Here is a 69,584-nt window from a genome sequence, read left to right on the forward strand (position 1 = left end):
CAACCGAAAGTGTTCAGGAAACTGACAGGAGCTGAAAATGCAACTTTATTTTTGTCTTATAGAAATCCTGTAATACCTAATTTATGCTTTACACATAAGTAATGGCCCAACATACTGTATATGAGTGTAAAAGCCTGCACACACACACCTAATCATCCAAATAAGTGAAAACATCTGTGTTGATGTACCACAGGTATGTAAACTTTATGACAATGTTTCCATGACATTGTTCAAAATTAAGGCACATGGCGCCATCTTCTGGCTATATTCTGTTACCTCACATTATTGTTATTACATCATCTGCACACCAGCTATGAAACCTCTCAGGGAGTTGTAGAAGGTTATGATAATCCCTTATAAACCTCCCTTTTCCACTGTTATGATTAATAATGCAATACGCAATATAACTCAAAGGCAACACACAACATCTCATTTGTACTGATATTTAATATTTAGACATGGGGCAACAGCCATTTTTACAGCACAATTTGCATAATTTATCAATACCTCCTGTATACAATCACAAAACCATGACAGTAGATTTTTTTTTTTGTGTTTACTTACAAGTGAAAAACCAGACAGGTTTTACAAGCATAATCTTTGTACAGTCAGCATACGTCATTGATAATTTTAAGTTTTCTTCATAATTTCCCTCTCTATAACATTTTGTTCTATATCTTCCTCTACCTCATTTGTTGTTTTTTTTTCTATAATAATATCTGGACACAAAAATAGTATGAACCACCAATGAAACATGCAACATCCATTGTGAGCACATTTAAATTCTCCTGCAACTACTTGAGTTGTAGATAGACTTCTGTGTAGTTAGACTCTGGTAAACCTTTAGTGTTTGGTGTAAAGGGTCGGGTAAATCTGGGTCCGTATAGACAGACATAAGGTCGTTTCTCAGTCTATCCACTGTACATTGATCAAGAGAAAAACAACTTCCTGTTACTTCTATGATCACACCTTTTTTTTTTTAGTCTGCTAAAAGACCTATTGCTCCCAAACCCCAGTATAAAAAAGCTATGTATTTACAAGGTTGGAAATAGAGAGATGGCATCTGTGTGTGTGAGAGAGCGTGTGTTATTCTTTGTGTGTGAAAGTGTTCAAGAGATTTTAAAGTTGACATTTTTAGACTGACAACACTTAAAAGAAGAGATATGCATTAGAGCTAATGACATGCATGGACTTGGTATGAAGATGCTACACACACAAGCACATGGGTATAAAATTAATAAGAAACAAAAAACACACACTGACCTTACTATTGTTTCAGGTATAATGTCTAATGATTACAATGTTGTTGTTTTTTTGGTAATTTCTCATACACATACAGGAAAATGAAACTATTCAAAGGGAGAGTGCATACAAAGATGTGAATCATTTGAGTAGGAATGTTTTTTTTTTCTTATCTTGATTCATTGAAATTAGGATCGGTGTGTGTGTATTTCCATATGTGAGTGTGTGTTCCTGCACAAGGGCAAAAAAGTTGGTTCTCTGAGTTTCAGGCCCTCTAAACATTGTAAACAAGCACTACATTGTGTATAAAAACAAAATTTTATGTACACCTGATATGTACTGTAAACAAATATAATACAACATATGAAATCGTCTCACAGGCAATAAATAAAGATTCATATTGCAATACAAAATAAAAAAAAACCAAACATATTAAAGCAATAACCATATCGTGGAGGACGTAAAAACACAGCAGTGCAAGAAAAAAATTGATATAAAAGTTTGACTGATGCAATGTTTCTCTCTCGCAAAGTGTCACGTTTCAGTACATCATTTCTGGCAAGTCAAGATGCAGTTACCACCTTTATACAGAAGATGTTGCATAGAAATCACTCAGATATTAAGTGTAGTTTCGCTGCTAAGTTTGACATAAGTGAAAATGTTAATAAATAAACCAGCTGCCTCTTGACCCCCCCCCCGTACAAGCACATAGGATGACCTTTCTCAAGACAATATGGGTATGATAGATTTCTTAAGACACAACATTAAAGTTTCCAAGTGTAACTGGTATATCAAGACAACACGGATATGACAAAAACAGCTGGAACAAAACATCAACATGCTGCTTTAATAGCATTGTCGTATCTTAGAATGATAATAGTGCTTTTTCGTGGATAGTATCCAGCCTTTTGTTCGCTACAATATCTCCTGATGTTGCCATCACCTTTCTTTACCTCTCTACTTCCTTTCCTTGGAAACAACAAAAAAATCTCTGGTTATCTCATTTGAAGGAGGATAATGACGTCAGTTTTACATTCTAAGCAGAAAAGTGCAAAATACCACAAAAGCGTGCGTTGTTGACTGCCCTCATGAACAAAAGCAGACCGGTAATGTGCTTGGATCTCACAATGTATAAAGAAAAACAAAAAAATGCGTAAATCTCATATGGTACATGTCTCACATTCTAAGGGGCATCGTGGATAAATAAAACTTCTATGTCACAATCATCAAGACTCGATTGTCCGTGATAAAGATATCTATATATCTATCTATATATTATATAATTAATTTCCAGCTATAACATTTTACTTCACTATATACAAATTGAACCTTAGAGGTTGTTTTTTTTTTGTGCAGAACATGTGGCACTGCATACCAAATAGATAGACTCATGCGCACAATATATAGTGTCCAATTTCATATATATCAATATTGACTCTTTAACAAACAATGATCATCATTTGATAGAATGCAGTTTACACTTAGGGAGAGAAAAGAGGGGGTCCAAAGTGAACACATAGATGTTTTTGTTAATAAATTCAAAAACATGCCTGCAGAGATTTTTTTTTTCTCTCTCTTGAACTGGAATGCTAGGTAGTGTGTTATAAAATATACTATGCTTCCCAGGATAGATTTTTACTTAAATAATTGAGGAGAAGACAAATGATAGAACTCTACGCTAATATCATAATACAAAAATAAATAAGAGGTCTCCGTAGCGGAGTCTTCAATATTTCATTCCCAAAATGCTTTGTAAATCAATAAAACTCTGCGGATCATAATAAAGCGATGAGGAGAGTCCATTTAAAGAATCTTTCATGGATAAAACATCTAAATAAATAAATCTACATGTGTGTCCATTCCCTGTATCTATTAAAATGTTCTCTTCTGTGTGAATGAATGTGTGCAAAATTGTTGTTAATATTCATGTGCGTGTGTCGTGTGTGTGTGTGTTTGTCGATGAAAGTGTGTAATACCTGGTTGATTCCGCACTTGTCCTCTGATCTCAGCCCCGGCTACACTACACTACACTGTACATCCTGTAAACATGTGTTAATTTCCTGTAAACACACAACTACTTCCTCCACACGCCCCGCATGACAGAAATCACATCAGATCATCATTATTCTTCTGCCTCTCTACCAAAACTCAAGCTTTCTGAGCCCTGAAACAAAGATTGAAGAAAGAGATATTTTCGCCACCCCCCTGTACCCAAACCACCTTTTCCCCCCATCCCACAAGAGTGGATCAGAATCTCTCCGGTCCCTCTAAGGTTTAGTCTCCTTCTATGAGTGGATCTGAGCGGTGCTGGCGAGCAGTTTGTGCCAGCTCACCACTCGCTTGCGTAGGTCGACTTTGTCCAGCCACACGTAGGCCTCCCCGATCAGGGTCTTCTTTACAAACTTTCCCCCGTTGGACACCAGGAACAGCTGGTGTGAGAAGAATGAAACAGTGTGTTATATGATTGAGTATTTAAATGAAACCACCTCAATCTCAAAGAGACTGGAGCATGGATGATTACAGATAGTCTGAGTTTTCAAAATATGTCTGTGTACATTTGTTTGTGTTTGTGTGTGTGTGACCTCAAATTGAGCTAGGAGAGAGGGGAGTAACATAAAACAACTTGAAGAATATGAGGAATCACTTTGTTCAGATTCTCAGTGTTTTATTGAGATTAGAGATTCGATTGATAAAAAAATGAATTGTCAACTATTTTGATAATCAAATAATCACTTCAGTCCTTTTTTTAAGCAAAAATGCCAAACATCTGTTAATTTCAGTTTCTCAAAGTTGAGGATTTGAAGCTTTCGTATGTGACACATGATAGTAAACTGAATATCTTTGAATTTTGGACTGTTGATTGGACAAAACAAGACCTTTGAAGACATCACCATGAAATTATGATGGCGTTTTTTACAATTTTTCTTACATTTTATAGACAAGACATTTATTCAATTAATTGGAAAAAAAATCAGCAGATTAATCAATAATGAAGATAATTGTTATAATTGTTAGTTGCAGTCCTAATTGAGATATTTGGTCGACTGTCTCTCCTTCTATATACTCCTAGCTGCTGGCTTAGGTCGTTGGACATTACAGCACCAAAAGAACCAATAGATAAGACAAAGAAATAAGTTAAGGCAGGCCACCGTGGGAGGATGAAACGTCCGTCAAAAAACATCTTAAACATTTCATTTCATCATTTATTTCTTTTATGAAGGGGTAGGGGGGCATTACCTGTAAGGAGTGTCCAGTTGGGTTCATACAGAAGCGGAAGGTTTCATTGAAAGATGGTTCACGGTCATGACGACACACTCTGGTCTTCTTCTTGATGATCCTTTTCTGGGTGGCGATGTTCACCACATAAAGTTTCACATAAAGATCTGTGGGCAAGGACACACATCCCTGAAATTATTTTTATCCTATATCCCTGTTTTTTATGCATAACTGATTGCTTTTGTTGAATACATTTTTTTCCGTTTTGTATGTAGGATCTGTACATTTGTAATTCTACCCTGTAAAATCTGTCATGTTTTCTGTGTACTCTTGTCATTATGTCATGTTTAAAATTTATCATGAAAGAATACAACCACAGAAATACAAACCAAAACCTCTTTATATGATCAAAAAGCAAAATAAAATATAGAACCCTATATACAGATTTTGCAAAAGCCAACTCTGTACCCATATTGCACACATGCAGGCCCTGATGTTCAGTAAAAACACACCAGACAGGGAAACATTTGTGATCTAAACTGAAGCCTTTGAAGTGAAAACAACTGCACTGAAAAAGTTAATCAACATAAACAGTAGAAGATGGGTTTTTGTGATTATTGGAGGTGGGTGGAGTTTCAAATCATTATTTAGCCTACCACTAGAGGGCAATAAGACTGTAAGTAATGAAAGACCACATAGAATACAGAGAAGAAACACCAATCACCCAACACAACTTCAGAAATGCTCACAGATGCACATCGACATAGTAATAATAAAGTGTTGATGCTGATTCACATTCTGTCCTGCAGAGCAACTACATACTGTCAGTGTGAATAAACCTTTGTGTGCAGATCCCATCTGGAGGAAAATGCAATTTCAAACAAGCAGCAGGCAGCTGGGGTATCAGGATGTAAATATCACAAGAGGAGGCGAAGTGGGTGTCTACAATCTGTGTTTTAGAGATCTGATTTCATTGTGTACATCAGAGACATGTCTGTCTAGTGTTCATAACATCAAGTTAATATGTAATCCATCTAAATCACGCTGTATGTAGATAATGTTAAATTGCTATTTATCATGCAAAATCCCTTTTTTAACATTTGTCTAAACTTGACACTCCCAGGGCCAGGACATTTAAATTTTTGGACATTATCCAGAGACTGTAGTGCAATTTGGTACAAATTATAGGAAAAAGCTTTAAAAAGTGTTAAGTTGGTTTAGTTGCTAAGTGTCGATTCATTATATTTGGGTTCATATGTTATTTTTAATTTGCAAAAATTCTTAATAAATTCTTGGTAAGATTCTTGACAATTCTTTACCTGACAAAAAATACTTTTCAGTGTGTAGTTTTGTGTGTCAAATTATATATGAGGTTGTTTCTTAAAACAACAAACTCTCTAATGAGCACATTTCCCATATACTACCAAATTTCAAATCCTTTCAAGGAAATGTCCTGAGAATTAAACTGCACACTGAAAACTAAGTATTTTCTGTCAGTAGAGAATTGTCAAAAGTTGAATTTATTAAGATTTTTTGCAAATTCACAACTACATGTAAAATATAATGAGTGGGTACTCACCAACTAAACCAACTTAACACTTTCTTCAGTTTTTTCTTATAATTTGTACACCACCCTCTCTGTAAAATGTCCCAAAGATTAACCACCTGCAAATTACTCAGAAAATTTCCATTAAATTAAAATTAAGGGACCTGTAAAATAAAATGTTACCTGATTTTCTTTTTGAGTATTGACAAGCATTCATGGAACTGTGCATGTGTGTTGTTACTGTATGTATACAGATAAGTTATTCTCCATTACCAGGCAGGTGGTCTGGACTCTTGAACTTGTAGGTGATGTTGCGACATTGAAGAATCTCGAGGACCAGGTGCTCACCCTCCGTCTTCATCTCCTTCTTCAGAGCGATCTTTATCTCCCCCATTACCTGGGACTTACCTAAATATAGAAACACATTTAGTAAGTCAGATACGGTGAGATATACACTGAATATGGATTTGAGGTTGTTATTTAATCCTTCTATCAATTTCCTCCCATTTTCTCTGTTCTTCTCAGCTCTTCTTGGAAAAGAGGCATCCTCTCTGTCTATATGACTGCCCTCTACTGGACATTAAATATACTTTCAGCATGAGTAATTTCAAACATGGCCTGCGAGCAATCACATTTATTTGTTAAACAAGGATGGGGAGAAGTTATGAAGAGCTCTGCCTGGCCTCTAGTTGCCTTGGCAACTGAATGGAAATGACAGTTTTGAAAGCTGGGTCAACAAGACCCTGGCAAACTGTAAGGATAGCCTCTGTGTGTGTGAGTGTGTGTTTGTTACCAGGGGGACAGAGACACTGAGACAGAGCGAACAGTGAACGGATAATAAAGAGAAAAAGAGTGTGAAAGAGTAAGGATGTGTGTTCATCTGTGTGTGTATTAACCACCTTGTTGTTAATGTGACTGCGAAATGACGAACCTCGGGTATTTTCTCTATTTTCAAGGTCTTCTTTCCACCTTTGCATGAGTCATATTAACGTGACTCACAACTTCACAAGTGGAAAACAGCAAAGATAGACTAATGAAAATAACCTGTAAACTGTTAGTAAATATATATATGATTTTAATGACACATACACAAGTTTTCATACTGAACTTGCAATGAAAACAGGCAAATACATAATATTTTACATCAATGCATTAACAGTTATGAATGTACAAATACACAAAGATGTACAGTTTGTCTAACCTTCAGCGTCACCGTGTCCCATTGATGATTTCATCACGTCTGTGCCATTTGGGATCTTTCCACTAAAGAGAGGGGAATCAAATGATAGATATTAAGACTACAGATATCTGATTTATATCTTCTTCTTTGAATGGAAACAGGTGTGTCAGAGTTGAGAATAGTGAAAGTAGTCGCTAAGCATCAAATACACATTTATAAATTGTGAAACTGACAGGCTCTTTAAGAGGAATATCTTGAATTAGCTGACTCACAATCTTGGCACTTGGAAGATGGCACTGTCCACCTCGTTTGTCTCTCCTTCCTCGTCCAATAGGCTGTAAGCGCTGCCACTCAGGCCGCTGTCCAGTGAGGCTGCTGTGACGGGAGCATCACTTGATCTGTAGCTTGACCGAGCTGCGCAGAGATACGACCACACCCATCACAACAAACAGACAGGAAGAAAAATTGCACCTCTGCCAGGTCCAAGAAGGTTAAGACTAGAGCCAAGACGCATTAGTTAATACCTGCGGCAACTGAAATCTATCATCATCAACTTTGATACTCAAAATATTTTATGTCACAGTCAGAAGGGAAGCTTATTTGAAGAACAGGAGACTGTATTGTAATGAATAGCACACAAAAACACTGAGGACTAGCAAGAAGCATATGGACAAACAGTTTACTAATCTTTCTCTCAGACAAAGACAAGACTCACATATAAAGCATTAACATGAAACAGACAAATAAATCCAGAGAAATATTACATATATATGTTTATGCAAACATAAGACCAAACAAGAGGCACGTAGACCCTACTGACATTGTTAGTCATCTATATGTAATATTTATAGTCATCTTAAATCTCAATTTCAGCATATTTAGTTTAAAAACATCATTACTGTTTCAACACTAGAGAAGTTTAAAGGATGTTTATGAATGTACCTTTTTCATAAATGTTTAAAAAGTAACCTGTTTATATGCGAGACATTTTAGATGTAGTTTTTTTAAGAAATGCATGTTTATGTTTAAATGTTTTTAAATTGATCAGGCAGTGTGATAGAGTATGAATGACGTGACAAGCGTGAATGTGGTGCAGAACAGGATCCATGCCGACACATTTTTTTTCTCCTGTGCCACTCAACACAATGTCACTGAAGGATTGAAAAAGCTCACTAATACCAGTTCAGTGAACTAATGGAGGGAGTCATGACGCAGCAGATGTGGCAGTGGTATAGTATTTACTCTCAGTGAATCTTATCCCAGTTGCAAAACATTCCTGGTATTAGTGAACTGTGTTGATGGCTGTAAAGGAAGTGTGTCTCGCTGCATGGATCTCTGGGTGATGTGGCTGAGTGCAACTTTCTCTCTGTCTTCCTGTCTTTTTTATTAGCTTGTAAGACTCCCCTCTCTCTTTCTGCAGGTGTGCGTTAGTAGTATCGCATCCTCTCTTTCTTTCATTCTCTCTTTCTCTCTCCTTGCTCCATCTGTGCTTCAGTCACACGACAGAGAGGAGACTCTTGGGCAAACTCTCACCTCCGATGCTTTGTGGCCTCTCTTCTGACACAGCTTTCCTGAGGGTCAGGTGTCTGCCGTCTGCTCTGCTCCCTTTGGCCGACACAACCGATGGCAGGGCAGGCAGCCAATCAGACTGGGCTCTCTGAATGGTGAGCACACCTACTACGCTGTGTCTCTGGTGCCTCAGTGAGAGGCGGCCTCTTTGGCCTAGATGTGTTTTGTTTTTCGCAGGCGCAGGTCAGATGTCGGGGGGGGGGGGGAGGGAGTCAACGCCAGGAAACAAAGGTCATGGGTCGAAGTTCAAGATGGAAGGAGGGAGGAGCAAGATGGAGATTCAGAGAGCGGTATATCTTCACCATGGCAACCAGCTTGACTGTCAATCACATGCAGCCACAGTGTGCAGTGCACATTCGCCCCTCCCGCATGTCACTAAGGGGCGGGGTGTGCAGCATCTACTGAGGTGCATTGTGGGTCCGGGAGTTGTTCAAACAAAAAAAGGGGGGGGGGGGTGGTAGCGGACTGCATGCACAGCCATCTCAGAGGAGGAGCTTCAGAAAAGCTGGTCTTTGTTTGTTAACGAAATAGAAATAAAAAAGAACTCCAAAATAATACCAAAAGAGGTTAATGATATCTTGGGGAGGGGGTGGGAGTGCAACTTTCTTCTGTTTTACTGCTTGGATTAATCCATCCAAAATGTTTTTTTTTTGTTCTTTTTCTTGGTGAACTCTGCTCAAAGTTATAATCCGCTAGTCTTGTTATTTGAGAGAACTGGCAACGTCATAGTGCTCTGACTTTAATTGAAAGATTTTGCTGATTTGTTCCGTCAAATCTGCTGTTCCTTTTTTAGATTTACTTTTTTTTTTTTTCATACTTCCACTCATCCTAAGTAAAGTAAATGTATTTAAATTACTATTAAAAACAGAAAAACATGAATAAAAACTTGATGAAAATACATGAAAATAATGATTTCTGTTATTTATAATTTACTTACTTATAATTTAATATTATGGTAGTATTAGAAAATAATTTTAATGGTTAAATGTTTTTTAAGTCACTAGAACTGGCCTTTAAGTATTATGCATTATGCCTCTTTGGGTTTATAGAAAAATGGACAAACTTAGGAAGGTCAATGACTGTGCTACAGTACAGGTGAGGTGCTGACTCTACACACTTGTGAGTACATACAGAAGAGAAGCGGTGAGGATTGACACACTGTGATTACAGGGGGGGGAGAGGACCAGAGGGTGTAAAGGGTGAGGGAAACCAAGAATAGAAAAAGGAAACTAAAGGAACAAAAAGAAAAAAAAAAAAAAAACTCAACAGAAGGTTGAACAGATGAGTGCGAGGAGGCCATGCTGCGTAGGCTTTATTTGCGTCTTGGTTTACTTGGTTGGAGGCGTCGCGGCGGCTGCTGCTGTGACTGCTGTGGGGCATCGCCCGTTGCTATGACAGCGCCTCCGCCGCTTCCAGTGCTGCTGTCCTGATGGTGTTGCCGTGCTGCGCTTTTGCTGGTGCGTGAAGCGCCGTGCGAGCGAGAGTGTTGGCTGTGTCCGTGGCTGTGGCTTTGGCTGTGGCCCTCGGACGGGGAAGGCTTCGATGTGCCAGGGCTACTGTGAGATTTCTCGATAGTGGGCACCTGCGTGTCTAAAACAACCAGATTCACCAAATTAACAAAAAACTATCTTTTACTTTAGTGAACTTAGCGGCTCTTACCGCAGTGTAAACTTTTGTGAGTAGTTGGTTAGTGAGTTAGTCCATCTTGTCGGCAGCATGGTAACTGCCTTATTACATCTATGATATCGTAGCAAACTCAATAAATTTGACGGATGTTTTTCCCTGAATTAGGGGAGCATTCAAAGCCTTCCACGGCCATATTGCCCTCTGTGTTAGAAGAAAGATAGAGGGAAGCTAAGGCTAGGCCTCTGAGCTGGGTGACATCATGGCAACCAAGAAAACAGACCATGAGAATGCAAAAAGCATGAAGCTGAAGCTACAGTGGGTGTGTAAAAATGAGCAGAGGGAGAAACTGATAAGAAAGGACTGCAGAGAGAGAAACAGGTGGACAAAGGTCAACACCAAGATAGAGCGAAAAAAAAACAGAAGAGAGAAGCAGTGACAGGAAGAGAGCAAAAAGGAGGAGACATCGGAAAGAAAGAAAACAGAACAGAGGAGAGGAAAACAGAAAAAGCAGAAAAGCAGTAGCGTACGGAGGGTTTGTTAGGGGATGAAGATGATAAAATCAAGCAGGTGAGGGGAATTCATCGTGCATCCTACCCTTTCCCGGATCTGGAAAGATCCCGTGGCTTCGGCTTTTGATTACAGATGATTTGGGGGAATCCTGGTTATCATGAGAGGAGCCAGTGGTTTTAGGGGAGGAGTGCTGTGAGGAAGGTTTAGAAGAACCGTGTCGGCTCTGGCCTGAGTGGGCACGCCGATGGTGTTCTCCCTCACTCTGCTCCTTCAGGGGGAGCCACCGTGGGACATTGTCCAGTTGAGCAGTGTTAGACAGGTCAATAAGAACCTAGGAAGAAACACAATCAGTTTAATGAATGTGTATATGCATAAAATGCATCGATACACCCTCGAGGTAAAACTGATACTGTCAAAAAGGGTTACCTCTCCTAAGAAATCATTTGAGGAGCACTTGTCATAGTCCCACACGCTCACCTCCAGGGTCTTCTTCCTCAACTGAAACATACACACACACACATAGTTAAAGAGTTCATATATCTCGTAGTTCTTTATCTTTGCGAAGTTCACAGCAAAATGGCAAAATAAACCTTAGGGGGAAAAATTATGATCTTGGCTTCAAGTTAGAGGAGACATTTAGATAGATTGTAAAGAAAACTCAGAAAAAACAGAAAAGACAACAGTCCATAAATTTGCTGTGACTGATATGAGCCCAAAGAATATAAAATGGGATCTAAAATGATACAATTAAATCCCAGTACAACATCCATCTGTTCTACTAAAAATAATGGCCTCAATGCTAGTCAGCATGCCAGCAGAGAAAAGGCAATATGTTGTGGTGTGTATTAATTCTTTTTAACATGAACATGCAAAATTGCCACATTTGGGGGTTCTCTTGTTCGTGCCTCCATATATTGACTATTTGCTGTGATGTTATAGAAAGTATATTCAGTATTGACATTATTCTGTCAGGTTATTAAAATGAAATCTTTAAATTACACTGTCGAACTTGTTAGATATGACCCCGCTAAATGAAAAGTTACAAGATCACCAAGTTACAGGAACATGAATGTCTATGCAGAGATATTTTACTGGATGAGTAAAAAGTATGACTTGCTGGTGGCGCTAGATGAAAAGTCAGGGGATCACCAAAGTCATTGGGCAACAAAGATATCTGTACCCAATTTAATGGCAATCCATCCAATAGTTGTTGAGATATTTTACTAAAAAACAAAAACGTCATCCTCATGGTGGCACTAGAGAAAAATAAAGGGGATCACCAAAGTCCGTATGATTCAAACTCTGGAAACCATGAATGTTGCTACAAAATTTCACAACAGTCCATCTCATTGTTGTTGAGATATTTCAGTCTGGACCATAAGTGGTGAACCGACAGACTGACCGACCAACAAACTGATACTGCCATAACTAGAGCCACTGGCTGAGTATACCAACGACAGTGTGTCTGACCACATACAGTACCTGCTCCAGGTGGATATTCTTATAGATGACAGTCTGGTTCCACTCAGGGTTGAGACTCTTGCCTGCATGTTTGGACCTCCTCTTGTTTTCAGCACTGGGGGAACACATTACAACAAGATACATTGGGTCACCGACAGCACATGTAAAAGCCCTGACAGTTCAGTGGACCACCACAATGCAGTGAGCACAATATATTGGAGCAGGCCACAATGTGACAGTAGAAGGGAGAGAATGAATGTAATGCACATTGTTTGGAAGCTAGCACAATGTGACGATATTGATGTATGGGCCTACGTGCATGGACGGCAGGGTACAATGTCAGGGTGCGCTGCAAAAAAGTCCATTTTGATGTCCATCATTTAGTCTGATAAAATTCAATGTCCCAAAATAGGTGAAAAGTTATGCCAGTGAGCAGAGGGTTTGACTTATTTGTGCCAATATCTTGACCGCAACACAATCAGATAAACTATTCTGCCAATGACTGAATCAAAAAAAATTAATTAAAAATTAATTAATTTGAATTGTCAATTTACAAAAGATATGATGAAATAATCTGACTCTACTGACTGATTGGTTTTCACCTGTTTTGAGGAAAAGAATATTTTACATGACAGCAGACTCACTAGACTAGAATGAATGACTTTAAGATGGATGTTTTTTGCAGTGTGTAGGGTTTAAGTCAGTGTGTAGGAGTTAGTTTGCTAAAGACAAGGACGATCTATATTAGAAAATAATGAAATGAATAAGGAACTGCAGAGCAAAATAATGGAAGTGTGTATAGAATGTGGCGGGGTATCGAGGGTACAGTACGATGTCGGGGCACGATGTAATACATTACTGAGGGATTTTAATCACAAAACAGGGACAAACTAAAGGGTGTCAGGTGCAATGTTAGGGTTCAAATTACAATGGTTAGGAACAAAAAAAAAAGGGCAATCTACTAGAAAAACACAACAGGTAGCTGGGAAAATGTTTATTGTCAGCACAGGGGACTGTATTTATGTATCTGTTATGTTTAAGAGATAGGCAGATGTTAATATTTAGTGATTCTATTCTAAGCCTAAATGTGAGGGGAACATCACCAGGAGAAGAGTGTTAGTGGGACTGAACTAGTTGTATCAAAAAGGTTCCCATCAGTTAGAAAACAAACTGGACTTTTAGTTACTTCGACCAAACTGACAACCAAATTTCAACCAAAACAGAACCAAAGGACCAAAGTGTCATAATCAGAGTGGGCAAGTCACATACCTGGCGTTCTGGACAACCATGACCTGACTGAGGGGGTCCAGCATGCATTAAATATAGAGAACAACATACAGAAACAATAGTCAGAGGGAGGGTGGGGGGGTCAAAGAGTGTGTGTGGACTGTGAGTGCGTATGTGGGAAGGGGAGATTACTGTACAGTAGGTACCAATTTAGGTTGTACTGAGTGTGTATTTAAGGAAAGGGGCAGGAGTTGGGGCTTGTGGTGGTGTGCTGCAGCGGTGGATTGAATTTGTGCTTAAGTGTGTCATGAACTGAATGTGTGTAGAGAGAGCTTTCAGGTGAAAGCATCCTTTGGCAACCGTAGTGGAGATCTGCCACTCATGGGAAAGAGTGAAGAGCTGATTGCATGTATAAAACTTTGTCACCTGAATGTCATTTTTTAGTAAGACTGGAAACTCATCCTTTAGTCGCTGATAAACTGAATCTATTTTGTTTTTATGTAGGATGTTAAATAGCAAATCATCATTACTTTACTTCTAGTAGACTAGTACTAGTAGATAGTTGTATTTTTGAAATGTGAAACTCACAAGAGTTGTAACTTCCCTCGGCTGACTCCTGAGGTACAGATTCCCGCAGAAGCAGCAAAGTTGTACTTTCTACTTTTACATATTTACATGTAAATATAAAATACTTGCACCATATTCAAACAATCTTTTTTCCTCTCTTTCCTGGTTGCTGTGCACTAATCCAGTATATGCAACCACTTGTTTCACTGCAGGACCTCCATGTGGTTGCAAGGAGATCATTGATGCAACTGAAAAGCCTCTGTATGGATTGCAGTTAGTGCTCTGTTAGCTGTGAAAGAGCCCATGTATACGCACATGTGGCATATACACGAATATGTGCACACATGCGCTTAAGTGTGCATGTTTCCGTAACCACTGTGGCTGAAGGGCTTGTGGGTGCCACTCTCATACTTCCTTTAGCATAACCCTAACTCTGTCTACAGTGGTGTTTGCATCTGCACGTGTGTCAAACTGTCTGTGAGAGTGACATCTGCAAGCCCACAGCCATATGTTATTGCTTTTATCTGAAATGATCCCAGGAAAAAAAAAAAAATCACTCTCTCGAGGGACCTCATCCAGCAGAGGAGGTGGGAAAGTCAATTACATTACAGTGTAGTCACAGTGAGAATGGAGCCCTGTACTTATGAGGGAGTGTGGATCATATTGCAAGTAAATATGAGAGCTATTGATTTTGACTGCACGCACAACTACCGTAGAACACCCATCAACGGGGGCAACATCAACACAAGTACGCTATCAACTTCGTATCATTTACATAACATTTGTGTCATTCAGCAGTGATAAGGGGCTGGTGAGTCCCGTAATAGGGTGTTCATATCACATGAAGTCACTGGAGCTACATTATAAAACATAACATTTGATAGACCTGATGTGCAGTGTGTAGGTGCTATGGAACTGATACCAAAGAAAGGGCATGTGCTGCACATTGAAAGATGTCATGGTAAGCCAAAATCAATTGTAAATCGATTTTAAAATGAATGGAAATTAGGTTTGTGCTTAACAAAGTGGCTGCCTTTATAGTCTGGATGTCAATGGGAATATCTAAGCAGGTGTATCACTCAAATTCTCTCTCCAAAACGGGCTGAAAGAGACAGTACATGATGAAAACAGTCTTAAACACTTCTATCTTACAGTATTAAATCAACAAAGCTGATGTTACATTTGACTAATTTTATATCATTTCTCCTACACTGACCTTTTTCCTGTCCTGAACTACTCGGGGTGTGCTTGCAGTTTCCACACCCTTGACTCACCCTCTCCCTGGTAGGAGATAGACTTTAACAAATGGGTCAGAGTAGCCATTGTTGTCCCGCGGGGCAAGGTTTCTGGCCTGCAGGACATGAACGATCAAGTTGCCCAGCTGCTTGTCGTAGTGGATTTGAAGCTGCAAAAAAAAAATGCACATTGAATAACAGTGGATTCATTTAATACAATACATTTGGGGAGAGTAATAATAAAAGAAAACTGATTGTTGTGTGAAAATTTACAGTTTTAGGAACATAAATTAGATGATTCACTTTGTATTTTCTTGCTTTTCATTTGATTTCATGTTTTCAAAATGCAAAAAGATACAGTAATACTAGTGATGACATTTTATACCCATGCAGCTAAAATAACCACATTTATACTAAAAGACTGCAGTTCATTGAGTTCACTCCTTCATTTAACAGACCTGTATCTCTCCAGAGACGGGGTGGGACAGGGTCTTCGTTCCCTCGGCAGTCTGTAAGAGATGAAAGCAACATGCTTAGTAACCGCTAGCAAAAATCTGTAGGCGGAGAATTTGTGTTCACTGGTGGGTGTTAATACTGTACACAACGTACTGTACTGTACTATACAATGGTGTTCTTTATGCAGCATTTAAGGCTAAACTTTAACTCTCAAAATTGATGCATCTTTATTGTCTTACTGGCATTGTCAAAAATGTTATGTTGATAGTAAAAGAAACGCTAACTGGTGTGTTTTGATAAACTTGGTATGCACTACCATAAATGAATATGATCCACAAAAAAAAATTCTGTTCAAGTTATGTAAATAGAGTGTGGTCTCCATTAGTCTTCTGGAGATATAGGAATAACCAGAGAGCACCTGTTCCTGTTCAGCAATCCATAATGGCATTAATAATCAGGGATTCACTGTAACTCGCTCTGTACTCGCCTTGCTGCTGTGGCGTTTCTTGCCAACGGACGGTGATCCAGGTTGACCGGGGCTGGAAGTCGCCGAGGTGGTGGCTGGCAGGGTGGAGGAAGAGGTGGAGGGAGCCTGCTGTTGTGACACCTTCTGCAGTTCAGCTGCCAGCTGCTTGGGGTCAACACCTGGAGACCTGGGAGGTCTGTCACCTAGAGGGGTCACACAAGAGCATTGTTAAGCAAAGGCACCCACACACGATTCATACAGGAAGAGAAACCATTAACAGCTTCACAGCTGCACACACTGACACATAAGAGCATTCCAGTGTAACGATTCAAACCAACAACCTTCAGGTCACCAGTTTTCTTCTTTAACTTCTGGGCTACATTCCAGGCTACAGAAATCATGAACAGAAAATTTCTAGTTGGATATTCAGTCTCTTTGGTGAGGTAGCTCTTTTGAGAATATGCTAATGTTCCAGAAGTAATGCAGACACAGAGAAGACACAGGCCTTAAGTAATGGCTGAACAAGAGAAAAGATAGAACTGTAGATGAAGGCATTATGAAAATTGCAAGAGACAAAAGTTAATTGGAGAAATGCTAAAGAGGAGGCATGGTGGTAGAGAAGAAGAAGAAATACTGTCGCTCACCTTTGCTGTGCTCCTGGAAATCCAGGTGCTGGGAACCTTCAGACTCAGCCAGCATGTTAAGATCACTAAAAACAGGAAAAAAGAAAGAAGCAGCTACTAAAAAAATAGAAAAATATAGATGAAGATAGAATAGAACTGATTACTTACAGTATAAACCCAATCAGACCTTGGGTTTATAAGTGTGGAACTGGAAAGCTAGCAATCATGACTTCATTTTGAGTGAAACGGGAAATCAGGTTCTATTTTTAAGGTGGGTGTTTCATAGAATTCAATGTATGATTTAGGGGAAAATTTAGCTATTGGAAGTCATGACAATTACTGAAAAAAAATGAGTGAAGGGTGACTGGTGGCACTATAGAGACAGAGAGGCAGGAGATATGAAAAGAGCAATGACTGGACTGAAAAATGAAGTGAGGTATGAGTAAGGAATATAAAAAAAGAATGTAGGAGAGAGAGATTGAAAGTGACAAAGGTTATACTCACAGTCTGACACACACTTCTGCCTCACTACACGAATGTCCGACAAGCCCTTGTACCTCCTCGTAGGTTTTCCCTGTCAGAAGAACACCGTTCCACTCCAAGACGTGCATTCCTATAAAAAAAAACACACAGATACACCCAGGAAAACAGTCAAAAATACAGTGGAGAATGTCTGTTGATCCATAAATTTAGTAGAAACATTTTTTATGCCAAATCAAAACAAAATCAAAGCCTTGAAGTGCAAAGTTCTTTAAATGATTAAAAGGATCAATTCATTCTAAAAAAAATATTTCAAACCGGACCAGGTCAGGGTCTAAAATCCATACTTTGATTGAATTCACAGTGAGCAATCTTTTGAGAGAAAACAAGCTTTGATTCTTGTACTCAAACAAAATGTGCATCCGACTGCAAGCCAAAACTGAAGAGATAAATGCTGGTGAAAAGCCCAAACAGCAGCTGTGTGACAAAGCTGCACAAGGAGCACTCAGACACAAGAGGGGTAAAAATTAACTTGAAAATGGCCTCATGTTATTTCAGCTATAAAATTATAATTTGCAAGACAACATTTCAAACATGACACATTATGGCCAGGAAATAATAAAAAAATCCAATCGGCTTCTATTTCCTACAGCATGATAAATATCTCACAGAAGGAACTGACCATTTATTTATGTTCAATTCAGCAGTGAAAGCTCATAAGAATCCACACAGCACAGCAAACCCACTGCATCCTCCAAAGCAAACCCTGCACACTGGCAGGACTTACACAGCTTGAAACAGCTCATCAGGAGGGTCTTCTGTTTGCGGCGATACTCTCGAGCTGCATGTATGAGTGAAAGGGAAGCTACTGTAGTTTCACCCTGATATTATTCAGTAAATTGGTCACAGTGTATGGCTTGTGAAACTTGAGTTTCAGTGATCAGACAAACAAGCGTGCACTCGTATACGCACTCCATGTCTGTCCCTCTGTGACACTAAGCTTCTATGCCTGTTGAATCTGACAGCATTTCTCCGATTCACACCACGGAGAGTGAGACGCCGTGTTCCCACTGGCAGAACCAACGTACTTTGCAGCCATTCTGCTGAGTGTTGATGACAGGGTTATGGGTGTTATCATGGTTGAGTTGTCCTCACAGCTAACAACACCACAGATGCATTTTGACTCTTGAACAGAAGCAATCATCAACAACTTCAACCTATACCACAGACTTCTTTCTGAGCTTGGAATAATAGGGAGACTAGAACAGAAGGGCTGGAAAAAGATGGATGAACACAGTATGATGAGTATGATTAAGGTAATAAGGAGTAGAGGAGCTCAGCTGAAAGGGGAATTTACCTATTTTACACATCAAAAGCTTCTGGATATGTGAAAAAAAGCTGTATAAAGCCTTTTTTGGTTCCAGAGGGAGCTGTGTGAAATCTCATCATTGCCTCAAGTGATGACACTTGGGTCAGAGTCAGCTGGGGCTGGAGACTACAAGTTTGAAAACCAATGTTCTTTGAGAAATTTACATTGTGGTACAAAGTCAAGAGGTTGTGATATGTAGCCCCACAAGAAGCTCTGTAAACAAAACTGCATTCTTGCGCATGCACAGTGGCATCTGCCTTGCACAGAACTACTCTCCGGAGACTGAAAACATGATTGCTGTTATCTGTCTTGGGAGCTGTTACCATAATCTCTGTGGCGAAGAAACGTCTCACCCCAATGTAAAGTTGATGGGCCGAGTGAGAAAAAACACTATTGTTCAGATTCAGTGGGCCGCACAACTAGAAGCTGGAAACTTTTTTGGCTAATGCTCCAGGCAAGCAATTTTCATTCAAGTGAATAGGCACCATCTTTGAGTCCAGTATCTAGTTCCTATAATACATTCATGATGCTGACTTAGCTAAAAGCACTGCCATGCCTGCCTCACAGAGCTGCTAGCATGGCTGTATCGCTCTTATTTTTATATTTATATTCCCATGCTGTAAAAAGGCATTTCTCATTCATTATTTCATTATTTTTGTCATCAAGTTACATTGGAGATTTCCCACTAAAACTCAAGAGCAGATCTTCAAGCCCCATCCTCCCACTGTTTTTCCCTACATTGGAATATTCCAAATTTGTATTCTGTAAGCAGTTTTCACTGTAACCCTTTTAGAATGTCCTGATAAAGAAATGGAGAGAGAAACACAGACAAAAAACAGCAAAAGGATTAAAAAAGGAAACGGAGGGAGACACAAACAAGAACAGAAAGTGCGAAAAGAATAACCCACACACACACACACACAAACACACACACACACACACACACATCCACAGAGCGCAGACAGATGGATTGCACACTATACAGGTCCAAACTGGGCTATATTTCTCTCTCCCTATCTCGCCATCCATAGATCAACAGTGTGGCAGCTTCAAAAAGGCCGAGGCCACAGCTTTACCAGTTTTCCGACACCCTCAATGTGGCTCAACACAGAGATTAAAGGGGACTATGAGTAGACAGATGGACTGGCAGGGTGAGAGGGTTAACTGTTCCCAGACTCCCCCATGTGGAATCAATAACACCTCATGAAATGGTGTTCCTGTTAATATACCACATAGCAGTTTATCCTGAGGTGGTGTCAGTGAGAGGTGTGTAAGGGTGAAATCACAGGTCATATACTGTATTTGTGGGTTACTGCACAATGGTTATGTGGTGCATGATGAACTAGCTAGCTGTAGCTTTTCGCATCTATATGAAACAGAAGTGATGTGACTGCCTGCATTTTGAAAGAATAATTGTTCAACCGGGAATCGTCAACATAATTGTCCTGAAGGTTTTTATGAATCCAATATTACTAAAACTCCTGCCTTTTAGACTCTCCACCTTTAAGCTTTCCCTTTTTGTTCTTATTTTTTTATGACTAAATGTGAGTTATGGCCCCGAGGTGATAAAAGTAAATGCAAATCAAGACCTATTTTTCACTGTTTCTCACACTCAAACTGCATGTTCAGTTCTGACAGTCTGTCAGCTGTGAGGGACCTTGGATCCTTGGATGTACTGCTGTACTGTATGTATGTCAATCACATGTCCAAGAAGATAAACATGAAATACTAACATATAAACTTGTTCTCTTCTTTATACTTACAATTAAAGTTGATTGCAACAATTTTTACATAAAGGGAAGTTTAAATTGGTAAAAGACCTTACCTTCAAGAATCTTTCCTGTTTGTTCTGCAGCTCCACCAGGTAGGACTTTGGCAACGTAGGCTCCTATGTCTCCATTACTGCCAGGGACCTCTTTCCCTCCAACCACACGGATACCCAGACCATTTCCTGATTAGAACCAACAACAAAGTCAGATGAATGGTCCTTTTTGATGGCAAATGGCATATAAATGAATGGTTCTGTCCCTAACATTGTCATTTTTCACCTACTTTGTGCCTGTCTCACCAAAACAGACAAAAAATAGATATCGTGGACACATATACAGACACTAATATAAATGCCAAGCAAAAAAATCACCACACATGTATCTATTATATTATGTCTCTCCACAGGTTCCACATAATGGGACTTCACCTACATAGCACCAAAACCTCCCTCCTTTTACAGTGCAAAACACTTAAATATGGTTATAGAAGCAAGAGCAAAATGACTGAGACAAAATGACTCAGTTCAACACCCAGCACTCATAAACAAAACGCTTCCTTTGTGGGCCTTTCGTTAATTGCGCAAGATAATCCTGAGTATGAGGGATACGCCATTTTGAGCATGGCAATGACTGATGAGCGTGGAGAGAAGCCAAATCAAAAGGGAAGCCAGGAAATGAAATGTCTGCCTGCTTTGAGCCTGGAGGAATGGTGTGATGGAACGTAATGGCAGGGGAAGTGACTTGTCAGTTTGTTGAGATTTGGCATGAATATCAAGTAAATAAAATGCATGAAGCGCACTAGTCATGCTCTGTAAACCTAATGAGACATTATGATCCAGATTAATGTGTACATTTTATGGTTTTTATGTTTTTTTTTATCATTTTTATTCTATCTTGTGATTAAATGAGAACAATGCTTATTCTGTACACAGTGCATATTTGGTGCAGTCAGTAAGCAAGGGGGTCAATAAAATCTAATGTATGCATCACAGTCAATAACACATTAGCTTGTAATACAGCTCGTGCCTCTTTGCACACATTTCATTCCTATTATTAGCATGCTGCTGTTGCTGATGTTATTGAATGAAATGTAGTAAATCATGGTACTTTACCTGAGACACTGCGGTCTTTGGGATCCCTCTGCAGTTTGACCCTGAGGTGAGGGAAGGGGTAGTACGGGCCTTTACCCTGTGGCCCATACACAATAGTGAGATGTTATGTATGTACACGGTAAATGGTAAACAGAATGAAAGAATGAATACTTTGCAACATGGACATTTGTGGCCCAAGTGCTTCTTGTTAACACCTCTTGTTAACATGTGAGCTTACCACATAGATTGACTGATATTCATATGTTTAAGTGTGGGTGCATGCATTTGTTTACTGCTTGTACTTGGTATACATACGAGAACTCAAGTGTCTGCATGAACAATACGGGCGTGTGCTCTTTCCCACTTCACCTGTCTCTTTTCTTGTCCGTTCTCTGATCGTCCATCTCTGGGTTTATCAAACCAGTCTGTCTCTTCTCGTCTCAGGTGGTAGGCTTCAGGAATAAAAAGAAGCAGAACCAATCTGAGAACGTGGACTTTTTCATCCTACTACAGAGGATGGATTTCCTCAGCTCAATCAAAGGTGATTACATGCCATTAAGCAAAAGTATATTTGTGAAAAGGCCATATTAATTTGTGATTGGTATATCAAAATAAAAGGGCCAGAGAAAGTGTCAGTTTGTTATTTCAAGCTCCTGTTGAAGGTGAAAAGGATGCCAAGCAACACAACATTTTCACTGGTATTGCAAAATAAGAAGACAAATATAATGCTGTTTAATTGAGTGTGAATAAAAACAGTATTAGTACAATATGTGTAGTATTATCATCTAAACCTACAGTGTGATAATTTTTTATGAATGTAAATGTTGGGTATGTACATATTTCTCATTATATATATATGAGAAATATATATCTCATTATATATGAGATATATATATCTCATTATATATATATATATAGAGAGAGAGAGAGAGAGAGAGAGAGAGAGAATTATATAACTCCAATTTTTAATAAGGAGCAATTGCTTCCAAAACATGTATGTATGTCTTACCATATGATATTTTTGCAATGTCATATGGTATTTTGTCAATGGTATTTATGTAAGTGTCTCAAACCTCCCCAACATTTAGTCATCATTTCATGAAGATGTGCATTTGACTTGTGGTGCAGGTTAATATGTTAGCTAATAAATAACTAGATAACTGAACTAATACTCTACCATTTGTTGCATCGTCTCTGTTCAAAGCCATCAGGGAATCACTTAGGGCTGGAATCAAGGCAAATTAGTTTACATTGCAAAATGCTGGGATCCATATGAATCTATTGACAAGTAGTTATACTGTGTTCAAGACAACTCAGGGGACCAGGGATTCTTAAATGAAACCAAGAAGATCAACAATTACATCTTAATTAGAGTCTAAACTTAAGCACTGGAACTGGCCCTTTTTCCGTCCTCTTACATGAAAAACTGTCCTCAGCATGGAAAGTGAACAGCCCCATGCTGCTTTAACTAAGTACTTAATAAATAATTATAATTATTTATTGTGTATGGACATTAACATAAAGATACAATGGTTTTAGTCATGACTGGAATGATAGGAAATGTATTGTTTATATATTTAATTGATGGTTTTTGGCTTTTACCAAACAGAACATAACTGAGATTTACCAGAATTAATGTTCCTGCCAAAACAATCATTTCCATTCCTGTTGCAATAGGACACTGTTCAGACACATTTTACAAAAACTGGGTCTCTGGGCGATGACTACTCAGAATATGCTTTCAGCAATAGAAAGTGTAGAGAAAAATGGGGAGAGCTGCAGGAAATAATACCAGATTTTCAGTAGCATTCTTGCATTATTGATTTTTTTCTCATATGATTTTCATCTCTTTTATAATTTAAAAAATATAGAAAAATAATGGGCCACACTAATCAAGTTTGCACTTTTTGATTACTGGGAGGCAGTAATATCATAAGGAGATACAGTATAGAAGGTAACAGGCTTCAATGTATTCCATGCAACATATCACTGATGTATAACAATACATACAAGCAAGTATTCACGACAAGACATGCAAGTTAAAGTTGTATATTTATTACACACATATTAGTGTTGCAACCAAATATCATGCATTTCAAACAAAAACACTCAAGAACCCTCTACTTATATCTGCAAACTGTAACTGTACAAACTGATGTACTATAAATGTAAACTATTTCTGTATTGTCACTATAATGTGGTAACATTTGATGGCCTACAATTTGATTATCATGAAACTACAAATATATTTTTCAACTTAAATATGATCATTAAATATACAAACAATGTCCACTATCCACATCACAGATCAACTGTTGTAGATTCCAAAACTATAATTCATGTACTACAGGCTATACACTGTCATTTTGAAGAATAATTGTAAAAGAACTGGCTCATCTGACAGAATTTTGTACCAATTATGTAAATTCTGCAAGAGGGGGAGGCACTTTTTCAGTGTATCATTGGTGAGAAAAGAACATTTTCTAAATCTGACCTGAGTTTTTGTGTTATTCCGCTATATTCCGCTTGTATGCTTAACAGGTAAGATTTGAAGGACTATGAAAGTATTCTGTAAGACTTAAAGTATAAATCCTCATTTCTGGAATGGAAGTGTTGTATAAATAAAATGCAGACTGCCATAAGTGAGCATTGCTATTTGAGAAGAAAAACCTCCTACACAATGTAGCTGTAAGTTATACCATATGGTGTCATGCAGTGAACTAATATGGGAAAATGTTACACAATATCTGAAATGCAAACAGAAACACGGTGCATGCATAAAGATACATTCAAGCACACCCTATATGACATGCATGCACACCAGATCTTGAAAGACTGAACAAATATACTGACACCAGAAAAGAAAAGATACATTCACCAAAGTTAAGGTTAAACATGAAAACATAGAAAATCACAACAGACACATGCAGATTTTCAATAAATACCCAACAGCTAAATATTATACACATTAGTACTAAATGCATGCAAGATAAACTATAACCAGACACTCTCAAGGATGAAACATTAAATAGGAAAAAAGTGACAATGTGACAAGTCTGTTTTTTACCTTCACTATCTGACATGGTGCCCTGAAGGTCATCCAGCAGCACATAACCCCTACCCCTGGTTGGCTCTTCCCTGATATGTTGCTGCTGCTGGGAATCCTGCAAGGATAAACAAGAACCAAACTGGTCCCTTGAATCAGCTGAGATGGGTGGCAGAGGTCCTGCTGATGCACGGGCCATGCCCATTGGCTGCCCAACAGGGCTCAATGGACTCTCTTCCTCCGAGTTCTGAGCTACTATGGGTATTCGGCCACGGCCACTTTGTACAATAGGAAGGCTGGTAGGTTTGGTGCGACCAGAGGGGGTTTGATAACTTGGTCCATCTCCAGATGCCTCACCATCCCCCTTGAGCCTCAGCGAAGAGCTAGAAGGGTCTCTCTTGATAGACAAGTCCAGGCCATAGCAAGATGTAGGCCTGGATGAGGGTCTTGAGCGACTACCACTAGGATAGGCAGAGTCCAAGCCCAAGCTCTGACCCAAGTTTAGTGAACCAGCCAAGTTGGCACCCAAGGTGGACCCTAGGTATTTTTGCTGCTCTGCAATATTCTTTCGAAGGCCAAAGGTAATCTCATCCTGCATGAGTCGGCTGGATCTTGGGGATCCACTGGTAGACCCAAGATAACTGGTATAGTCTGTCTCCAAAGCCCTGCTGTCTGTAATAGAGGAATACTTGGAGGAGATTTTAGGATCTAATAGCGGAGTCTTGTGTTTTTGGTACAACATGGATGCTGGGAGCTGTTTAGCTGCCTGCTTCTCTAGAGTAAGTCGACTGATGCTGTACTTTTCTGACTTTGGATACTGTCTTTGGGAGTAACTAGAGATGCCAGAGCTTGGGGTATAGTAGTGCTGGGAGAGACCTGTCAATTGTTCTAAGTTTTCTGTCCCACCCGTACTTCTCCTAAACTCTTGCTTGAGTTGCTGCTTCAGGAGTTTCAGTTCATAGGGTTCCTCCATTGAATCCTCTTCATCGGGGGTCTTTCCAAAAGTATGGAGTCTGGAGGTAGATCCAAGATAGTCAGTAGACCCCAGATCTGCAGCACTCCTACGTAGCAGCTTCTCTGCCTTGGCCAGTTCCCTCTCAGCCAGACTATAAGATGAAGACAGACCTGTAGAGCTCTTCGCCAATTCTGCAGCATCTTCCAGCAGCAAGTAACTCCGAGGTGTATGGTGATCAACATCTGTGTAATAGGAATCAGACACAGCTGACATGGGACTACTTGCTATACTTCCCACCTCCAAAGCTCTGAGATCAAGGTGGTTGCCGTATTTGTCATATTTGACTCCTAGATAAGCTGACGATGTGGGATCAGGCTGGCGGCTAATGACATCATATTTAGTTGCATCCAGCTCTGAAAGGAGGGCTGCTTGTCTGGCAGCTTTCTGCTGCAACAGGAGCATCTGGTGGTAACTCTGCTGTTGGGAGCTAGTGAGCGAGGGGACAGAGGAGTAGATAGAATGAGACTGGTAGGACTGGGGAGTCTGGTAGAGAGACTGGTATTGGCTTTGAGGGTATTGGTACTGGGAGTATTTTCCGTACTCATGCTTGGTTTGAGGTGGGACAAAGTCATCCAATTCAGACTGAGGAGCTGTCCTGGGACGTTCAAGACCATGATCTTCAATCTCCTCATCTTCACCACCTCCACGTCCACCTCTAGTCTCTCTGATATTACTGACCTCACTGTCTGACATGTAGTCTCTGTCCTCGGCAACGCTCTGTAAGTAGGCCCTCTCTCTCTTCTCTCTCTCCTTCAGTAGGGCATCTTTTCTACGATTAATGCCCATCTCTAGGTATCTAAGCTTGGCGTCGATCTCTTTCTCCTCCTCATCAAGCTCTGCCTGTCTTTTGCGGAGCTTGGAGGACTCACGTTCCACCAGGTCCAACTCACGATCAATGTCTTGTAGGATCTTAGCACGTGCCATGTTTGAATTGCGGCACATTCTACGGCGGGCAGAACTGGTGCTGTATGCTGTCTGGCCACTGGCTGTTGACTCATCCTCTGAGGGTGGATTGGGGAGAGTCCTCTTCACCTTCTTTTGAGTGCCTGTTGGTGTGCCACCAGAGCTCTTCCCCTGTAGGAAAAATAAATAAAAACGTGTTAAGACTGTAGAAATTCAAATGGTCTTCTTAATCCTCAAAATAACTGAGTGGGCTGGTCATGTAGTCCTCAGAATTTGAAAAAAACTTCTTCTGGACACTATTACTCAGATAAAACTTAACTTGAGATAATTGCTAATTGCATGATTTCAATTATGTTATCAAATTAAAATCATTACTATAGATTAGGACATGCCCATGGTGTATATGAGTGCATGAAGGATTATTGGAAAACACAGTTTATTGATCATTTGTGTGTCCCAGTAAAGTATATGCATTCCTGTCCATAAATGTTACCCACCACTCACTAAATTGTACACTCTTAAGTGTAGTCTCAAAAGAGGTAATTTATTCACATTAAGCCTCTATGGATATCTGACAGCTCAATATTTTCCTGCAAGCTCAGCTTATTTCCCAGCCTTTTATGTATGTATGAGATTCTCAACAGTGAATTGCCCAAGCAGAAATCTGACTTCTATACCGCATGAAGGCCAGGAGCAACATAGGATGCCTATGTGGGTATGCATAACCTATTCAGTTGATTCTTTCATTTCCTTGTATGCCTTACTTCATGTCTGCACACTGAAATTAAAATAGAGCTTTGCACATTACTTCAAATGTTGTTCATAACATAATATGATTGAATTCTTAAAGTGAAAAACTGTAGAATTTAAACCTTTATTTAAAGTCTGTATTAGTATTTATAACTTTGCAAATGTCTCTATACTCAGAATAAAAGGTTTGGTACATCCCTTAGTCAGAGGTTAGTTACACAAATGTGTATTGTATTGTATAACATAGTTCAGTGAATAGGTACATCTGCTATCTTAAGCATTATATTGATTTAACTGTAGCTACATTTTCTTTTGTGTTTAGCTCAGTCAAACATTATATGACTACACAAATTAATTACTGCCTTGAATCTTCATTCTATTGTATTGTTCCTTAGTTAAATTCATCCTCTGCATTTGAGCCATCCAAACTGTTTAGGAGCAGCAAGTAGCTGTAGTTCAGCACTGTGGGTGAATCTCCACTCTTAAGGGCAACTCTGTTGTGATGAATAAGGCTGCAGTATTTCTAATACCTAACATGCAAGTCATATTGTGTGCACGCTTCCTCATGCAAACACGAAGAGAACATGCAAACCCTTGCTGTGGGGCAGCAGTGCTAACCACTGAGCCATCATGCCACTTGTGCTACATGAATATGACATGACAAATGATGGTTTTGTTGGTGCTACAAGACGCTTGACTCACAGTATGGTTTGTTATGGTTCGTTTACATTACATTCTGTGGCCATAAGTAGATCACATTCATTTAAACGGCAAGCTAACTATAAATAGTGTAAAACCTTATGCCATAATAATCAAAGGCTGAGAGAAAAAGAAAAACTGCAATCATAGAAGCTGTTAGTATTTTATCAAAAGATGAACTCAAGCTGGAAATACCTCCCCTGAAAGATTTAAATTTCTTCTGCACATTATTAACCAAAAGAACAGTTTGCACCAATAACATCTTCATATTCTTAAGGTTAGAACAAACCAACTTTTGTGTTTTTGTTAGTCAGTGCCTATGTTCATTCTTATATATTTTAATAAAAGTGATATAGCACTCACAGTATAGCTATCACCATGCTGGGTGCCAGATGTTGCCCTTTCTTCTCCTGTTGGACTCATGGGCTTAGGGTCAGACATGGATCTCTGCATGGCTTTTGGTCCCCTGGGACTTGCTGGAGAGGCTTTTGATGAATCTGCACTTCCTTTTAGCTTTTGTGGGCTTGTATCACCCAGTGATTTCTCATAGGATACAAACTCGAGGGATTTGCTAGGGGATATACAGGGCGATATGGGGGAATAGAGCACTTTGGGAGATTTAGGAGGGGCTTGAAGCGTAGAGGACTCGGCTTTGAGGTTAGGAGACTGGCCTATTTCTAAGGGGGTTGGTCGTTTCTTTGGTGAGGTCCTTTCAGAGTCAGACAGCTCCATTCTAGTGTCCATTCTAATGTTCCCCTCTGTATCGGTTTGTATAGAAATCTCAGTGTGGGCTTGAAGAGACATCTCTGACTGTCCTCCCCTGTCTCCCCTGGCAGTGCGTGGCCGGGTTTGTCTGCTTCTAGTTTGAGCCTCCCATTCCTCTTGATCCTCATCATCAGTCTGAACACAACTGTCAACACTCTTTTTAGCACTTCTCTTTTTTCTCCCTGCTGTGTAAGCTTTGCTGACTGTCTCATCCTCTTCATCTGTCTGGCACCCACTATCCGTGATCTTTCTGGACAGGACTGTGCCATCAGGTCCTAGAACAATTGCCTCCTGCAAGCCATGCCCTGGCATGTCCCCGCCTGGGTACATCTGACGAAGCTTTTGCTCTTCCAGTTGCATGCGGAGTTGCTCTTGGAGTCTCTGAATCTGCTCAAGCTGCTGCTGTTGCTGAGCATAGGTTTCTTTCTGCATCATAAGGTGAGCCTGTCTTTCCTCTTCTTGTTGGGTCAGGATATGCTGCTTCATGGCTTGCAGCTCCTCCAGTTCCTTCTGTACCAGAAGCTGTTCTTGCTCACGGAACCGCTGAATCTCATGGCGCTCCCACTCCAATTCCTCAGCAAGGCGCTGTTGCTTGAGTTTTTCCATCTCCAGCCTTTCACGCTCTGCCTGATACTGGCCATCCCCAGGAACCATGGGTGAGGAAAGAGCCTCCAGTGAAGCAGCTATGGCCTCCAGGGATGCATCAGTGTAGGTGTCAAGCGATAAAGAGGTTGTTGCTGTAGTGACAGCATCAGCAGAAGTAACCCCTCTTGATATCTCCAGATTGAGTGGGGCATCTCCTTGTTCTTCTGCTGAAGTAATGGAGATGGTGGACAGGAAACTATGGGACCGTGTCAGTGGCAAGTTCTGGAGGTTGGACAGTGAGGGCATGGTGTCGCTGGTATGCATACCTGATAGGGTGTTGTATGTTGTACTAAAGATGGACCCAGGCTGGGTGGTAATGGCATACGTAGATGGAATTGGTGCTGCAACAGAGGAATAGACCACCCCATTTGATGACCTCAAGACACTGCTTGTACCAAAGAGTGTACCAACAGTACTTGTGACTCTGGCTTGGGAATAGGGTGGAATTGTCATTCCTGCGTATGTCCCTTTCTTGGAGTAGTCAACTGCTTCACCTGTCAAAAGTCAAAAACATCAGTTGAGTCCATATAATGCAGACTAATTCAATGTTGAAGCAAGTCATGCCTTATCCAATCATGGAAAAAGGTGGAAAAGGGATAAAAAAAAAAACGCTCCAACGTCCACAAGCATAAACAAAATGTACAGTAACAGCATGCAGGCACATGCAAAAATCTCACGATGAAAGAACAAAAAACAAAGAAAAATGAATTGTCCATGCAAAACAAAACAAAAAGTAAAAACAAACCAAAAATGCCATGTTAGCCATGAATGAGTGGAGGAAGTTCAAAATGACATTTAAGTGACAGGTCTGCAATATCACTGCACTGACCTGCATCAGAAATCTTTGCTGAGGTAAGATCTACTGCACCTTCTGTGGTGCCACTGAAGTTATAGCTGTTCTTACTCTTGTAAAAGAACAGGCCAGCTTCTGCTAGATTAGTGTCAGACATTGACGGTTTAATTCCACCAAACCCTCTCATGCCATAAGGTAAACGATCATACTGGTAATGGTCATCACGATATCCAAAACGATCTTCAGGCAGGGGTGTGGTGGGTTGCTGAGTAGTGCAGCTTCCTGCAAATGGGAGCTTGTACACAACATCACAGCATACAGCTCTTTTTCCTGCAGTCAGATCGACTGGTTTGCCATCATCATCTGTTATTACAGCTGTGACCACTTCCGTAGAAGCAGTATCCACTGATACCACTGTATTGAATGGTTTTGTTGTGCTAAGATCAACAGCTCCTGCCACTGAGGTTGTTCCTGTAGTTAATCCATTGGCGACGCAACCTGCAACAGAAGTGGGGGCAATAGTGACAGGGGTGGACTGGAAAATTCCACCACCTGCGCTTGATCCAACTGAGAGGTTAATAGGGATCTCTGTACCAGTATGAGTTGAGGGCTGAGAATCAATTGGCCGATATATTATTTGAGAAACAGGCTCAAATACTTTGTTTTTCGTTAGCTGAAGGGGCACTGAAGATGCTTGGTAGCTGTCTACATTGTCAGATCGCTGGATTGTGGCAGCACAGGTCACGATGGTGATACTGTCAGTCACTATAGAGACGGTGGATGATTCAGCACTGAGGTTGACCACAGGTGACTGCACTGCACTGTTCTGACGATTGACATCAGTTGTAAAGGACTGACGTCTTGAGTCTGGACCACCTGACAGGTCCACACCATTCATGCCTGATTCTGGGTCCACCTTCATAGTCCTAAGATCTACCACCTCACAAGGTTTGACTCCATTCTGTGCTGGCAGTTGGGGTTTAGTTTTCTCCAACGAGATTGGGACACCATTTGCCCTTGGAGCTGGCACTGGTGGTGGTGTCCTCTCATGAACAACAGAGACAGTGGTTCTTTGGACTTCTGTGGTGACCACTTGAGAGATGAGGTTAGGCATAACCACTGATGGCTGTGCTGAGGCAGATATAGCCTCAATTATGTGACAAGAACTAGATACATGTTTTTCTGGGCCACAAATTTCTTGACTTTCAATGGATTCTGTCACTCGTGTATATGCCAGAGGCACCCTGGTTGTTTGAGGAGGAGTTGGTTGTGGATGCTGCTGTGGATACGACTGAGGTTGAGGCTGTGGTTGGTGATGACTTTGGGGCTGAGCTTGGCGTGAGGGAGATGCTGGGCCAGGGCTAGAAGGAGCTTGAGTTGAGACACTGTCTACTGGAGAGCTGGGCTGAGATGGCAGTGTGATGACCACATATGTGTCACGAAGATTGCTGGCATATCTTGGAGAAGAAGGAGACTTTGGTGAGGGTTGAAATTGCTTGCTCTCAGAAGAGGGGCTCAGATTCAGGGCTATGTCAACAGGACCAGTAGGAAGTACAGTGGGTCTTGGTGGATGTGAGGCATGGGCAGGTGAAGAAGGCTGGGAGCCAGGCTTTGGTGCAATTGGTGGTTTGACACCATGTCCTGGTCTGTGGCTATCCCCAATCCCAGCAGGAATGGATGGCTTTGGGGGAACAGGAGGGGGAACATGAGGTTTGTATGTTGGTGTAACTGCTTGTCTTGTAGGTGATCCTTGGGATGTACTCATGGCCACTGTCTCTGGCCTGATTGGAGTTGCTGAAGCCTGAGATGGAAGTGGAACTGGAGCCTTCCTGGGAAAAACAGTAGGTTTTGGTGGGGTGGGAGGAGGCAGTGGTGGTGCAACAGGTACTTCTGCTGTTTCCTGAGAATTAGCCATACGCAGGACGCTTGGCTTCGGGGGCACAGGTGGGGCAGTTGACACGACGCTGGGTATGCTGGGTGTGTACTGGGGGACTGTGGGCAAGGGTGACACACTGGCAATCACAGGGGCTGATGTTCTTGGGAATGCGCTTGATAAGTCAACAACATCAGCCTCGGATGCTGCAATGGTGGTGTGAGGTTGCTGATCTGATGTGGATGATGGAGGAGACTCGGAAAAGGCTGTCACAGGCTGGGTTTCCATATTTGATGTTGTGTCTGATACTGCAGTTATCTCCTCTTCCTTTTTAATTAGACTCTCATCATCAGAGGACAACTCTCCTGAAGAGCACTGCGTCACCCTTAAGTCTGGAATGGGGTGGAGCGCCTTTCTAGATGCAGTGGCCTCTACCTCTGGCTCCTGCTGAGTAGGACTTGTTCCAGGAGTCAGCACTCTTTTCATTAGTTCTTCATAGGCAGTTTCCGCATCCAACAATGGCTTCCCATCTTTGCCTAATGTTACTGTACTACTTTTGGGGAAGGTATTCTCAGCAGGTTGCAACACAATTTCTGGGTTAGTGCTTTCTTTCTTTGGCTGCATATTTTGATATTCTTGCTCCAGCTGCATGAATTCTTTCCTCTTCTTTATCATGTCTTCATACACTTCATCTGGTGATCTCAGGATTTTGGGCTGAACAGGAACAACAATCTTCTCTGGCTCCCCTAAATCAGTTGTTGAATTGTCAATAAGAGATGCATAGGCATAATCTTCAATGAGCATACCTCCATAAAGGGACTCTTTTCCCGGTTGAATCTCACCTTTGTCAGCTGTTGGAGACTTAGCCCTCAGCATTATTTCCTCATAAGCCTCATCAGCAGATTTGAGAGCTTTTTTCTGTTTATCAGTATTTTGATCATCTGTTGGGGAGTGAAGAGATACTGATATAGGCAGCTGATACGTTTTCTGGACTTCTGCAATCTTTGCAGCATGGATTTCAAACCCTTCAGGATCTGATTCAATACTGGGGGAGAAATCAGAGCAGGATGATCGTCTGATCTCCTCCATTTCAGCTTCTTGCCTCAGTTCTTCAGTTGGTGAGGCATCTTCAATGGGCGATAGGTTGCTTGGCGGCGTCTTTGGACGTTCTCGCCTCCTCTGGGCTCGAATCTCTTCTTTGTCTTTCTTTGATTTTTTCCCTGAGCCCTTCTGTTTTTCTTGCTCCCTGAGCAGTTCCTCTTCTTCCCGTAACTCTTCTTCCTCAGACGAGTCTTCAATAGTTGGCAGCATTTGGCCAGGTTGTCTGTGTTTGGCTTTCCTGTGTTGTTTACCTTCACCAGAGCGAATGTGGCTGGGACTACTACTGTCACTGTCTTCATCCAGTGAGGAGAGGGATGTTGGGGATGTCCCAGGAGTAAAGCTGGATGCATGTAGACTGGATGACCCCTCACCTCTAGACCGATCATCTGGCGAGTCTGTTAGGCTTTCCATCTCAGGCTCTCCATCATCATTAGGTACATGCATAGGGCTGCTGGTTGCATTCAGCTCCATAGTTTGGAATTTACGAACCCCAGTACCACTCTGACGTTCTTCCTCTTTTGGTTCTGGTCCCCCCTCTTTGTCTATTTCAGATTTATCCCACAAGCTCTGGAGGTGCTTATCATCCTCATCATCTGGACTTATAGTGCTTTTCTTGGTAAGTCGTCTGGCTTTTCCTGATGTGGTCCTCTCTACAGCCTCTGTTTTCTTCTGTTCCATTTTTTTCTTCTCATCCTCTCTGATCTTTCGCCGGATTAGGTTTTCTTCATCAGATGGAGAAGCATCCTCATTCTCACTCATTTCCATTATCTGTTTCCGAATAAATTCCTCATCATCCCCTGACATAGGGCTTTCTTTTCCAAAGCTTTCACTGCTATCATCCAGTGAATCTGCCCTTATATCCATGGGCACAAGCAGCTTTTTCTTTGTGGTACCTTTGGCATTCTTCTCACAAAGTTCTCTGTCATCTTCTGAGCTAGGTGAGTCAGGTGAGAGAGGAAGCACCTCTAATTTACGTCTGGTCTTTAATGTATCTGTTAGTTTCTCCTCATCATCCTTTGGTTGTGTGCTTGGCTGGGCCTCAAGAATGGGAAGGACTGTGCTTTCCAGCTTTGCCAGGTCTGAGGGGCTGGTGGGACTGCTCTCCTTGACGGCCATTTCTTTCTCTCCAGGCTCTTTCAGAGTCTCAAACCTTTTGGCCTGTTGGGTGAAAATAAGACATAATTTAGTAATTTTTCTTCAGATAATACAATACATCAAAGGAAATATTTGAACTGGATTGTTAATATTCACAATGTCTGTGCATATACATTCTCCAGGAGTAACAAATAGTAATGAAAATAAGCTTTTCGGATTATAACTAATTACAACAGTATAGGGCTCTGTAAATGATGTCACATCAAAAACTGGTAGTTTTAGTTTCATCTTTTCAATTTCTGTGGTGAGGGTATCATTTTGTTTGTAGTACTGAGCTTTTAGAGCAGCATGGAAAATGGAAATTTTAGGCATTTTTCAAATTCTTTTTAGATAATCACTGAAATTGACGGAGTGTACATAATTACAATTTAAATTATACATAAGCAACTACACAAGTTCCAGTCTTCAAGAATGTGATACAGTCTGTAATCAAAACATTTCATACTGCACAGTGTTATATTAATTTTCAATAAGGACCAATACCTAGTTCAGCAATTTCCCATATAACTGACCTTCACATATACCTTATTTGTTAAATATATCAGAAACTAAGCAAATGATGTACAAAGATATTCATGTAATCTACCACTACTTGTGCTAAATACTACGGTCACCTCAGTGATTGCATCTTCATCACTGGGCTTTCCCACAGGCTGAGCTTTAGCCTCCTTTTTCTCCTCCATGTTAGCATTATCCTCTGGGCCTTTGTCCTGCTTACTAACTACAGAGACTGGGATTTCAGGTTCTGCTACAGGGACTGAAGCTACTGATACAGATACATCTCCATTTTCAAAAGCTGTCTCTGATATTTCATCCTTCTTTGATATTGTGTTCTCTCCTGCATCAAACTCTGGAGTGCCATCTTTGTCAAAGACTGTGCTTTCCTTGGATACCAAAATAGATTCCTGGATGTTGCCAGTAACAGGTTGAGAGTCAACCTCCTCTTTGTCAAGTTTTACTTCCTTCTCACTGACTGACACTTTTCCCTCAGTGAATTTCTTGAGCTGTTTCTCATCACTGCCTGTTAGCGCTGACGTCTCTTTTTTTACTTCATGTTGATTTTCACCAGTGCTGTTTAATTTTTGTGAATCGGCCTCTGCCTTGTCTTGGCTGAGTTTCTCCTCACAGGTTTTATCTCTGACTTGTGTTTCACTAATGACAGCTGAGGATGACACCATCTCTACACTTTGCTTTGGCTCTGTGGTATTGACCTTTTCTTGCTCTTTAAAATCAGGTGATGGGGGAACAGATGTAACCATTGCGTTCTCAGATTTGTCTTCTTCTTTTAACAATGTATCTACAGGTGTCTGATTTTCCTCTTTCTGTGCTTCACTCTCTGCTTTGACTACAGATTTTTCTTTCTCCTCTGATTTCTCTGGCAATGAGGCTGTCTCAACAAGGCTTTCCCCAGCAGGTGATGGTTCAGACTTTGTTTCTGGTTCGACCTCTTTATGTATCTGTATCTCTTCTTTCAGGATTTCTTCAGCAACAATCGGAATTGTCTCTCCTGCTCTTTCTGCTTCTTTTTTCTCTTCACAACACACATTCTCTGTTTCAGTAGATGAGGGTTCTGCTTCATTAACCTTCTCTTGAAGTGGTGTCTGGTCATTTGCCTTCTCAAGTGTTTTCTGTTCATTTGCCTCTTCTTCAAAAGCTTTCCTCTCATCAGCTTTTACCTCAATAGCACTCTCTGTAGCTGCATTTCTCTGAGCTCCCTCCTCTTCTAAGGCTTTGCCATCATTTGATTTTCCCTCAACTGTTGTCTTCTCAATATCCCTCTTCCCAATAGTTTCCTTGTCAACAGCTTTTTCCTCAACAATTCTCTCCTTTGCATTGTCCTTTGCTGTTTTAATCTCAACTGACTTTTCCTCAACAGCTTTCTCAGATATTTCCTGCTCAGCAGTTTCCTGTTCGATGTTAACATTCTCAACAGCATTCTCATTTTCTTTCTCCAAAGCTTTGGTTTCTCCTTCAACTGGAGAAACGGGAAGTGACTTATTTGCTGGATCAAGTGGAGTAGGCTCCTTCTCTTTTTCTATGGGTTTGCTTTCTACTTCATTAGCCTGACATTTCTCCCCTGAAGCTGAGGCAGGCTGTTTGTTGTCTGAAATTACTGAAGGAATTTCAGATTCTACACACTTTGCTGGCTCGGGTTTTAATTCTTCCAGGGGCTTGTCACTATTATGGACCTCAATTTTGTCAACAGAGGCCACAAGATCTAAATTTTCTACAACCTCAACTGGAGGATGAGGAGCATTTTCTGTGATTGCTGGCTTCTCTACTACTGGTTCTGGTTCTGCCTTTCTTTCTGTAGTACTTTCATTCTTGATGTCAGGTGCTACAATTTCTGCCTCAGGTTTTGGGGGGCTGACTGTATGGTCCACATTACCAGCTGTATCCACTGTACCTGATAGAGCCTGACCTATAAGAGTGGCTTGAGTTTCATCTAATTGAGGCTGACTATGTTCTACCTCTATTACTATTACATTTGTAGCTCCACTCCTACTCTCCTCTACATTTGTAGCTGTAGAATCTGGCTTTGGATCAGGCTGAACAGGAATTTCCTGTGCGACTTCTTCAGGGATTGAGGCAGATTTTTGCTCAACGGAATCAGTTGTCACTTCCGGAGGCTTCTCTGGAGTGGGCTCCACTTTCTCATTATCTATCAGGGGAGCTGCAGCCTCATCCTGAGTAATATTGGGATTTAGCTCTGTTTCTACCTCAGCAGAGACTGTTGTCTTGTCTATATCTGCATTAGTCAATAGATTTTGCGTCTCACTTTTCACAGAGGGAGAATGGTCCTCTGTTGCTTTTTTGGGGCTATTCTGCTGTTCCTCAATTGCTGGGATTTCACTGACAGTTGCACCCTGTGCTTGCTGCTCAGCATTAGATGACTCTATCTCAGGGTGAGTATGGTCCTCTGCCACTTTCTCACAGCTACTCTGTTGTTGCTCAGTAGCTGGGATTTCACTGACAGTTGCACTCTGTGCTTGTTGCTCAGAGTTAGATGGGTCTGTCTGGGGGTGAGTATGGTCCTCTGCTGCTTTCTCACAGCTACTCTGTTGTTGCTCAACTGCTGGGATTTCACTGACAGTTGCACTCTGTCCTTGCTGATCAACATTAGATGGCTCTGTCTCAGGGTGAGTATGGGCCTCTGCTGCTTTCTCAGAGCTTCTCTGTTGTTGTTCAACTGCTGGGATTTCACTGACAGTTGCACTCTGAGTTTGTTGCTCAGCATTAGATGGTGGTGTTTCAGGAGGAGGATGGTCCTCTGCTATTTTCTCAGAGCCATTCTGCTCGTGTTTAACTTCTGGGATTGCAGGGATACTCTCAGTTGTACTCTCTGAAATTGAAACTTCTTGTTCAGGCTGAATTACAGGCTCAGATACTGGTTCAGCTTCTAGTGGTTGTTTATGTTCTTTTGACTCTGGTGTTTCCTGAGGGCTGTTATCAGGAGGGGGGACACTAACAGAGGGAGGGGCATCATGATCAGGTGAAATTAGTGCAGGTGTGGGAATGGTTGTGGGCTCTACCTTGGTCTCAGGAGCTGGTGGGGGTAGGTCTGCTGCTTCTACTACAGGTTTGCTATCTACAGCAGCAGGGGCAGGGGTGGAGGAGGGGGCAGGAGCAGGAGCAGGTCCAGGTGGTGGCTTCTTTGGGGAAGCCATGGCTGGAGGTGGCATGTCTCCGAGCTGACCCGACATGGCTCGTTGGGTCTGACAGTTGAGGCAAAGCCATTCTTTCTGTGAGACAAAGACAGTAACATATTGTTAGTAATTAATATCAATTCTTAAAAAGTGTCTAGTGTTTAGTGTTTCTACCACTAAATCAGTAAAGGTAATTGTTGTAGATTTGTTAAAACATTTCTATGTCATTAAAACGTCACTGTGACAAGGCACCATTATCACTTCTTCTATTTCTAGGGGAGCTTTTACATTTATGGGACTTAAGAGATAGGCCTATGCATAATGCATAGTAATGGGACAGGGGTTTACCAAGGCATGTCAGAAAGGGTTGGGTGGCCTGTGCAGACATTTCATGTAGCAGGCTTAAAAGAGAGACTGTGTTTGAGTTTGTTTTTATGATTGTATCATTTGGTGTATATACACCTTAAACATTACACTAGAATGTGCACATACCCTAAGCATTACCTTGTTAATTAAACCACTTACAAACATTGAAAACAAACAAACAAAAAAACAACAACATAGGACTCCTGGCATCACAAATGTGCAAATTAGTGAGCCACAACTGTTTTTCTTTTCAGAGCTCTGCTCCCTGTACATCATATTTAGTTCCAGTTACTCCTCTACTCAAAAGCCAAAGCCCAGCACAAGCCAAATTAAAGAATGTTTTAAGGGCTGTTTATTATTCAAGTGCAATAATATTTGCCATAATTTCCTCCTGGGAAGTCATCTGGGATGTAGTCTTCACCCACAGCTAAACAGTGTTGCCACTTTAGCTCTGGCTAAATCTGTCCTGTCATGGTTAGCTTATTATTGTTGTATATTTCCAGGTACCCACTTTAACACATGGCTCTAGACGAACATACTAAGCCTGAAGGCTGTGGTGGGTGGCAACATAACATTGGTGGCTATAATTCATAAGCAGTTATTATTGGGGATTAATATCCAGTGCTGATCTTTTTTTGAATGGAAATGAAAGTGATTATGGACAATCAGCATTGGGATGTTGATGGGATTTTAGGAAAACAAACAAACACTGTAGCTATAGACAGTGCAAACACACACACACACACACACACACACACACACACACACACACACACACACACACACACACTGAATCCCAGAGGAGGTAATAGTCAGCATGTTTTCATCAAGCCTCCACTCTGACGTAAACACCTCATTTCACATTTCGCCACAGCTCTCCGGTGCTGCAACATTCCTCTGTGACCCCCCTCTTACGAACGCCTTTGCATGGCTTAACAGCAGGATTTATGCTAAATTCAGCCTTCAGAGAAGATCGCCTCCTGCATGTAAGCCATGCAGCAGAAAAGCCATCTCTATCCAAGCACAGAGAGACAGAAAGAAAGAGTGACACAGAGAATGAGTGCAAAAGAGCAGGACAAACTGATATAATATAGCAGCAAAGTCAGAGTATGAGCCATTGTACCACACCTACACAGTATGAAGCTTACTCTACTGAGAGAATTATATAGCTGCACACAGATCTGTATGGCAGGTCCAAAATCATAAAAGGGCAGCAAAAATGTTTTGACAGGGCAACAAAAAAGTAAGATGATTTTAATATCTGGAGGGAGAGAAAGATACAGACAAATAGATAGTGGCCAATGAAAATGAAACTGCCAGTGCTCCTTCCATCTCTTCTCTAAGGTTTGCTGACGTTAGTGAGTTACATTCCCAGTTCAACAGAAATCAAGTTAATCCTCAAACATGATGATGGACAAAGTACAGATGCGAGTGCCTTTGTGTGTGTATGTATATGCGTGTACCAGCACACGCTATCAACATGACCCGCCCCATCCGTCCCTGCTGGGAGGACTTGAGATAGGAGTTTCTCCAGCTTGATGGCTCTATCAGTTAAACCAGAGAGAGCAGGCACTGCGAGCCAGAGAGATGGCTGCCGATAGGAAATGCTAAAAACCCACTCAGTCAGAGAATCGGTCAGCCTCAGTCACTTCAGAGCATGTCATCACTGACGTTATCAGCACATCACAGCAGGCACACTGAGAGCCTTTACTGCCCCCTCACTGATTCAATACACTTGGTCAGTGTGTTTCTTATAGTTACTATATATTCCTTTAGTATTCTCCTGGCTTCATTTAAAACTACACAGAGTAATTCTGGAGTTGGTAGCTCCAAACTTTAACACCTAGTAACCAATACATTGGGCAAAATTTGTCAGTAGTTGGTACACAGCAAGCACCAATGGATACAAAGTAATTCAATCTACAGTTAATTTTGATAGTCAATTATTCAGCCGAACATTTGCTGCCTCCAGCTCAAATTGGAGGATTTGCTGCTTTTCCCTGTTTTATACCTTTGTAGATTTCTGTTTGAAATTGAATATCTTCGGGTTTTGGATACAACAAACAGCTTGTGCTCTGGAAAATTGTGAGGGACATTTTCCAGTTTTCTCTAATTGATTAATCAAAGTGAGAAAAGAAGTCTACAGCCACACAAGCATCTCTGTGAGGCTGTACTCAGGCACAGTGGTGCTTTGCAGTAAATGCTAACATTAGCATGCTAACATGCTGACAAAGACAGTGCTATTATGCTGATGTTTAGCAGGTAATATTTACCAGCTTTACCATCTTAGTCTAGCGTATTAGCAGGTTAACATTTGCTAATTAGTACTAAACACAAAATACAGTATTAGACAATTTTTTGGGGGCATTTTTGCTTTCGTTAAGAGGAATACGACACACAAAGGTTCCCAGTTGGGACCAACAATTAGGCTACTGGGGTGTCTGACAAGTCATCACACAAGGTTCCTCACCAATACCATCAAACCTATCACAAATTTATTTTATGGGGTGAATCCACATGGTCTGAATTAATGGGGATGTTATATTTCTCTTGCAGCATTGCCTTGTAACTAACACTAATGAACAGCTGTATTTTTACATGATTTTTCCATACTGCAGCTTTCAAATAAATGTGACATGCCTATGTGTGCTATTGTCTGTCTGCTTTAAAGGCTTTTGCAAACAGCAGCATGGATGATTCATAAAAGCAAGGGATTCACTCGCTCACATCACCACCTTACAAGGACGTTTTCTAGCATCACGTGTTCATGGATACCAAAGAATTGAAACACAACACCCACGGAGATGAGCTTGTGACGGTGGTGATGACATACATACTCCGATAAAAGACATGAAATACCTTGGAAGGAAATGACAACTTGCTCTCTCTTCCCACATGACATGCTCTCAAATAAATAAAAGCTCATACATAAATGAATAAGGACAGACTCAGTGAGTGTTTCAAATTTTCCATCTACTTCAAACTTCCTCAAAGGACACAGGAAAAAGACAAACTGAAAACCACAGACGGCAACCAGATATCGAGATGGGCCATATCCATGTTCAGTTATTGTTTCCAACTGGGAGTTGGAGTATTGTGAAGGTCGGTGCAGCTCTTTGATTAAGACAAGGGATCCAATGAGGGTTTACCCATCTAAATTTAGACAGCCTGGCACAGAGACAGAAGCAGAGGATCTAAAGGTGGATGGGACAGATGGATAAAGACAGATGAGAGGATGGAGAGGGAAAGGTAAAGGAAATGGGAGGACACACTGGGAAAAAAGAGTGGTAGTGGTGTGTAGAGGTGTGCGAGAGAGACGAGATAAAGACAGGAGGATGATGCGAGGGAGGAGAGATGGATAGTAACAAAAGAGAAGCAATGGTCAGGAGGATAAAGGGTGAAGCAGAGAGGGAAAGGGTGAAGCAGCAGAAGGGAAGAAGCTTAATGGTCATTGGAGTTGACTCAACACCAGCTACTGCCAACAAGCTTAACATTATCACCCTGTAAATCTGCAAATCAATTGCTTGGAAGTCAGGACAAGCTGCAGTTCATGATGACTGCCAAGAGTGCCCTTAAATTGTTACATTACAGACTGAGAATTTGGTTGACATCATTTACACGTATAGTGACACAAAGTCCTGCCTCACTTCCTGGTTAGCTTCTTTTCTACTTGCTTTTATTGCTCAGTATTATTTCTCAATGAGGGTTTCTGTCAGTGGCGTGGGGTGACTTTTCCACTAGGTGGGGCTACGGCCCTAGGTAGCTCTGTTTTGGCTGTGAGCATGCTCCGTAAAATGTAACAGGGAGCTAGCTGCTGGTGGCTAGCAGCTAGGCTAGTGGTTTCTAAAAGTTTTAAAAAAGTATCTTTTAGTGGCCACTTAGCAACTGTTTTCATTTTACAATTATCACCAAAGTACCACAATGATCCGTGTGCATTTTGCCTGCCTTCAGGGGGTAGATGTTATCTAATAGGGAAGCAGCAACTGGGCGGAAAATCTTCTGGCATCATTTCTTGGACATAAAATTTTCTGCCCCAGATCCAATTACTTTCGGCATGTGGTATCAACCAATCAGGTTCCACTGGGAAAAGCCAAATATATTACACACATACCACCGTACAGCAGAGAAAATGACGACCTTCGGTACACAGACAAAGATTGTAGGCATAGTCATTGCACATTTCTGTAATTATGTATGATTTATGTGAGAGTAACAACTGATATTTGTACACACAAACATGAACAACACAACAATAACAAAAGTTTTTCATTAAAGGGGCAGCACCCCAGCGCCCTTAATGGACCACACTTCCCTGGTTTCTGTCACCATTCTTTCTGAAAAGCCAAAAAGAATAGTTCAACACAGGAAATACACACTTCCTTGTCAAGAGATATATACCACTCTAATATTTGTCTGTTAAATATAAGCCTATGGCCAGCTGCTGGTTGTCTTGGCTTAGCATAAAACACAGGGTACAGCCAGGCTTTGTCCATTGGTAACAAAATCTGCCTCCCAGCATCTAAAGTCTTGTGAGTTGCCTGGCAACCTCACAAGGATGACAAGACTCCAGGAAGTCACTGTGCCCAGCCATAAAACCACAATTTGACATTTTTATATTTTATTTTTGTATGGATTTAAAAAAAACCAAACAATATACAGTGTTAATTAATTAGAGATGCTGTTAGGTGGATTTTGCTACCTTTGGAATAGGTAACAAAGAGCCAAGCTAGCTTTTCTTCACTATTTCCACTTTTAATGATAAGCTAAGCTAACCAGCAGCTACCTGTAGCCTTATATTTAACATACAAATATGAAAGTGGTATCAGTCTTCTTATCTAATGCTTTGCAAGAAAGTAAATAAGCATATTTCCGATGTCGAACGATTCCTTTAAACATGAGGACAGGTATCTACTATTGTACTGGTGAGTAAATATTGAACCTTATTGTTTTATCAAGAATTAAACGTGGGTTATTTTGTTAGTATGACATAACTACAGATCTTTGTAAGTTCTTCTGTGCCTCATGGGAAATACTTTTGTTGAATGTCAACAAAGGAATTGTTGTTATATACTGTTTCCAGATGATATGGACATTTTTATCCTGATAAAATCTACAGCCATCAACACGTCACATCACATTAGAATATAATCTTCAAAATTAGTATATGTCTGTAATGAAAAACAGTTTTTCACACTGACAGTTCCCCGATCATGAGATTCATGGCTTTGCAACACTGAAGTTCATTTGCATCAAGCACCACATAAATCCAGCAAAATACAGCATAATCTTTATTATATGAAAAATAATGATGCTGAAAGACTTGTGTCCTTTCTGCAGCGCTCACCTTTCAGTACTAAAGCTCTTGCTGGAATTAAAATCTGGAAGTCACTGCCCTTTTCTCGTTGATGAGTGTTGCTGAGTGGCCAACTTAATTATAATGCGCTAGACTGCAAGCAGAACATCACAGCATCAGCTCCTTTGCAAGCCAAAAAAGATCTTTGTCCTAATAAGTGTCCCAATGTTATAGATGTTTCCATCTCATGTTCAATGTGCTGTATCCACCCTTTTCAAGGAATCCATGCTCATGTGTTGATGTAATTCCCATTTGAATCATGGAACTTAATGTTATGTGAGTGGTGATAGCCTTAAGGTTGGAGAACTGGGCTTGAGACCAGAATATTGTTGGCTTTAATCCCAAAATAAGTAACAAATTCTATGAAAAAAGGCTCTGAGAAAAGTACTTTGAACCCTCAGATGCTTAGTAACCAGCACTAGAGGACTGAGGTTGTATCGGATGGGAATGTGTGTAAACGAAGGAGAGTAAAGCAGTGTTGCTGGAAACCAGAGCAAGCCTTCTGAGCAAACGCTCCCCGGATAAATGAAAGTTGAACAAAAGTTAATTATGCAATTCTATATACAAATCTTTTTTATGTGCCTTAAAGAGGACAGATGACAAACAAGAGCCTGAATGATTCTGTTATCTCTTGATAAGAGTGTCAGGTTATGCTGCTCCCTTGTGGATTGATATTCTCCTGCCAGGTGAGTGAAAAAGTGTCAGAATAGGGAGGGAAAAGACTGCATTCGTGTGTATAAATCTATGTTTTTAAAGTGGATCTGACACAAAGGAAGAGGTGTGAGAGAGTGCCTATATATACTCTAAGCCCTGGGATTAAGGAGAGGGAGGCATTTGTTTCAGGGCACTCTCTGTCTGCATCTGTGTTTGTTTATCCACTACCCACTTCGAAATCTGTCTGTATGTGTCAGTCTCTCATCTGAAATAGAGCAGGTTATTGAGTTTTGCACTCAAGGATTTTGTGAGTTTTCTTTCTTTTGTCGATGGCTGTTTTTTTAGTTGCTTCAGGTTTCCAATCCCTTAGTCATCCTACATTTCATATGTCACACGATGGACATTTTTATCAGAAGAGCCATACAAAATAAATGTATGCACATGTCTAAGTGGCCTAATCAAACCTCCAATCCATGTTATCATGACTGTTCCACTAAATATATTTTGTTTTCTACTATAAAAAAAGCACAACTCATCGATATTTTTAAGATTAAGGCTACGCTAATTAACATTTTTATGTTAACAATGGGTCAAATGACTGGAAGCAGTAAAAATGATAGCCCAAGCTCATAGTTTTGGTTTTATGGCCCACAAATTTACAGTTTTAATTCATTCTCATTGCTCTTATCAACCTTGTTTCCACTTGCAGGCTAGAAAACCAAATGGCAGACAGTTAAAGTTAGCAACTAGCTGGTGAACATAGTGGAAATTTAACAGCTAAAGAGCCAGATAGTATTTCCCTTAGTAGTCGCTAGAGACTAAAATACAGCTAAAAGGAGGGAGAATGTTAGATTTTAATCTATCAAATGAAAGTAGTCATGTGACAAAACCCCACAGTACTAGCCAATTCTGCAGCTTATCGTTTTGGTTTTACAGTCTGTAGATTACCTGTATGGTTCAGTTTTACTGCTTACATAAACCAAATTTCCAGCAGCAGGCAGCGGTTTTCAGCTAAATGTTCAAAAATAAAGCCACTGTACACTGCATGCCCAACACCAAACAGCAAACGCACAAAGTTAGCATCTACCTGGTGAAGAAAGTCAAACATTTAGCAGCAAAAGACATATTCTTCTCTGGAGCTGGTGGCTAACAGGAGAGCAGAGATAATACGGGAGTTAAATTCATCAGATGCCAGAAATACGACTCTAATGATGTGATCATTTTGCTGCATGTTTGCTGGACGTGTAAATAGGCAACTGTTTGCTATCTCTATAGCCATATTGACAAGGTGATAATATGCCAGATGATATACTTTAACTGGAATATCTATCTAATATCTCTTCGTCAGAGTACAGTTACTTCATACACGTCAATTTACGCCACCTGCAGGTGTGTGTAGCCTTGTCATCTGCTGATAAATGTGTTTACCACTACTAAGCTTATCAGTACAGGTGGACAGGGGAAATGTACCAGAGAAAAGGAGAGAAGAGACAGAAAACAACAAGAGGCAAAGAGGGGGGAGGAAGAGTCCCACACACTATTCCAATCAGTTTAAAGGTTAGGTGTAATGAGATGTGGGCTTCCGTTGACAAAAACATTTAGAAACCTGCTGTTGTTTAAAGGACCAGAGTGTACGATTTAGTGGCATCTAGCAGTGAGATTGCAGATTGCAACCAACCGAATACACCTCCCCTCCCCCTCCCCTTCCAAGTGTGTAGGAGAACCTACGGTATCAAATCATAATGTTTAAATATGATCTTGTGTAAAATCTCTAAAAAATGTGCAATAAACATTCTACCACATACAGTATGTGATTCTCACTTTCTAACTATATACAAATACATTTCAGTTAAGATATCACACAACATATGTAGCAACAAAAAATTTTTCTACCCTAACAGAAGCCTAACTAATAACAGACACAATTTAACACAGCAAGATGACTGCTAAGTTGAGTTTATGTGATTTCAAGTCTTTGCTGCCACCTATACGCTCAAATCTTTTATGATGTTACAATTCTTGCTTCATCAGATGTTTCTGCTTGACAGTAAATTATGCCTATAGGTGCTGTTAATGTGACTCACAGGCTTGAGTCATGCATGCTAAAACAAATCACAATAGTCAGGTTGTCATGGTCTGCGCTGCTTAGGGCAGCATGGGCTGGCAGCCATATCCTTTGTGACACCCTCCCCCTTCCTCTCAACTCCCCTGTTGAACTCGTCTCCCTGTCACATCTCTCTCATCTCTTCTCTTCTCTGTTTTAGACCTGTCCTCCACGTTCAAGTTATCTGTCTGTGTGTTTGCTATTCATTTCACAGCTCTCATACATCTTTTTCTGTCTTTATAAAGATAGACACTGTTATTTTTTTTCAGATATTTGCTAATTTCACATCTGTAAATGCATAAAATAGGGCAGTTTGTGACTATGTTTCTTGGCTGTTTCTTACAATTTGTCAATCCAACAAATGCCTTCCAGCTGCACCATTTCTATATTCTCCAATAAGGATGAAAGGCACTACTTTAAATGTTAAAAAAAGCTAATCCACTTGCCTCTCAGGTTATTTAATGCACCAAAAGGATTTTTGGAGGCGAAGCCATTTCCTAATCCAAGCTCTATGTTTAGCCTCAACTACTGAATATCAATTTTTGGTGAGGGAGTCAGAGTCAGACACAAAACCAACTTGCTGTTTCAACTCTCAAAGAATGTCCTACCACTGCAGTAAAGTGTGTATTGAGGGGGGAAGAGAACAGCAACAGCCAGCATGTAAATACAGTATAACACCTGTGCTAACTTGATGAGGTCGGTGCCAGAACGTGTGTGTTTTCAAGTGTCTGTCTGTGTCTGCCTGCTTGTCCCTGCCTCTCTGTCTCACCAGGGCTCAGTGCTGGCACACATGATGTCTTGGCTTTTTCCTCCGCTTTCTTGGCACCAAAGGCTCTGTGACAAAAATGTGGCCCTTGCTAAGCATACAAGCACCAGTAAATTAGAAGGGGGGTAATTGGAAATCATTCTGGAGTAGAGCTGGGGAAAAAAAGGAGAAGGAGGTTGCTTGCAGTGCCTAAGGATAATTAATTTCAATCACAATTTTTAAATAAAAGGTATCACTTGTCATTGGTTGAACAAGAAATCCTAGATCTGCTTAATACAGCAGTTTTTTAGTCTGAAAGTACAATAGCATGTGCAGTATATTCATATTTATATTGTGTACCAACATTTATACTGCCAAATTAACTAAAATACCTTTCCAACAGACATATTCTTTTCTGAGGCATGTACACGCACACAAACACACTTTAATGTCTAAAAATACAACCGATCTCAAGCCTTCAAATGTAGCCATGTGCGGGACTCTGTGGGGAGCTTGGTACAGCAGAAAGACCCTTTTAAAAGGAGGAAATATGAAAGAGGGAACACAAAAGGGCTACAAAGAGACTAAAGAGAGTGTCTGTGAGAGCGAGAGCTGCCCTGCAGTTGCTTGTGTTCTCCCCTTTGTGGCTCTTTTGTGGCTGTGACTATTTCTGTACACTTCAGCCTCCTGGGCAAGTGATGGGAGAGCTGTGAGGCAACTGGACTGTATAGGCTAGATGCAGACTAACCTGAGTTCCACACAATCGGGGGTTTAACCACAATAAACAAGGGATTCATGTAACAGATGGATGGTTGTAAAGAAGAAAACTAACTAAATCAGGCCAGCCCTTTGCTGCGTATGACAGTCAGATAACACCAAAGGCTGTTAGTGTACTGTAGATTTACATGTGTGTATATATGACCATGGAGCAAACCTTTATCTGCCAGTGCAGACTCAAGAGGGTTCAGACTGTGGGAGGAAGCGTGGGCACAACCACGGAATAACAATGAGTGAGGAAGACACCGGAAACACCACGCACTGAGTGAGTGTGTGAGTGTGTGAACGAGTGTGTGTTAGCATATCAGGCATCAGGGACATAAGGATCTGCAGGATGTCAGCCTATCAAAACAAACACACATAAATAGCCACAATTGTGAGGACATTGAATTGACTTACATTATTCATTGGATCGTTATATGCCTAAAACCAATCCTTAACCTAAGCATAAGAAACAAGTCTTAAAATAAATTGTTGTCTTTGTGCGGACTAGATTTTTGTTCCCAGATAGGAATAAAAGTCCCCAGAAATGCATGAACAAATTCTTCTCGCCATAATGTGATTAACACAATTACATTTTCAGAAATAAATTTGTCTGCTGTCTCACCCAGAGTCAGTGGAAACACTACACTACTAGATCCATCATATGTGAGCATCATGCATTCATCAAATCAAAACCTGCCTTATTTACACATTATGCAAATGTTATCTGTATGTTTTGTTCATTTATCATGCGTGAAAGGAATGTAAAAATATGACATTGTCCTTCTTAAGCTTCACATGTGCTGAGTGTTGTGACTGCACCCAGAATCTCAAATGTCCCATAATCAGTTTTGTAAATTCTCACAATTGTCCTGTGAACGGAAACCATAATTTGATGACTATATAGTTAGCTAATAAGTGAGGAATGTTATAATGATTAAAAATTGAGGCCTGGGAGACCATTTGGTATATTACTAAATAGCAAAGCATTATCTTCTGTATACGCACAGTAATGTAGTGGTAAATAAAAAAGTCAGACTTAAAATATGTGTAAACTGGACTCAAGTGCATTCAGCTACATCACTCTATCTATGATAAGATCTTAAGCTCCAGGCTTAATATGAACCACAGATTTTTATTAAGCTTCAAAATGGGAAGAACTCAGTGGCTGTGACTCAATATTCCTTGGAGCTTGATGAGAAAGTTGAGATCTAGTTAGTGCTCTTGGTGTAGGTGATACAGGATATAGCTCAAAGCCTCCTCTCTTAGCTTGGATTCTTTGATTCGCGCTTGTTAGCAAAGTGATGCCTCTCCCATTTTACATAAGACTTCTCCGACGAGCACGCTCATTACTGATAAGGGCAACATGACATGGAGCCTGAGCTACAGTAACATCGCTGAGCAGCACTAGACGCAGACACACATTTACAGACTTTCCCTACATCAAAGGAAGTGACAGTAAGAAAAGCAGAGGATAGCACCACTAAGGGAGAGTCTCACAAAGAGAAACCACTGTTTAAAAGGAGGATAAGTACAAGAAACCACAGGCATTAAGTGAGTCTCCTCTAGGACTTATAAAGATAGGAAAAGATTAAAGGATACAGAGGAAGAAGATGCAGAACAGAGGGAACTTATTCAAGGTGTTGGGAAAAGGTGACAAAAAAGAAACAGAGAGAAAAAGATAGAAAGAGATGTAAAGCTGCGACATAAAAAAGAGAGAGCAAAACCATTAGGGTAAGTGCTTTTCCTTCTGGGGAGCCTATTTTCACAACTCATATTGATGGGGATTAAGCATAGACACCTGAGTCTAGGATCAAACCTCAATAGAAATGAGAAGCGTCCTGTTGCCCTTTAAATCCTTTCAGGAAAGAGAGATTAGGCCTACACACGCACACGTGTTGACTCTTACAGTATCCATACACCTCTCATTCTTTACATTGTTAATGATGGCCGTCCCAGTCTGCATCACACCCAGCTAACTCAACAATCTTACAAATAACACACACACACATACACACACTCTGACCCACTCACATGCGTCAGCAAAGAACCCTTGCTGACAGCCGACATTATGACAGCGAATGACACAGAAGTGAGGCACAGTACGTAGGGCGTAGATGACTCAACCAAGGTGTCGTGTATGAGTGTGTGTCTTCTACAGCCGTATTCCACAAGGTACTTCTGTTGTGAGATTTAACTTCAGGTTCAATTAAATGCAATTATTTTCTGTGAAGTATTAATCTTATTCAGTCCTGGATGAATCTTGCTCCAATTAAACTTTTTTTTTTTTAATTCTTGCTAAATCATTCTTAAAAACAAAACTAGGCTGACTAATCTGGTTTTAAGACAAGATGTTGTTGAAAGGGCTAATCTATATCCAATTACAGCATCAGTGGCTAGGATGCCCATCTCTCCCAGCATAATTACATTTTTCCCCATGCTTGGCCTCAATTAAGTGATTGTGCAGTTCAGCTCCTCATTATCCTAGCAAGCGTGTACAATTAAGAGCTGTAGAAAAGAACAAGAACCTGGAAACTTAAAAGGACATGAGTCCTTAATAGTGTTCTCACTATTGTAAACGGATGGTGGCCATCTTGTTTTGGAATACTACCAATAGGGAAGGAATATGTTATACCCATTTCCTTAGACGATTCATTCAAGAATAAGAAATATTCTTCATTCCATAGAAATAAGTAGGGTTGGGCAATATATCGATATTATATCAATATTGTGATATGATACTAGATATTGTCTTAGATTTTGGATAGTGTAATGTCATGATATGGCATAAGTGCTGTCTTTTCCTGGTTTTAACAGCTGCATTGCAGTAAAGTGATGTAATTTTCTGAACTCACCAGACTGTTCGAGCTGTTCTGTTATTTGCCTTTAACTACAGTCATCCCTACAATATTGCTGTAATATCAATATCGAGGTATTTGGTCAAAAATTATCATGATATTTGATTTTGCCCATATCACCCAGCCCTAGAAATAAGTAAATACTCAAATATACTGTAAGAGTGAATTCTATATTTGTGTGATAACATTACTACAATAAGGGGATGGGAGATTAAAAACACTGATGAGACTGTCATTCCAGTTTTTCAATGTCCAGGAGCTATACTGGCAAACATTTTACAGTATAGGTTCACAGATTTCACTGTGCTGACCTGAACAAAATGTGTACATTATTTTCATTTATAGGTTTCATCTTCATATTTGAGCAAAACTAATGTAAATAAAAGGAAAATCTATATTTTTTTTTAGAAAACAATATCCTTTTGCCATTTCCTTTTACAAAATAACAGCTGATTTCCCATGAGAACTGAAATTTCTGTACATCGTTGTGGCGGAGTTGTGAGGTTCATTCCCAGCTTAGTTACTTGCTGTTACAGAAGGCTCTTCAGAGAGCCGGAAATAATCAGCAGATTACTAAAGACACACTTAAACCGCCAGCTAACAAAGTAGCTAACACGTGAAGCCTGGATAGAGCTGCTGGTTGACAAACATGTGAGCGTGCCCTGAATCACATGACTATGTCAAGAGGATATCATCAAACGCCCCAAGTGGCCTACGGCTTTAGTTAATTTATCACGCATGGCTGATAATTTTCAATGAGTGTGTAAATTATAAGCAGCACAGTACATAGACAATAACTAGGCTACTTTGTGTGGAATATTGAGTGGGTGTAGCATATGTGAATATGTTTTGCCTGCATGCTGAGAAACCAACTCAACCGAAAGCACTTTTTGGCCCCTATTCCTTTAATATACTGGTCCTACACCATAGAGTACCATCTGTCTTGTGATGGTGCTTCCATATGAGACAACACACCACGATAACACCAGCGAACCGGTTCCCACACCTAACGGAAGATAAGCAGGCCAAAAGTGTTTGGTTTCCACGTCATCATTAGGCAAGCGAATGTGATGAATGAACACACTCTCACATACACAACCAAACATTTGTCTTTACATATTTTTTACAGTGCAAGCATGCATCCGACTTCATAATAAAAAAAATACTAACCATAAGATGTAAGTCCTGCACTCTAAACACAGCTGAACAACAAGCACACACACATACTGTACCCACACATGCACACAGTATTTAGTTTCAGTGTCAAGTGTCAATTGTTTAAAGTGCTCTTTGATGATGGGATGTCAATTTAAACAACCTAATTTATCTTCGCATTACTGACCGCCCTCTCCACCAAAGAAAGCTTGATAATGAAACTGGCACTTTAAAATGCAGCATAATTGACCGCATCCATTCATTCAGTCATCAAGCATGTGCAGACGACATTATTGTTTATTTGGGCTCGACTAATGTACTTAGTATAACTATTAACATGCTCTCCTCTTCTCGGAGCACTCTGCTAGATGAAAGTGAGGAAAAATGCACAGCTGAAAACTCTGCCGCTCCTGATGGTATCTTTACAGTGACCTATTTCAATGAAACATGTAGAGGATGTTTGCGTTCTATTTATATACGAAAGAATGCATAAATTACTGGTAGGTGCAGTGTGTTGAAAACACATGAAGCTGCGGGTCTTAAAAACACTGCAATTCTAGTACTGCAAGTTTTCTTACCTCTCCTAAATGGGGAGTAGGATTAAATCCACACAGATTGCACACTGTTTTCTTGCACTCGGTGCAGAGGCTGTAGTTGGGTGTGTCTGCTGATCCCACATTCAGGTCCACATTACAGAGAGGGCAGCTTTCCTTGGTTACGGGGGCTGAAGCAGGAGCAGGTTCAGCTGCCGGGACCTTCTCCTCCCGCTCCACGGATATGGTCCTGGGGGCTCTCTTGGTTTTAGCAGGTGGGGTGTCAGGAGCAGAGTCCGAATCAGGGGGCGACCCAGGAGCAGAGAAGGGGGAATCAGGAGGTGAGCCGGGGCCAGAATCCGGAGGGGAACCTGGTCCGGAGTCGGCGGGAGAGTCTGGCGGTGACCCAGGAGGAGAATCCTCCGCTGCCTTCTCATCCTCTCCAGTGACAAGATTGGTGGCTGAGCTCAAGAGGGACGATCCGAAGCTGAACATTTGAGACGCAGCAGCTGGAGGTTTTGCTGATTCTGTCAACCCTCCTAAACCTCCAAACAACTTCCCAGTCACTCCTGAATCCTGCTGCTTTGGTGCAGCCTGCGCTTGAGGCTTTGACGATTCCATCAATCCACCAAACCCGCCAAACAGTTTCCCTGTAACGGACTCTCCAGCTTGTGAAGACGCTGCAGGAGGTTTGGCTGCGTCTGTCAAGCCTCCAAGACTGATACCTCCTAACCCCCCAAAGAAACTGGACTCCTGTTTGGCTTTAGCTGGAGACTGCTGGGGACTAGACTTCTGCTGAATGGGGCGGCCTGTCTTGGGATCAATTTTGGGTGATCCTGCCGCTGAGGAGCTTGGAGAAAGTGGTCCTGGAGAGCTGGGGGATTTCTGCCTCGGTGTTGTTGGCGGCGTTAACCCTTGGTCAGTGGTACTTTGCTGCTTTATCAGCAGCTTGCCAGGCTTGCCAGGTGTCTGTCTCTGAGGCGAGGGCGGGGCTGAGCCTTGTTTGGGCTTGCCAGGGGGATCCATTCCTCCCATCGCTCGCTGCATCTGGCAGTTCAGACACAGCCACTCTTTACCCTGTGGATGAAGCAGAAGATAAGTTAGATTTTGACTAGAACAAATAAACACAAATGAGCACAGACATCAATGGCATGGGTAATTACAGTATATAGACAAGCAAGCATAGCCAATTAAACCCCTAAACCATTTTTCTTCTTGTTTAGCACACAAAAAAGAACAAATTCAGAGACATGTCCATTAATTAGTCTTTCAAATGATGTGGAATCCTGTTTTCCCAGCCAAATTGCTTCTTATAGCATGAAAGAATTAAAATCTGGCAACAGTTACATAAATACTAATCATTTTTTATCTATAAAGGTTCATATTTGGGAAATACTGTATTTTTTTGTTTTGTTTTGATTAAATTAGGATAAAAACCTATCATTGCAACACGATTGTTTTAATTTAGCAATGACACAACCAGAGGAACGTTTTCTGTGAAAAAGTAATTATATTACACAGACTGTAGCAATAAGGCAAATACTAATACTGATTTTTTTATTCTGTTTATCATCTGTATCCATTCAGACCATGATAAACAGTTGCCTTCCATTGTCTTGGTTCTGAGCATATAGTTTATCCCCGCACCTGTCCCCCCCACCCCCACAGAAAACAACCTGGCTACACCACAGTGCTCTTTGTTTAGTGTACAGGATATCTTCTTGTGCAAACCATTTGAAATAGCCAATGTTGACAGTTTGATCACTATCTACAACAGAACAATGTGCATATTTTCTGTGCACAATAGTACTTATTGCATATGATCTCAACAGGGATAAGGTCAATTCAACCAACAACATTCAAGTGGTAAAGCGTTTATTCTAAATTTTATAGGCCTTGTTGTGAAAATCAAGTAAAATCTCCTTCCTGAGTTGATCAATCTGCCAAGAAACTGACCTCAACCTTGATCTGAATAGTAACAAATTCCAAGAACAAGCTCAAGCAGAAGGAATCAGTCATACTGCTGGGCAGTAATAATGGCCCACCAGCGTTTACCGTCCATGTGTGACTGAGTTTCGTCACTGCCTAGCACGCTATCTTCCTGTGGCCATGACATGAGTCACCTTGATCAACATTCCCTGGGTCCATATGGTCCCTCTTCTCCTCAAATCGTGTGCCACTCTTATGAGATGCAATCCCTTTGCCAGGCTCAGAGAATAGCATTATGCTGTTAACAGACTAGTAATGGATTCAACTATACTGTAAAATTATACACTCATTTTGTTTAATTTGTATGCTAAAACTATACTGTTTTATCTAACAAATGAAATATCCCCATTTTTTCATATCAGTTTGTCAGAAAAGATATTTTTTAAGTCTGAATGCTAGAGTAAATAATTTTTTAGGGTTATGTTTTTGCAGTGTAATGTGTATTTAGCAAATTGATTGGATAATTTCATATTTAACACATAGAAAATGTAATAATGTATGACCTATCCTTCCCTCTGCCATCAATAATATGGGCTGTCTTGGATATTATTAGTGTCAACAATATTCCAGTATACCCAACAGTCTAAAACAATTAGACATTCATCAATTGGAAACCGACAGCTACATACAAAATGCTGACATCCAAATAATTAATTATAGAACCTTATTGAAGTCATGGTAAACAGTTTTAAAACTTTGAAAGGAAAATAAGACAGAAGAAAATAAAAGAAAGTAATTAGCTCTTACCGCTGAGTCTGGGGGGCTGAACCCACAGAGGCTGCAGACCTGGCTCTTACACTCAGTGCAGTTATTGTAATTAGGCGGGTCCTTAGACCCAGTGTTCAGCTGGGTGGTCTTACACAATGGACAGAGTCCACCTCCAGGCTTTCCAGCCCCCTGCTGACCTGGAGGCCCTCCACTCTTAGCTGGGTCCACAGGATGGGCCCCAGGGCCTGGTGGCCCTTGCTGCTTGGGTCCAGGCTTCCCAGGCCCCTGTTGTGGGGGGGCACCTTTTTGCTGTGGAGGACCACCTGGTTTGGCACCTTGACCCGGTGGTCCTTGACCTGGTCTGGGTGCCTGCTGTCCAGGGGGTCCTTGACCTGGTCTGAGTGCCTGTTGTCCAGGGGGTCCTTGACCTGGTCGTCCACCCTGACCTGGCCTGGGGGCCTGCCCAGGGGGTCCTTGGCCAGGAGGACCCTGAGCTGATTTGGGCCCCTGGCCTGGTGGTCCCTGACCTTGCCTGGGTCCCTGCCCAGGGGGCCCTTGCCCTGGCCTTGGCCCCTGTCCAGGGGGGCCCTGACCCTGTCTCTGGGGTCCTCCCTGTTGTGGTCCCTTTGGACCTGGCCCTTGTTGAGGGCCCTTGCCTGATGGCTTTCCTCCAGGTGTTGTAGATGTGTCTCCCTCCTCCTCATCCCCAAAGAGTCCAAGCTTGGGCATGTTGACAGAATCGCCCATGGAGGATATGGAGGAGGAGACAGAGGAAGTCATAGATGACACAGCACTAAGGGGGTTGGCCCCGCTGAGGAAGCTGGAGCCAAACATGCCGGATGACTTGCTGGCAGTGTCTTTTGGCTCCTGCCGGAATCTGGATTCAAAAAGGCTGAGGGATGAGGGGCTGCGGCCCGGTGAGGGCTTGCCAGCTGGACCCTGGTTGAAGGCGTCAACAGTGCGGCTCTTACTGAGACCTGTTGGGCCCCTGGAGGCCCCTACCGGCTGGGATTGCTGCTGGGCATCAGATTCTGAAGGTCTGAGAAAGAGAAAAAATAGAACAGAGATTGTAAGCACTGATGTTATTTTTTTATACATATATTTTTATACATATATATTTTTGGGGGTACTGTATGCCTTTATTGGATAGTGACAGTTGAGATATCACAGGAAACAAGGAGAGAGAGATGCAGCAGTGGGCTTCCAGGGCGCGCCAGCACTGCTGTTATTGCTACTGTTCATTAGTGTTTACTTTGGCAAAATGCGAAATAGTCTTATAAGCCAAGTCCACACTGACTCTCATCTGACCCGGTGCCAAAATGAAAATAACAGACCTAACTGTGAACTAGACTTTATGATGTGGATAGTTCTGAAATTTACTTTAGCTCTTATGACTACCTTATCTGTTAATGTCATTATAATTTGTCTTGTGGTTATCAGTTGAAATAAAAATCACAAAGACCATGGCCTGAATAGCTTTTTCTGTTGAATTATTGACTCCAACCTGGTTTTGTGAAAACTCAAATAAGACACACTCCCTCACACTGTCTAAAATAATCCTATAAATAAATTAACAGTAGACTGACATGAACCAACTACACATACAGTATCTCCCTCTATGACTGCTTAGTATTTAAGATTATCAATAAATGAGATTACATAAAACAACCATGTAGACTGGATACATATGGTGAAACAGAATTATTGTAAATGTGGATGGTCATCATCTACTTTGTCTGCCAACTATGTCATTAAAATTTTCAATCCATTTGGCTTTTTAAAAAAATCTCAAACAGTATTGCTTAGGATATTGTCCAACTCCCTTGTAGCATCATTGTGCTAATAACAAAAGTTAAGATGATGGCACTGGCTCTATGATCTCAGGCCTTTTCAACACATCAGTGAACACTGATGATGTGTAGGTAGCAGCCCCGGGGTAAAGCTGACAGGAAAGTGAATACCGCTGAATGACACAGAGTGTAGATCATAGAGACAGAGAGGGAAACGCTGCACTCCATAGGGGTAAACTGAGACGTCTTTGTTAGCTTAGGCTGAGAGGCAACATAGACAACCTACACACACTTTGCCAAGCACACACGTGAAAGTCGACAGGATCCTTAGAGAAATGCATCAATGGACTAATGGACTGACTGGTTTTCTTATTCACTGATGATATGTGTATGCAACATATACAGAGGTACTGGTGACTGCTGCTGTTTGCAAGTCCCTGGTGCCTCTGCTATTATATCTGATATAAATAACCCTCCAAGGCAATAAAGTTTAATACAGTAATGAAAACGGCGATCGGATTATTCATAAAAGGAACACTGAGTAATGTCTGACTTTACAATGTAAGCAGCAGCAAACATCACAAGTAGTGGCGTTGCAATACCAGCTGTTGACTAATCCACTGCAGCGTGGATTTCAGTACCACGGACAGCGACCAAACTCATAAGACTGATGCCTCAACAGCAGAAAAATGAAAAATCCTCCGTTTTTAAATAAAGAAAAAGCAGAAAGCAGCAGGAGGGAAGTCTGTGAGCGATGACATTAACGCTGCTGTTCTATTTATAGTCATATTAATATTGATGCACCCCTCCCCCCATCTCCAGCTCAGATATAAATAACAATTCTTTCAATTGGAGCTAATTAACGACACCGCACATCATGCCATTCCGTCTGACATCGAGGAATCTTTCACGATTATATGAACTATAATGAAAATCTGAAGCACAATGGCAGTGGCGGCGTATTGTTTTCATTTGCAGCTTTCTGCCTCCCTCTCCACAACACAGCACATTTCCGATTGAAACCCAATCTCGCGCTAATACTGAAGTAGACAGTCGAATCGGCAAAATTAGGAAAGCGGACACAAGTAAGGGATTTGTTTTTGCTGGGTGTTAAGGCGTCGTTCAGATGAAAGAAAAAATACACTGGGCACGACAGATTTTCTTACCCAGCAGGCATTTCGAAAATTTCGCACAAATACTGGAGGTGTGTCTCCTACTCTCTGATCTCACACAGAGAGACAGACGAACCGCGGACGCTGACACAAACAATTCACCGATTTAGACTCGTTTCATATATTACATCTTCGAAATTAATCATTTGCTGAGTGGTAAAAACGAGGCTTGTGCATCCCTGTGAAAAAAAACAGAAGATACACAACGTTCAAAGCCGCAGCTTATCAATTGGATGTGTTCGTTACAAATAAGAGCTACCATGTATTGGACGAGAGAGACAACAGAATTTCTCAATCATACAGATCATCAGATGTTAATGATAATCCATTAAAGTGAGCTCTAAGAATGGATTCATGTCTTGGTGCGGTTGGGGGGGATTAATATGGGCGTGAACGGGCTCCCTGCCTCCTTATATCAGCTTCCCAAATGATGCTGCACACCACCACAACACGTCCATTCGTTCTCATCTCACGTATTGTCTGGTTAGTGTGGATATTTTAAATGCATCATAAATTGCTGATATATAAAAAAGCCCTGCCTTCGTGCAGCTGCTGCGCCTCCGGGCTGCCTGCTTTGCGCCCTTGACATCGCCGCGGCGAGCTGCCTCCTCTCCTCCTCGCTGAGTTCACTAGGGTTGACCGGAGTCCCATCGGGGACCCGGACGAAGCCGCCCTTCCCGTCAGGTGCCAGCCCCTCCGGTAGCCCAGACAGCGGCCCTTCGCCTCCTTCCAGGCTCGCCTCGTTCCCCATGATCGACCCCTCCCGTCCCCTGTATTCGGATCAATGCACGATCCGAGCTGTCTCCGCGTTTTTATCTCCAAAGTGCGCAGCGAAGACGGTGTTTCTCGGTGTCTCGGAACATCTCAGATGATTTATTTTAAGTGGTTACTTTCCTTCCCTGTCCTGCCTTTCCATTTCCCTCGTTACTCCTTGTTTTTCTGTGTCGCGCATCTCTGCAGCTGCACACCAGTCACCACAGTTTTCCGTGAGGGGGGTCTCTCCGTTTTACTACTGTTCGTAGTCACAAAAGGTGGTTTCCGGACGATCTTACTAAATAAAATTCCTGATTAACTGGTATAAGTGTGGGGGGTATTTGCATTTTATGCAATTGCAACATACCTAAACAAAATAATGAGGAGCTTGTAGTTAAAATAACAATTAAACAACAAAATAATTGGCCAAATAATTCGTCTAGATAAGTTGGAAATAATTCTACTTGGCTTCAAAAATCTGGAAGCAATTTGTAGTTTTGCTCAGACACCCTAATCCTCTATTTAACCTCTAATATGACCAGTTTTCTGCTTTTATATCGAAGCCAAAACTGTATCACTTCCGTTTTTTTCTATGTAATATTGGGTGTCTTGACGCAGATTCTCCAGCAGCCCCTCCGCTTTCCTGCCCACCGCGCATGTTCCGCCTCTGACAGGTGATCAGAAGACATCAGCGGAGGAAAATGTGTTTTTAAAGGGGACTAACTCGGCTAAATGCGTCTGGTTTGACTGTTTAGAGAGAAAATGGGGGACAGTTGGGGTCAGTGATGCTTTTCCTTTTTTTTTTGTCTTTTAGTCATATTCTGGTTTTAAAGTAGAAAAAACAAAACAAATGAGAGAGTTGTAAATATTGTTTGTGGGTCAAGTATCTGGGGCTCCAGTCAAAGGCTTGTGGGAATGTGTATATACTGTATGAACGCACACATATGCACATCACATCTTCACACACAAGTCTCTGATGTGATATCCCAGGATCAGAATCATTCTTTTTGGGCTTCAGATAAGCAGTAACTTTACCTTTATTCATCCAATTTAATTCCAAAATGCCATATATTTATTTTAAATGGAAACTATTCTAACATAAAATATTAACAGATACTGTAGGAAGTCTTTGAAGGTCTTCAGATGACTCATAACATGAATAACATTTCATATGCTTTGTTGTTTTTTTTCCAGTCAGAAGTTGCAGGATGTCTCATTTTATATGTAAACTCTTAATCTTCTCAGATATGTTAATGTGCAGCAGAGGGCTGACAGAAGCATGTGGGGAAATCAGGTTGACTGTAGCCAGATGAATCACATTGAATTCTTTATCTCCTCTCCTCTCACGATAAATTGAATACTGGTGTCATCGTGAACACTGCATGTGATGAAATGAGTGGAATATAAAACTCCATAATAAAATAAGGGGACACACAGAGGCTGCATGTTGCATCTTTAAAACAATACGACGTCACATGCACCAATATCAACTTGTATACAAAATGATGGAGTACAATTGCATTAAATCAGCACACATGTAGAAAATGACTGTGAAACCAACAGTATATTTAGCTCCACTGTACTGAGAATTCGCACCATGTAGGATATTAAACTATGTCGGCTCTGCTGTACATCAAGCAGATGTGTTGCAATATGACAGCGAGTGCTCATTTGCTGTGTGTGTCTGTGGAGCTCTGGGGCAGATGTGTCCTCGATGCACCCATGCAGCTCAGAGCCTTTAGTACCTGGGCAGGGGTGGGATGGGGAAGAAGACAGGGTGACTAGGTTCTGTATCAAAGGAAACAAAGCCAGAGAATATATAGATCTGTGTTTCCATTCTTTTGTTCTTATTACATGGAAAGGCTTCTAAATAAAAGCACTGAGGGCCATGTGACACTACACATTATCATTTAAAGCAGATGTTAGATGTGATGGCAGCTGCTGTAAGTGGGATGTTAGATACAGCACCAGTCTATCATATCCTGCCTGTTCAGTGTTGTGAGAGGTTTTCCATAAGCTTACACAGAAGATTTAAAAGACCAAAAAAATGCAAAATTGGAATCATTAGGGGAACGACATGTAAATGTTTGTGTGTTGTGGGCACAACAGATTTTCTTACCTAGTAGGTATTTTGAAAATGTCTTACTAAAGTAAAGACTTTGATAATTTGCAAAACACGCTAATTCACTTTCTTGATGAATGTTTTAAGATAAAGCTGACACCACTCTCATATCTGCCCCTTAAATATGAAACAGGAACTGGTTAGCATAGCTTAGCATAAAGACTGGAAAGAGGTGGAAACAGCAAGTTTGGCTCTGTTCAAAGGTAACAAAAATCTACTGTGAAATATACCATCACCTTTAAAGCTCACTAATGAACATCTTGTTTAATTTGTACAAAATCCAAATTGTAAGAATAACAAAGGATGATGTGCAGGAATATTTCTTGACATAACCCCACATAAAACAGCAACTTATGGTTTTTACACATCAGTTTTCGTACAAATTAAACAAATGAGATTTGATGTGATAATCAGTGACCTTTAGATGCTGGTAGGCATCTTTTTTAACCCTTGGACAGAACAAAGCTAGATGTTTCCCCATTTTCCCAGGCTTCATGCTATGCTAACATATCTCTCGGTTCATATTTAATGGATAGATATGAGAATGGGTGATCTCGGCTAGAAGTTGAATAAGGATATTTCCCAAATGGTCATATGGTGAATATGTTTTTAACCTTGGTGGGTGTTGTGGCCACAGGGTTCAAATCCCAGCCATTGCTCTAAGCTTCTGTCTATTTTCTTTATCCCAACTTCTTCTCCTTCAACATGATTACCTTGGCTTTTCTGTGTATCTTAGGCTTTTTTTATATAGGTTTTCCCCTCTTCTGCCCTCCCTCCTTCCTCTACTCCACCTCACCTTAGTGTGTGTGTATGTGTAGGCAGAGGTAAGTTTTGGTTTCTGTCTTCAGTGATAAATGATGGTAGTGTAGCGATGGCTCCACTCCTCCCCTTCTTCCCACTGATCACTGAAGCATGGCCTGATTGTCTCTACGCTGTGAGGTGGAAGCAGCTCATACTTGCTCTCTCTCTCTCTCTCTCTCTCTCTCTCTCTCTCTCTCTCTGTATCTCACCCACATATTCACATAAACACAATGACTGAAACATTCATTCATGCAAAGCAAACACATTCGCAGAGACAGACAGACAGACAGAAAGACAGACACAAACACACTCAGGTGTAAATACACAACATCAAACACAAGCCTGGGGACAAGTTCTCTCTGAGGTACACGCAAACCCAGCAGTTTACACAGACACACACACACACACACACACACACACACACACCTGCATACAGTGTTCACACAAGAGTTGACTCAATGTGAGCAATGTTAACAGGATCAAAGCCCCTTAGGCATACTTCTGTAATAAAGTGCAAACAAAATACAACATTTTGATCAATTATTCAAACTTATATAACTTCACTCTCAGACATTTACAGTGTGTGTGTGTGTGTGTGTGTGTGTGTGTGTGTGTGTGTGTGTGTGTGATATGTTTGTGCTGTGTATCCTGGCCCATGTAACTTGAGTCTGGTAACCAGATAACGCACACTGCACAGTGTTCATTAAATTTGAATACTCAATCGGGGTACAAGGCAAATAAGCTAACAAAGGCTATTTCTTTTGCTTCTCGTGGGAGGTTAACTATAAAACCTGGTAAGAAATACCAGCAACAGCTTCTCAAACACAACAGACAAGTTCACACATTAAAGACAATTCATCAAAGATACCCCTAAAGACCTAATATAATTTTAAGACTGTATGTGTAGTGTGAAAGCTCTTTTCCCCCTGTGATGAGGTGGAGTTATCATCCAAACAAACTAATAAAAAACTTTCCCTTGAGAGCTTTAACTCTCTCTCTCTTTAAAAGAAAAGCAAACAAAAGTTACATACCTTAACTTTAGTGGACTGTAAATGTGCAGGAGTGTGTATCAGTTAGTATCCTTGAATTCAGTGTGATAGGGTGAGGCGTCTCCAGAGTGACGGTGTACTTGGAAGTGACGTTTAATTTCTGGTACATTAGGACTGAGCCTTTCTCATCCCTATTAGCCGCCTGGCACGCGCCTAATTCCGCCTTCAACGCCAATTTCTCCTGACCAGCGAGACATCATGGACTAAAAATACCTTTAAAGTCACAGTGGCTCCCTTCCTTTCTTTGCACAACCTTACTATCTACATGCATGCGCTCAGGCACACGGGCACTGTAGGCATGCTTGTGTGCACCCGCTGCCAAAACGGACACACACGCATACACACACACGCACAAGCACAAGCACTGACAGAGACAAAGACACACTCATGCACAGACATAAGAGGTCCCTCTAATCCTCTTTTCTTCTGAGGATAGGCCAATCACACACTGCTCTGCACAGTAAGCTATTTTCTTGTACACACCGTGTATGAAGTCCTGCTGTAACTGTCGCAGCTACAGCCATACTGTAGCTGAGGGTCAAGTTGACTCAGTGGCAATCAACTGACACGACAAAAACAAACAAGCAGAAAAAGGCACCGGCATCAATTATTTATCCCTTGCCAAACTATATTTTAGCCTCAGAATACTTTCCGTTTGCTCACAGCAGCCACAAAAGCCTCTAAAGCTGCACTGAGGAGCCAAAGCACCACCATCTGTTGAATCCAGTAAACACAAACAAGGAATATGGATGGCATAACTGTATTTACACATCACATATATCATATATGATAGCTCTGCAGTATTTCGAGAAGGTAGTCGGTATATCTTTCTCACAGTATGTAGGGGCCATTTCATTTGAGCTAAATTCTCTTTGAATAATGTTCCACGCTCCCTGAAGACACACAAAGGCATCTAATTCATAGACTCAACACAATGTCGGTGTTATATAAGTTCCTTTGTTTCATACAAACACACAGCAGCACAAACACAAAAGCCCGAGCATACAAAGACGTATGTGTGCGACAAACTGCCACAAAGCATCTGTTACTGTCTGTCTTTGAGATTTTATGGTACGATTTGAGTAAAATATCAGCAACATGTGCCAAAAACTGAATCACACATTCGGCAGAGCTTCAGTTGTCATGAGGATTAACAGCCTTTCTGTTCACCTGTCCTCATCTTCATCTCCTCATCACGACTGAGGTGGATTTAAGGGATCAGAGTGTTCACCTCCATTTCTCCTGTCAGTCTAGGTCACAGAAAGGAATTCCTAGCATTTTGTCTTTAAGTGGTAAAAATGATAATTTTTTTGGGCAAATCTGAAATCATTGTCTGTAAGATTTATTACAAGGAGGTTGTTATGGTGCTTGGGTGAAGGGCGTTGGAAGGACACTTTAACTGGACTGTTAATAGGATTTACTGGTCATTGTCTGGAAGCCAATTGCCAAAGCCACTAGTCCAGTGGCTGATTGATGTAACAGCAGCATGACCTCTTTGCCAGTGAAAGGCGAGATCATAGAAAATCGTATGGTTATATATCTATGTTTTCCCCTAGCCACACTGACATCCTTGATTTTGAAAATTTCCACTTTGTGCTCAGCTGGTGCAAGGCGGTGCTCACTTTCTTTTTTTCTTTCTCTGCACTTTGCAGAGATCACTCAGATAGTGTGGCAGTTCTCTGATGTCTTGCTCCTTGGAAGTTTGAATTCATGTGAGAATACCAGTCATTTCTTTGTCTGTTCGGTGGAGAGTGCTCATGCTAATTAACAAGGTTCTCAATAATGTATTCCGCACAAGCTGCCGTCAGATATAAAAACACATCACCGGGAGATTCTTCTGGAGAAAGACCAAACAAAAACTAGGGCTTAAAAGCAGCAGAAAGCCCTCATGGACGGACATTAAGTGTAAAATGTAAATTTGTGGATTGTTACCTCAGAGGAATAGGTTGACATTTTTGGGAAATATACTTATTTGCTTTCTTGCTGAGAGTTAGATGATTCAACATCAGGGAAATATTCTCTCTTGAGTTAGAAAGGAAGATCAATACCGTACATTCTCTTATCTATCTAACTCTGGGCAAGAGAGTGTGTTTCCTAAAATGTTGATGTCTTCCTTTAGTTTTAAATAAATGGAAAAAGGTGTCATATCAGTCTTTAGTCATAAAGACAGCAACTAAACAATGCAGTTGCTCATCAAAATATAATCTTCAGCATTAATTAATAAACTAACGTCTGTTTGGTCTCAGATGATCTTTTTATCAAATGTATCTTATCAGAAATTAGAATTGGATCTGATTCTTTTTGTACTTCAGACACATCATAGCTCACAAGTCTGATTAGTGCCTTACATTGAAGCAAATGACATTTTCCTCTAAGAAATGTGGGATTTCAGGAAAACACTCAAGAGCATGGCTCACCAGTATAATGGATCTGTGTTGTCTTCCCCACTATCTCCTCCTTTCCTCATGTCCCACTTTCACTCCACATCCCATTTTCATTCTTCTTAGTGAACTGACAGCGGCTGGCATCTTAACTGATGTTGCTCCAGGAACTAATGGGCTGATTCATCAGTAGTGGTAGAGGACTGGGATGAGTCTTTTAGAAAGAAAACACCTTATTTCAGAGAGAAAGGAGTGAAACACAATGTCAAAGTAATGTGGTTTTAAATGCCAGTCAAGTCACACACCCACCTCTGCAGTTCATGAATCATTAACAACACACACCTGTTGTCAAGGTAGTGCGTCATAGCTGGCAACGTCATCAATGCAACGAGGGGTAAGTCCCTTGTGTTTAGGTAGACTCAATGCAGATGAGTCACACTGAATTACAAATACACAAACACATCACATTTGAAGGTGGTTATATAAAATAGTCAACTATCTCTATAGGACTTGGGCATTTTTCCAAATACTGCCTCAGCTTTAATAAAATCTTTTTCCTTGGCTTGTAACTTTACTAAAGGTGATGTTTGGACCTGAAAGCTTTGGCAGTCCTTGATGATTTACCAAGTCCTTGAACGTAACCCCGCAGCCCATTGTGAATCAGTATTCTCTCCAGAGACAGACAGGAATAGGTCATTGATCACCTCATCAATCCCAAGCAATCAGTGAATGGAAAGTGTATGAGGTCAAACTGGCGTGCGTACGAGTGCATCTACACGCTCCTGTGTGTGAGTCAGTTTGTATCTGTCCCTACACATGTGGCTGGGCTGTGCAGCTGTGTGAGGTGTCTCTGTTTATGACTCCCAACCTTGTAGCCCTGTGTTGAAGAGGCGGGATCACAGCTATAAATCAGGGCTTGACAGGGAAACAGCATTCCCAGAGGGCGCTGTATATACACCCAGACCCCTCGGGAATATCTGTGCAGAGAGACAAAGCTCTTGGTTGTGTGGTAAGTATTTGAAATGAAAGGTAAACACAACAGACACAAGCTTTTTGAAATGTCATGGATTTTAATTGCTGTCCTGATTTTTGCCAGTCAAACTGAATTCATCCTTTTCTTTCACACGATTGCATAAGATAACACTTAAGTTAGACATTTGTTCATCTATCAGACAAGGGAAGTCTCATGAAAGTTGCTTTTGGGTTGCAGTATGGGAGATGTGGGATCCAGCATTTTTGGAACTCATACTAGAGACTAAAAATCAGGATATTTTGGATTCTGCTACATACATTTAACATTTCTTTGTCTCTTGCAAATCTCCCAACTGATGGAAATACAATACAAAATCTTAATTACATCTTTAAAGAAGTGAAACTCCAGATACTAAGAATAAAAGGCCAAATAATATATTATAAAACGTCTGTAAACCTACATGCATGTATAGGCTGAATCACAAAGTCATGATTTGACATTGCATAGTTCAACTGAAAAAAGAAAATGTGGTTTCTCCCACAAAATAATGATAAAATGGACAGTGGTGCCCAACATACTCCAATACTGTATATTTTTGTATATTTATATACTGTTATAGACAGTCAAGTAAATGCAGTCAGTGAGGAGGTAAGAAAAAGCTGCACCTTGAGAACACAGTGGGTCTCAGTAGGGTTCAATCTTGATGTAAAATGTCATCTAGCATCGAGGAGAACTGCTGTGTATTAGATCCCTCCCCAGTTGCCATGGTTTCTGCGACAATTGCCACTCACCTGCAGGGTTCCTAATTATGGGATCACTTGAGGATTAGTGTAATGCACAATACCGTTCCTTGCAGAACAGAGTAGCGCACCTATGAAGCCTACAGCTGTAAGCTTCCGTGTATGTTCATGCTTGGACAAGTGAGGGTACGTGAACTTGATATATGTCACTGCTTTTCACAGCAGTTTACACTGCGAAACTGCAGGGGGTAAAGGACAGGCGAGTTCAGAGCTTTACAAGGGAAACGAGGAAGTGACGAGAGATGGAGAGTGATGAGAAGCAGCAAAAGGAGAAACAGAAGAGAGAGAAATACACAAAAGAGGAAAGACAGCGAGCAGAGTGAAGGCTTGACAGTATATTTAATATACAGTAATCTGTACAGTGGTAGAGAGGGGGTACTAGCTATGAGTTCATTAGCTTGCTGATGCGTTGTCCTGCAGTTGACCTAAATCTCCGCTCTCCTTGCCCACAGACTTGATTTCCCACAATCCCTTGGGCTAGCTCCTGAGCAAGAAGGAATGAGTCAGAGCTTCTGTATAAAGCCCACTTTCAAGAGTCGTGAGGAGTTTTGGATATGCACACACACATACACACACACAGGCCACATATTCAAAAAAATGTGCGTTTAGCCTATGGCAACATGAAAATATATTCAATATCAATTTCTCTCTTTTTACCACTGTCTTGTGGCTTCCCTGACACACACAAACAAGCACACGCATACACACACTGTGACATAAACAGCAGTGGACTGATGTCCTCTGATCGGGGCGTTATGATAAAAATTCAACCAGTCAGACGTTATATGTTGCCCGCTGGTTCTGAGGAATGGCTCAGACAACTTTCAGAAAACTAGCCTGTGAGAATCCTGCCATCAGTCAGGCTAAACTGTGAAGTGGCATTACCATTTAATTTTGATTTGATATGTGCTAAAATCAGGATGTAATTGAAATTCAAGAGACCAGTTCACATTTTAATTTTCACATTTAGTTCAGTCAGAACATCATCTGCCAAATTGGAAATGGAAAGTCCACTTCACATTCAATTTCAGTATGAGTATGGCAGGGTTATGCTTTGGAGAATAGAAAAACAATTTTAATAGAGTTTTATGTACTTATGGATTTTTGACAGTTTTAATTTTGCTCTATATCATGCTCACATACATAGTATACTGCAATTTGGCATTTCTAATGGAGTATAAGCATCCCTATGGGAAAAGAATCTGAGATTTCATAAATAAAGTGTTAATATTTTCAGAGAAAGTTGTAATATTATGAGAGTAAAGTCATAATTGAAGAAAAAACCGGAATACTTAGGTTGGGTTAGATTATGATAATAAAATAAAAGTCGGAATACTTTAAGAATCTGTAATGTCATTGTATATCTGTGGGTTATTTGGCTATTTTCTCAAAAATATTCTGAATTTATTCTCGAAATATATGATTTTTTTTCCACCAACAGCTAATGATGAAATTGACTGTTGTTGAGAAAACAAAATGTTGAACCAGTGAGGAGCAGACGTGAGCGGGGACATGAAGAGGAAAGCACTTCAGACAGCGGAGAAGCTCCCCTACAGCAAAGGACACTTATAAAACCCTCCAACATAATGGTCAAGACATCCTCTCTCTGCGGCTGAAAGTGTGTATTTTTAAGACAGACAGACACACACACATGCACACACACACACACACTAGGCACACAGGACATTCAAGGACAGTTGCCATGGTAACAGGAACAGCAAATTCATAACACATGTGAAACTTGAGGGCAGGGAACATGATTGCACCACTTTAATCACTTCAGCTGACTTGCACGTGCACGCGCACACACCCACACACAGACGCACTCATGCACAAACACAACATTTCTGAGCAAGGAAGCATTGCTTTCACAGGTGACTGTGTCTGACTGAGGAAAGAAGACATTTTTGTAAAAATATTACAACATGCTAAGACGTTAAAGCACCCAACCTGAAGCTCACTGCAGGTCCTTGCTTTGACAAGCGGGCTGCAAAAGCAGTTACACAACAGAGACCTCTTGTGGTTTGTAATAAGCATTGCCACATACTCCTTGAGTTTATAGCTTGTGGTTTTTTGTCACTAAACACATTTTGACATGTCACAGTAGAATAACCAGTGTAAACAATACAATTAAAGGTGGCTGAATTCCATTTAGCTGCTTCATTTTAAGGTCCTGGTATTGTAAATGCTGACTCACACTGTGTCACAGTGTCATGGTTTACTGGGACACTGGAATGGAGATGAGTCATTGTTAATGTTATTAGAAACACCTGTGCTTTTCCTATTATGCATTTCTGCTGTAAAAAAAAAGGCCTGTTATAAATTATCTTAAATATTCATTGCAGAAAGTAGAACTGTCATACATTTTAACAGTTAGTTCCCAGTATTATGTAGGCTATAGTGGTTGTCTTTAGTGGTTGGCTCACTTGAATAAAAAAAATAAAAATCTCTTACCTCTATTGGTATCTAGCAATGTAGATTATTTTTGTTCTAT

At 40.9% G+C, this 69,584-nt stretch overlaps 1 protein-coding gene across 1 annotated transcript; it reads right to left on the minus strand.

The window, feature by feature from the left end:
- Nucleotides 1-429: 429 nt before the first annotated feature.
- On the minus strand, nucleotides 430-59,180 carry pcloa (piccolo presynaptic cytomatrix protein a). The gene is made up of 28 exons (XM_044343238.1): nucleotides 58,751-59,180; nucleotides 55,289-56,288; nucleotides 52,598-53,629; nucleotides 37,707-38,121; nucleotides 37,540-37,568; nucleotides 34,993-37,395; nucleotides 30,286-34,381; nucleotides 28,410-29,950; nucleotides 24,701-26,768; nucleotides 22,811-22,858; nucleotides 22,003-22,085; nucleotides 21,655-21,730; nucleotides 20,599-20,724; nucleotides 17,429-17,537; nucleotides 16,946-17,010; nucleotides 16,323-16,504; nucleotides 15,838-15,888; nucleotides 15,419-15,549; nucleotides 13,620-13,646; nucleotides 12,372-12,465; nucleotides 11,316-11,387; nucleotides 10,974-11,220; nucleotides 8,718-8,906; nucleotides 7,457-7,598; nucleotides 7,206-7,267; nucleotides 6,278-6,412; nucleotides 4,480-4,625; nucleotides 430-3,671 (listed from the first exon to the last, which is right to left on the minus strand). Exons 1-28 carry the CDS (start codon nucleotides 58,960-58,962, stop codon nucleotides 3,528-3,530), a joined length of 14,925 nt encoding a protein of 4,974 aa, XP_044199173.1. The 5' UTR covers nucleotides 58,963-59,180; the 3' UTR covers nucleotides 430-3,527.
- Nucleotides 59,181-69,584: the final 10,404 nt, after the last annotated feature.

This window comes from Thunnus albacares, chromosome 23, assembly GCF_914725855.1.
Source record: "Thunnus albacares chromosome 23, fThuAlb1.1, whole genome shotgun sequence".
In the NCBI taxonomy this organism is placed as follows: Eukaryota; Metazoa; Chordata; class Actinopteri; order Scombriformes; family Scombridae; genus Thunnus; species Thunnus albacares.

What these genes read in the sequence shown, in the direction of transcription:
- pcloa (XM_044343238.1), bottom strand. Translation starts at nt 58,962, where the DNA reads ATGGGGAACGAGGCGAGCCTGGAAGGAGGCGAAGGGCCGCTGTCTGGG. An exon ending in AGCATGGTGATAGCTATACT is followed by an intron (nt 26,769 to 28,409) that starts GTGAGTGCTATA and finishes TTTTTCCTACAG; the next exon opens with GGGAAGAGCTCTGGTGGCAC. An exon ending in GAGGCCACAAAGCATCGGAG is followed by an intron (nt 7,599 to 8,717) that starts GTGAGAGTTTGC and finishes ATCTCTGCGCAG; the next exon opens with CTCGGTCAAGCTACAGATCA.